The sequence below is a fragment of the Amblyomma maculatum genome, chromosome 7 (genome assembly GCF_055883805.1).
Source record: "Amblyomma maculatum isolate TAMU_Amacu chromosome 7, ASM5588380v1, whole genome shotgun sequence".
Classification (NCBI taxonomy): domain Eukaryota; kingdom Metazoa; phylum Arthropoda; class Arachnida; order Ixodida; family Ixodidae; genus Amblyomma; species Amblyomma maculatum.
This window is the reverse complement of record NC_139350.1, coordinates 24148656-24220744: the sequence shown is the minus strand read 5'-3', so window position 1 is coordinate 24220744 and position 72089 is coordinate 24148656. Positions and strand designations below refer to the sequence as shown.

At 46.0% G+C, this 72089-nt stretch overlaps 1 long non-coding RNA gene across 2 annotated transcripts; it reads right to left on the bottom strand.

The window, feature by feature from the left end:
* Window positions 1-31334: 31334 nt before the first annotated feature.
* LOC146182823 (uncharacterized) lies at window positions 31335-65176 on the bottom strand. Of its 2 annotated transcripts, none has more exons than XR_014708666.1 (5): window positions 64924-65176; window positions 62305-62547; window positions 57244-57366; window positions 53004-53100; window positions 31335-31503 (listed from the first exon to the last, which is right to left on the bottom strand). It is a non-coding gene; the product is annotated as an uncharacterized LOC146182823 (long non-coding RNA). The 2 variants fall into 2 exon arrangements; XR_014708667.1 differs by having other exon boundaries at window positions 57244-57333.
* Between the last annotated feature and the right edge of the window lie 6913 nt (window positions 65177-72089).

Genomic DNA, 72089 nt, shown 5'->3' with positions numbered 1-72089 from the left:
TGTTGGTCGGGTCCTCACTCCGGGACTGCATTGGCTAGAGCCGCTACTCGAGTTCTCTCAACCAAGGAGCTTTGTGCCGCGAAGTCGGAGCCGGACAGGGTCGCCTCCTAATCCGCCCATGTTGAGCTTCTTTTACGGGTTATGACTTGCTTTGCTTGGCAAGCTCATACCATGTGGTATTCCGTCCGCAAAACGCGCATTCGGCTGAAAAAGAATCTGGGCTGATTGCGTGCAGTCTAGCTGGGCTGCTTTAAGACAATATTTGTAAACGCCTGAGGATCTTCTGATTTATCCATCCTTTAGCGGGTCCCCGAAATTTTTGTCTCGTTAAGCCAACGTATTGTAGTATCACGCGGTATGTAGTAAGGGGCTGGAGGTGGTCTTGTGACTGGAGTGAGGAGGTGTCCCGGGAGAGGAATACTCGAGCTGCGGCGTGTGCACGCTCGTTTGCCTCTACCCCTTGGTACCATGTACCCATACTACTGTGTGTTAGGTGTGACGTCTGGGTCAAGAATCTGCATGCCAAGGGAGATACTCTACCTCGCGTATAGTTTCTAGCTGTAGGTAAATCTGTATGTGGATGCGGTGTGTGTTGCGGCTAATGCGATCACTGCCTCCTCCTAAAGTGCAATATCTGAATTTCTAGCCGTCAGCCTCACTGCCGCATGGCCTAGGCGAATGAAGGCTATACGGTTGTGATGCCCTCGCAAGGACCCCCAGCATCCACAAATAAGGCTCCTTTGTGCTTGGGGTATAGTTCTTGTATACACTGTCTTGACTGCATCGTGCCTCGTGTCATGCCTGATGGCACTCGGGTGCATGTTGCGTGTATAGGGCATGGTATAGGATTCGCCCCTCCCTTCATGGGGTACATCCTACCTCTGTTGCATCCTGTTGGGCAGGCTAATTTCGAGCTCTTGAAGTACTTGCCGCCCCGTGGTAGTTCGGTCTTGGCGAGCCAAATGAAGCTGGACAGAGGCTAGTAGAGTTTTGTCAAGAAAACAACCTGACCATAGAGAATACTCATTTTCAACAGCACAAGAGGCGCCTGTACACATGGACTTCACCGGACGGTCTGCACAGGAATCAGATCGATTATATTATTTGCCGGCAGAGATGGAGAAGCGCTATACAAGCAGTAAAAACAAGGCCTGGGGCCGATTGTGGCACCGATCATCAGCTTCTTGTTGCCAAAATTAAGCTTCGATTGAAGAAAACGCAGAAAACTAGAAGGCCTTTCAGGTATGATCTGGATCAAATTCCATTAGAATATGCTGTGGAAGTGAGGAATCGATTTCAAGAATTAGATCTAGAAGACAGAGAGCCCGAAGAGATGTGGACTGATGTTCGTGATATAATACAAGAAGTTGCTACTAAGGTAGTTCCAAAGCAGAAGAAATGCAAGAAAGCAAACTGGTTACCTGAAGAGGCTTTGCAAATAGCTGAGGAAATGAGGATGGCAAAAGTTATGGGGGAAAGAGAAAGATACAAGGTTCTCAATGCGGATTTTCAGAAAATAGCAAGGAGATATAAGAATGCCTTCCTGAACATACAGTGCCAAGCAGTTGAGGACAACAGCCAATTAAGGAACACAAGAGCTCTGGATAAGACAATCAAAGATATCAAAGGAAGCTTCTGTGCTAAGCTGGGCGTGATAAAGGACAAACGAGGCAAGGACCTCACTGAAGCTTCAGAGATAAAGAAGAGGTGGCAGGAATATACAGAACTGTACAAGAAGGAGCCGAATGTGCAAACCCAACATAAGACGGTTGTGATTACTGATCTCGAGCCGGGCATCCTGAAGAGTGAAGTTGAATGGGCCTTAGCCAGCCTTGCTAAGAACAAAGCTAGCGAAATTGATGGCATTCCAGCTCAGTTGCTTCAAAACCTCAACCATGACGCTATTAACATTCTGCAAACATTACGTCAGAAGATTTCGACAACCCTGCAGTGGCCACAGGATTGGAGGAGGTCAGTTTACATCCACATTCCAAAGAAAGGCAATGCCAAAGATTGTTCCAACTACCGCACGATCGCGCTTATTTCGCATGCTAGCAAGGTGATGTTGAAAATCCTCCAAGGTAGGCTGCAGCAGTACGTGGATCGGGGGCTTCCAGACGTGCAAGCTGGGTTTCGCAAGGGCAGATGAAGTAGAGACCAAATTGCCAACCTTCGCTGGATCATGGAAAAAGCAAGAGAGTTCCAGAAACCCATCTACTTCTGCTTATTGATTATGCGAAAGCGTTTGACTGCGTAGATCACAGCAGATTGTGGCAAGCTCTCCAAGAGATGGGAGTTCCAATTCACCTCATCTGTCTCCTCAGGAACCTCTATGAAGGGCAAGAGGCCACAGTCAGAACTCGGCATGGTCTTACTGATTGGTTTCCGATTGAGAAAGAAGTGAGGCAAGGCTGCATACTGTCGCCCTGCCTATTTAACCTATATGCAGAGTGCATCATGAGGAAGGCCGGCCTGGACGAGTCTTCAGCTGGAGTGAAGATTGCTGGAAAACGTATCGACAACCTTAGATATGCGGATGATACCACTTTAATGGCAGAAAGTGAAGTGGAAATCAAGAGACTTCTGATGCGCGTACAAGAAGAGAGTGAAAAGTTTGGGCTTAAACTGAACAATCAAAAGACAAAAGATCATGGCATCTTGCCCTATCAAGTCCTGGAGCATCAATGGACAAGAAGTGGAAGCTGTGACAGATTTTCTCTTCTTGGGCTCCAAGATTACCTCGGAAGGAGACTGCAGCCATGAAAATAGGAGACGCGTGCTTCTGGGAAAGAGAGCAATTGTTAGCCTTGACCGCCTAGTAAAGAACAGAGACATTAGTCTGCCAACCAAAATCCGTATAACTCGTGCTATGGTCTTTCCAGTTATGATGTATGGATGCGAGAGTTGGACTGTGAAAAAGGCTAACCGCCGAAGAATTGACGCGTTTGAATTGTGGTGCTGGCGAAGACTCTTGAGAGTTCCTTGGACTGCCAGAAGATCAAATCAGTCGATATTGTCGACCATAAACCCTGACTGCTCATTGGAGGGTCAAATTCTAAAATTAAAGCTCAGCTACTTCGGTCATCTGATGAGAAGAGAGGAGTCACTGGAGAAAGATTTGATGTTGGGAAACGTTGAGGGTCGCCGGAGAAGGGGTAGGCAGCGAACGCGATGGTTACATGGCATCCTTGAGGAACTGCAGATGAAGTTATGTGGTGTTAAGAAGACAGTGAGAGACCGGAAAGCGTGGCATGACATGGTCCATAGGCTCACGAAGAGTCGGACACGATTGAACGACTGAACTGAACTGTACTGAGCCAAGAAAATTGCTTGGCAGTTGTTAACAGGAAGTTTCTAAGAAAATTTCAGTCTATTATTCACTAGTTTGCATTACTATGTATTTATTAGATTTAGTTCGTGCTTAACACCACTTTGGTACAAGCATTTGGTACCAGAAAAAGCCAGATGCTCGCAGTGGACACGCGTACGATCTGGCGCCATCGCTGATTGGCCGCTGTCTTTCCCGTCCTCGCCATGAGGTGGCGCCCGCTGTCTTGCTGACGTCGTATTCACGACATCTTGAAAGAGAACGGTTCACGAAAGGAACCTCCGCTGGATACGCTGTTTTCACGTTCGAGGGGTTTCATTCGGAGCGCAACGCGCTTTTTGTATGCTGAAAGACTGCACGTTTTCATAAATGCCTATGAATTATCACTTACAATCTAAAAATACATCAGAGTATATACATCAAACACGCTATGCGCACGCGTTTTCTACAAAACATCAAACAATCCTGACGGTATCTCTCAAAGCGCAGTATCTGCCACACTTGCTCTGTGGACACCTAAACCGCGCCGTAAGGTAAGGGAGGAAGGCGGGAGTGAATGTAGAAGGAGAGAAAGGGAGCCGTATTGCAGGCCTACGGTTTAATTTCGACCACCTGGGGATCTTTAACGTGCGCTGACAGCGCACAGCACAAGGACGTCACTTCATTTCGCCTCCATCGAAACGCAGCCGCCGCGGTCGTGTTCGAAGCCGGGAACTCCGGCACAGTAGTCGGGCGTCTTACCACTGCACCACCCCGATGGGGCTGGACACATGAATAATATATTAATAAATGGTCTACAGGAACGGAAAGGCGCTGTACCTATGGCGCACATCCCGAAGCCTCGGGTAGATCTCGTGAAATAATGCATTCCCACTAAAATCAGTGCGTACTTGCTGAAACACAACGCTTTGGGAGTACAGCTGACTCTATCGAAATAAACGTTTCATCAAAGAGACGATTACTTCTTATGTACCATCTGTGTAAGGGGCGTTTTGCGCTATGACATGCAGGCGAAGAACTGTGTTGACTGCTTTCGTGATCAGTTCATTACTTTCCTGTATTAGAATTTAGAGTTTACACGCTCTATTCCCCATCAGGTTTAGCAGGCGGCATTTGTGGGAACCCTGCATGTCGGAGCCGGCATAATGTTGGGCGGTTCTAAACTGTAAAAGCTCACACACAAAACATTTTTCCTAGGCACCGGTCCATCAGCCGCTGTGAGATGAGTAATTCGACACCTACCTGCTGCGCGCCGCTCGAGGTTATGGTATGATTTCGACCACTTAGGAATGTTTAATGTTGTGGTAGGACGACGGCTGTAGTTGCGGCGCGCGTCATACTCTCCCAGTTCTTTTTCCTTCTCTATTTTGTCTGCTGCCCGCACGATTGTTGCCCCACCGGGGTGGTGCAGTGGTAAGACGCCAGACTACTGTGCTGGAGTACCCGGGTTCGAACCCGACCTCGGCGTCTGCGTTTCGCTGGAGGCGGAAGAGGTGTCCTTGTGCTGTGCGATATCAGCGCACGTTAAAGATCCGCAGGAGGTCGAAATTACTTCGTAGACCTCCACTACTGCTCCTTCTCTCTTTCCTCCTTCACTCCCACCTTCCTCCCTTCCCTTACGGCACGGTTGAGGTGTTCACAAAAAACTAGTGAGACAGTTACCGCTCCTTTCTCTTCCTATAAATCAATCAGTTTTAAATCAATCAGGCAGCGGAGGTGGCTCAGCTACAGAGCCAGTAGCAGGCCCATGCATTTTCTTTTTCTTTTTCCCGCAGCCACAACAACAACGATCTAACAAGACGCGAGTCAATTGAATCGCGCAAACTACAACTGGCAGCTTCCCACACCCCCTTTTATACAACAGGATAGAGTTGTCTCTATTGGAGTGTGTACAAGTTCAAGCCATGTGTATGAGAGTTGCCGGAGCTGAGCAGTGTTTGCACATGGGGGCTATTTGAAGCGGAAAGATCCTGTTGTATAAAAGAGGGTGTGGGAAGCTGCCAGTTTGTAGTTTCTGCCATTGAATGGCCTCGCGTCTTGTTAGATTGTTGTTGTTGTTGTGGCTGTAGGAAGAAGGACAAGAAAACAGACGCCTGTCCGTTTCGCCTCCATCGAAACGCAGCCGCCGGCGGTCGCGGTCGAACCCAGGTGCTTCGGAACAGTATAGTCGGGCGTCTTAACCACAACCAGAGCACAGATTGCATCGACGCCATGTGAGACAACAGTTTTTTTCCTTCTTCCATGTTTGCCATGGAGGAAGCGCAGGCAGACAAACACAGGAAGGAACGAAGTGACAGCAGTGACAGAGCAAAGCAACTGAGCGCTACGAACGAAATTGCGATCCACAAGAACGTCGTGGTATCCACCTTGTTTTAACCAGAGTAATGTTTTTCTAATATTTGAGCAATTTGAAGTCCCAAAGATATGTTCTGGATGCATGAAGGAAGTTCTTTCCTTCCTCCATGCTTTGAAGGCTTGGCTAGGCTAGCTAGGCGGCAGCAGCGAAATGCTTCCTGCTTCCTCCATGGCTTCCTGCAACCCATGACGTCTTATCCGGTTTAAGAATTGACGTCACGCCCGGCTATTGCTCTATGAATAGGTGGTTGTTTTTAGTAGCAAAATGGCTGGTCGTCCTTCATGGTGAGAGCCGTGGGTATGGTGCCGTGGGAGTTGTGCTGCCGTGCCAACCGTGCGCTCTTATGTTGTACGGTACGTAACGCGACCGTCAGACTACGTAACGACTCACCGTAGTCGGAAGGCTGCAGGCAGGACCGGAACAGAACCGTGGGTTGTGCTGTTGAATTTAGGGCGACAATCCACGAACTGAATCCGATTGTCACCGAGTTTGCATCTACCGGGATGATGGCAATGATGACCCGCAAGCTGCAGCAAGCCGACGCATGAAAGATCACCTAGCGCTCGCAAGGCGTGAACATGACGAACATTCATTGTCTGAAAAGCACGCCAACGTTTGCTCGGGCGCTGGCTGGGGCGGCTCGGTGGGCACCTGGGATGTGGGTATATGGGTTTGAGGCTGAGGCTTATGTCCGGAAAAAAAGCAAATGCTAAAAATTATTTCACGTCACATTCGTCGAGAGAACCAATGCATTCTCCTTTCCACTTTGGTCCTCGGCGCGTATGCGCAGTTCACGGAGCCGGCTCTCTGCAAGTTCAGGGGCCAGATCCAGCGACGGTTCCGTGCGGGGACTGGTTCTTTTCGCCGCTCCTAATTGGTTGTTGCGTCACGTCCGGCGTGAACCCAAAAACTTCCGGAGGCGGCTCCGCGTTTTTCGGCTACATCACGGGGCGGGGCCACCGCTCCGAAAGGAACAGTTTTTCCGGCTGGCGCAGGAACCGCGACGAGTTGGTCTGCTTCGAGATGGAACCGCTCTGCGCCCGCTGTGGCGGCTCATGGCCGTAGGCGCGCGCCGCGCAGCTGCTTGAGTACAGCCGTGGCATCCTTTTTTCTGTTTTCTTTTTTTTGTGTGTGTGTGTGTATGGGGGGGGGGGGCAGCGCTTTGCGGTTTTAGTAAACTGACGCAGTAACGAAAGAAAAACGAGACGACGTCTTCTACATGTCTCAGGAGGTTTAGCGGCAACATAGGGAACCAAAGCTGGAGTTTGCTCCGCGACGCCAGCGCTCGGTTTCCAGCGGAGCGGAGAGGAACTACAAAATCTACGCGCATTCGCGCCCGCGCTGCGCGCGGCTGTCTGCGGAGTCTGCGCAGCCTGCTCGCTCGGGAGCGCGTGCTACGTTCAGCCGCGCGTGCACGCGGAGCGGGAGAAGGAGAGTGAGGACGAGGGAGGTTGGTGGCGCGTCTTCGCGAGCAAAGCGGGCGCTCTTTGCCAGTGAGATTTCTTAATTTTGCTTTTTTTCTGTGCCCCGGCTGACATAGAGGCTGGCTGGAGGCATGTTTTTTATCGGTGCTTTCGAAAGCAAGAAATTATGATTAATTGATCGCCGGACATTGTTTTCAAAGAGCGCTTGTTGGCAGGCTCAGACATAAAAAAAATGAACGCGAATTCGCTACTTGAAGGCGGGAGGCAAACGACAGGTATCTTGAAGGACTTGAGGCGGCACCTCTTGATGCCTCTATCCATGTTCACAGAATGAAGGGTCCAGCCTTCTGGTTGAGAATAACCGATAGGCCTGTACACAGCGATGAGTGCTCCTTCCTTTCCCTTTGTGACTGGTCACTTGAAAGGGGCCTATTCAGCTCTTTGGGGACGAACGTTTTAGGCAGTGCTGCCGGCGCCGTGGGGCCTGTTTTCGGCGCGTTTAGGATGCGTTCCCTACAAAGGCACAAAGCATGCCGCCTTACCCTTTGGTTCCTGTCGACACCGGCCAGGGGAAGTTCGCTGCTGCGGCGCTGCCGTTCGAAATCAATGACCTATCTACATTTAACGATGAGGGGTTCCTAACGACTTGGGTCATTCCCCAGAAGCCGAGGCATGCGATTGCCTTCTTAATTCCACTGTTACGCTGCGCAATTCCTAGTTCAGTTATCTCCTATAGCTAACGTGCAGTTTTGAGCTCCCGAAGCAGGATCGCGTATGAGGATAGGATGATTGACGTAAAGTGATCGCATTAATGACGAATATCTGTTTCTTGAGGCCGACTCGGTTCCACGATGGCGGCTTCGGCACCGCCAGTTAGAGAAGTACGACACACGAACGGTACGAGATATTCCCCCCCCTCCCCCCCCCCCCCGAAAAAAAAAGAAAGAAAGGCCCACAATCATCCCGTTACCGTTTCCATACAAGCTTCGCGAAAAAAGTGCGCCATCATTTTTTTCATTCTAGTTCTTTTCTTTCTTTCTTCTTCCCCCCTCATTGTTAGAGCGCGACGGTGGCCACAATGCGGTCGGAGGAGGAGAGAAACAACCGAGCGCGCGCGCGCAAACACGTGCTAGAAAGCAGCGCGGAGCAGACGACAACATGCTTTTCTATGCGGCGGCTAGCAGACGACGCGGCCGGGCTGCGCGTAGATTTTGACAAGGTCTCCATGGAGGGCGCTGACGCACAGAGCGGCGCAGCGCCCCCTGGCCCAGGTTTTCTCCCCTATTGGCTAAGCCTGTGTGCCGATCGCGAAGCGAGGTTATGGTGGCTAGAAGGGGGAGGTGGCGCCAGCGCCGGCGTATCCGCCGAGAAAGCGCGATCCTCTGGTTCATGCGCTGCCGCGAAGGCCGCAGTGGCGCTGCGGTCAGCTTGGCGATGCAGTCACGCGATCGCGCGCGTGTGCAGGTTCGCGCGCAGTTTATGGACGGTGCGGCAGCGTTCCCGTTTGTTCGCGGCTGCCAGCGTGATCTCTCGTTTATGGCCAGATGTGTTGCGCTGCTGACATGTTAATGTGAGGGCCTAACTTCGCCGAAGAGATGAACTCCAGCGCAAAAAAAAAAAAAATCACAGTATGTCCCTCCCAAGCAAAATTATCAAATTTTATGTTCTTACCAGGCAGCACTTCTATGTTAAGGCCCAGAACTGTAAGCGCAACGCTAAGCAGGGAAGAATGAAAGTGCTGAAACTTAAGAGGGTGCTCTAGCTGCATATTTATTCAAGGTCGAATGTAATATATATATATATTTTTTTTTTATTTAGCGGGAAGGGATACCTTGCCTCCCCATTTCTTAGTGCCAAGCGATGCATGCAGTGTTGGTAATCAATGTTAATTTTTTTTCTTTTTTATTACACAGAAGCATGTGTAAATGTATCTGTTATTTTGAATTACCCTGAATGTTATTACGTGCAGTACATTGCTATTACTACAATATGCAATAAATTTTTGCTATGCTTTGTTTTGCTTGTTTGGATCCCCAATCACATTTTTTAGGAGTAATGCTGATGCTTCGTATCCTTGAAACTGAAGGAGGTGGAAAACATCGACCAAAGAACAGCCAACCTTTTTTCTTTCATTTATTACGCCTTTTAATTTTCTTCTTACATATTATTTTATGCCCTGGGGCAAACAACGTTGTGGGGAAAAAATGCGACCGCACGGAGCCGAAACATCCTTCCATCCTCATTCTCTTGAAAGAGTGCGTTTTTGGGCGAGTCGGTCAGACATATCTTCAAGGTATACTGCGCGCACACAAAACAAGGAGGAGAAGGTACACAACAAGCGCAACACCTGCGCTTAATGTGTACCTTTCTCGTCCTTGTTTTTTGTGTGCGCAGTATACCATGAAGACTCATTATCTTGGTCTCTTCTACTTTCGACGTGCACTATCTCGATCCGACGGGACTCATTCAAGACCCTCCAATTCCTGGAACTGAAAGGATAGATACGCCCGTATTCTACGCACCAGAAGTATTGGAGTACCAACCGATCGATTTTAATTGTTTTGTTTGTTGGGTTTCATGTGGCAAAATTACTCGGGCTATGAGAGAGACCGTAGTGGAGGACTCCGGAATTTCGACCACCTGGAGTTCTTTAACTTGTAGTAATATCGCACAGCACACGAGCGCCTTGCTTTTCGTCTCCAGAGAAAAGCGGTCGCCGCGGCCGGGATGCGATCCCTCATCCTCGGGCACAACAGTCGAACGCCCTAACCACTGCGCCACCATGGCTTAAAATTGAATTCTGTCAGCTGTAATCAGGTTCGACTAGAGTTTAATGAGCTAAAACCATTACCTGCAACATCACTGAAAGGCCGACGCGTTGCACGCACGGCGGGCATACGTATGTTCAAGTACCGTGGCTGAAGGCGAGCGGCGCGTACCATGCATCGCACTACGGCCAGCAGCGCCACCTACACCCGGCTTGAAATGGAGGAGCGGCTTCCGTCCGCCGTTGGCGTCACCTCCCCCTTCTAGCCACCATAGCGAGGTGGGGACGCAGGGGCGCATGCCGGGCTGCCGTAAGAAGCAAAGGCGCTCTACTCGCTTCGATCGCTACTTTGCGATCGGGAGCTCTCGGTCAACAGCAGTGCAAATATTTGAATCCGGCAGTCGTAGAGAAAAATAATTCGCGTCCGTAAGTGTGCGGGCTGAGTTTTTGCCTCCTCCTACGTCAGCGGAAGGGGGGCAGACGGTGGCTGACTGGATCGAGTATGGTCGGATTCCATATGTCATCGGCTGCGTCCTACATTGACAGCTATTCACGGAAAGTTCACGCATACTCACGATGCTTGAGCGGCCGATAAGGCTACGGACGCTGCACCGCTACATAGGCGCGGACGCGCCGGCGTGGTGCCGGTATCAAGCATCTCGTTCGTACTCGCAATGGCGGCAGCAACTGCTCCGTCATAGAGCTAGCGTCATTCGGACTACATACTACGGGCGTTGTAGACCTCGTTCTTAGGATATTTGCCATTCTGTGCGAAAGACAGAACTTACAAAAACTTCACATCAAGCGAGGAAGCAGACGACGCCGCCGCGTGCGCGACACTATCTAGCGGCGAAAAAGGTACTCATGAGCCAAGAAAATTGCTTGGCAGTTGTTAACAGGAAGTTTCTAAGAATATTTCAGTCTATTATTCACTAGTTTGCATTACTATGTAATTATTAGATTTAGTTCGTGCTTAACACCAATTTGGTACAAGCATTTGGTACCAGAAAAAGCCACATGCTCGCGGTGGACACGCCTACGATCCGGCTATAGTGCTCTAGAAGATTCTAGAGCGCTATTATCTGGCGCCATCGCTGATTGGCCGCTGTCTTTCCCGTACTTGCCATGAGGTGGCGCCCGCTGTCTTGCTGACGTCGTATTGACGCCATCTTTTAAGAGAACGGTTCACGAAAGGAACCTCCGCCGGATACGCTGTTTTCACGTCCGAGTGGTTTCATTCGGAGCGCAACGCGCTTTTTGTACGCTGAAAGACTGCACGTTTTCATACATGCGTATGAATTATCACTTACAATCTAAAAATATATCAGAGTATATAAATCAAACACGCTCTGCGCACGCGTTTTCTACAAAACATCAAACAACCCTGACGGTATCTCTCAAAGCGCAGTATCTGCCACACTTGCTCTGTGGACACCTAAACCGCGCCGTAAGGAAAGGGAGGAAGGTGGGTGTGAATGTAGAAGGAGAGAAAGGGAGCCGTATTGGAGGCCTACGGTTTGATTTCGACCACCTGGGGATCTTTATCGTGCGCTGACAGCGCACAGCACAAGGACGTCACTTCGTTTCGCCTCCATCGAAACGCAGCCGCCGCGGTCGGGTTCGAACCCAGGAACTCCGGCACAGTGGTCGGGCGTCTTACCACTGCACCACCCCGTCTGGGCAGGACACATGAATAATATATTAATAATTGGTCTACAGGAACGGAAAGGCGCGGTACCCTATGGCGCACATCCTGAATCTTCGGTTAAATCTCGTGAAATAGTGCATTCCCACTTATGACAGCGCGTACTTACTGAATCACAACGCTTTGGGAGTACAGTTGACTCTATCGGAATAAACGTTTCATCAAAGGGACAATAGAGGGTTTACAAAAGTACGTCTGGCAACCGTGAGCGGCACGCTGAACCCGCGCTGGCCGCCATATTTTGTTCGCTCCATCCGTTCGCTTCGTGTCCGTCCGTCAGCGCTCGCCGTTCTGTTCGCGCTTTTCACGTTTTAACCTAGTGTGCTGTGCTTGGACCTCTCTTCGGTCCCTGGCGGTTTCTGTTAGCGACACCTAGAAGCGTATTTTGACAGCCGAGACGTGGCGGGGCCCACGAGCCGCGCTGCCGTGCGCAGTTACAAATTGCTCTACCAGTCGTGCATGGGCCCCTCGTCAATCCGCAGCGTCATCCGTATCCAGGTACAGTATCCAGAGTTCTGTAATATGGATTTCTTTTTTGTCTGTGTGCCTTTGCTGTTTACTTAAATGCCTATGAGAGATCATCGCGAGTTTGTTTGCTTGGTTTGCGGAATCATCGTCGCTCATCCCACTGGAAGATACTTGGTTGGTGAAATGAGCGAGGATGCATTTTATTTTATGATAAAAGGATCGCGTAATTTGACGTAAGTTGGACTGGCGCTTAGCACTTTCCTTCCCATGCCGTCGACACAGTAGTTGGCATTAATCTCGGAAATAATCGGGGGTTGCGTAAAAAAAAGTGCCATGGTAATTTGTGCTTCCAGTGATTGAATATTGATTGGTGTGCGATAGGCGATGACGAGTTAAATCTTTGTAATTAATTGATTAATTGATGAAATAAAGAAACGAAAAAAAAAGAAAAAATTGGAAAGTAAGGGTTTAAAGGTAGCAGAATGAAAAACCAGTGCTTGGTGATGCTAAGGAAGAAAATTTAGAATGTGTAATTGATTAATTGAAATAACTGAAGAATGTGTTCAAAAGCCGATTGTTGCTGACGCATGCGTATTGGTGTATAAAAATATAAAACGTCAAATAAAATAAAAATAAAGAAATGATAGAAATATAACATAACATATACATAACATAGAAATGTAACATACATAACATATAACATACTACACTTGTGTGTAGTATGTTACTTTTGATGAATTCATATTTCACTGCACTGTATTATTTTCGGCCCTCCTGCTAGGGCCCAGTTAGGGCCTGCAGTATTTGGTAAATAAAATAAATAAATAAATAAATAAATAAATAAATAAATAAATAAATAAATAAATAAATAAATAAAAGAGCTAAAATATAACACGTGAAGAAATAAAACATCGTGCGTGTGTGTGTATGAGAGAGAGACACTATCGCGTTATACCTTTAACGGCGGAGCTAAGCGACCCCCTAATTTTTCTATAACGATATGATATAACATAAATCTGATTTTATAAACAGAGCCAGTTGCACAAAGCACAAACACTTCGCCGTGATGTGAGTTGACGTTTCAAATTTCTTTTCGTTTCAGCCGAGTTCCTCCTCCTCCGAGTTCCTCGAAGCTTCCAATGTCAGCGCTTTCATATGAGATTACGGCTTCAAATGTTTACTTTCTGACAAAGGGAATAAACAAGAAATCGACGTATTTAAAAATTCTAGTGAATTTCAGGTAGCTGTGAATTAGCGAACCATCGGGTGACTCGAAAAAACACAAAGTGAAGCGCACGCTTCGTTATTTTATCGGCCGCGCTGGCAGGTATGGGCCTAGTGCGCTGGTATGGAGGCGCCACTGCTCCGGAACAAGTAGCGCCACCTCCCGCCGGCGCACCCATATGTGGTATGTCTGCTCGTCGAAGAGAGGCGGCGGAGTAAACGCGAAGTCTACTCTTCTCGGCAGAAACCTTGTGAGAAGAAAACTTTTGTCGGTCATTTCCTGCCTCTTGTCACACGCGTACATAACAGACACATGTACCATGTGTGCGTGTTGAAAAATAAACCAAAAACAAAGCGAAGAAAGCCGCTACCCATTCATGCCGTCTGGGAGACGGCAGCCGGCGCTTTGGGCGCAGCGCATCGTCGGCGCGCGAGCGCTTCTGCTGGCGGCTCTACGGTTGTTTTTTTTTTTTCCTTTGAAGTAGGAATTCGGAACCCGAACAATATGGCACTTTGAAAGTAAAGACATAAATAAAACAAAAACTAAGCCAGTGTGCAATGCGCAGCACTGGCTTTTCCCCTCGGTGGCAGTGTATGTGGAAGCGGCATGCTAGACCCCCCAGAAGCGACAGCCGAGAGCTGGGCTCCGTTGGTCAATAGAAAGGCTCTTAAAAAAAAAAAAAAGAAAAAAAAAAATCAACGGGACGAGCAGGCTGTATATGGAGATGTACCCTAAGGCGTCGGGCCTTGCGTGCACGTGCTTTTTCGGCGCTCGGCAGTTCTACCGTAGTTTTTATTTTCTACTCGATGCGTCGAAATAAGTGGTGACGGTTCAGTGCGCGGAAAAACAGCCATAGCTGAGCAAGCTCCACAGCGCGTGCTGTTCGGGGGATTTTGCGTAATCGGGAATGTTGAGACTTGATTTAAGAATAACTGCTTGGTGCGCGGTCAGAAACTTTACGAAGCCAGCACGTGCGTGGAGTGCGCGGAGAACTTCACAGTGCAGAAGGGCCTTCAGAAAATGCGCTAACGAAATGAAAACCGCCTTCTACGAAGTCAGCTTGGAGGTAAGTTTTATTCGGCCCTTTCGGCGTCTTTTCACCACATATGTAATTCATTTTTTTTTATGTAGTTGTTGGCAAACCCACGCAATATGACGGGTGCCAGTTGCATCGGCAAGGCCGGGTGCCACTGTTAACGATGCGACACATCGCTCTCGTATGATTTCCAAGGAAACCGCAAAAAAAAGAAACAACTTGATTTTCGATTGCCTCTCGACGGTTTTTTTTTTTTGTACCTATTATGACACCCATAAACACAACAGCAGATCGAGCTGTTAGTTTAAAAGGACGTTTTCTCTTTGCGGGGAGCCATGAACGTGTGTGAAGTCAGCAAGCGCGCACTCCTGCAATGTACTTCGCTCTGCATGTCGTGCTTCTACGTCTTTTACGTCAGGCTAGGCTTCCCAAAAGCGAGCACCGAGAACAGCTGGAAACTATCATTAGGAAGTCGTTAGAAAAAAAAAAAAAAAAAAAAAAAGCTCCCGTTGGGCAGGAAGGCTCCGCGCTCTCTACAACACAGGCTGTGTCCGAAGACCTGCCAGCGCTGGTTACAACAACTTTTAGTAGTTGTTACAACTTTTAGAGCTCGAGTTGGGTCCAGAAGTAAAAAAAAAAAAAAAAGACCCGTTTTTTTTTGTGTGTATTTTTCGCGTGTTGCGCGCTCGATACAAAGAAGCGATCGCTCGTGCATGCTTGAAAGAAACCTAGCGTCAAGTACTGTACAAAAAAAAAAAAAAAAAAAAAGTGGCAAATGCGCAGCCGAAACGAAAAGCAATGGGTGCGATATGAGATTCGAAATGACTAAGTAAGTACAGGCCCTTGTTTTAGTCGCTGTTTATTTTTTATTCTTACGGGGAACCAAAAAGAAATCGGAACACAGCGTCGGCGCTACCCCCGGTTGCGGATCCAGACAGCCGCCTTTTACAGCGGCGCCTCCCAGACGGCGCCACATGTTCGGCCAAAGCTGCAGCGCACCAGGCCCATAGAACCTGAGCTGCGCGCTCTGGACGTGGACCGGTCGAAACGGGCTGCACGTGAGCATGTTACCACACACTAGTGGGATGTCATCTTTTTCTGCTTTTCTAGACGCCGCGGGTTTGGCAGCCGCTTGCTTTTGCAGCGTGAAACACGCATCTCGGGTGCACTAGACAACCGTATTGCTCTCTGCACCAAGCACTACCATTTCGTACGACTGTGAAAAGTAGTTTCGGTAATCATGTCCGTGTCTTAAATCCAATACACAATGGTAAATGCAACCTACGTACAAAATGTTTCAAAGAAAATATTGGCACAATAGCGTTCGTTATACAGGCATTGCTCCTTCTCCCGTATCCTCCATCGCAGCATAAGCTTATCCTTCAAGTTCACAAGGCTCCATAGCACGCAAAACAACCTTGCTGTTTTAGGTGATAGCACATTCTGTGAGCTAGCTCCCAGTTAGAGGGACGTGCAGTAATGCTTTACATGATGCAAGTGACCCTTGTAAAGCCGATTAGGACTGCAAACGAACGGTCGCATACACGCGTATACCTTGATTCCGTGCGCGTCTACGACGGTGCGCTGGCTGCAGAAGGGCACGCAACAACATGCTGGCATCATTCCGAATAGGCAACCTGCAATGGAGTTTGCTGAGACATGTGGCGCCACCTGGCGGCCGACGGGAGCTAATACTGAGTCGGCGCAGAAGCTGACGCCGTATATGTTGCGGCCGCAGTGTTCCTTCTGCGTTCGCGTTTTGTTATCCCAGTGAGTGTGATTTACTCATTTAGTGACTTCAGTGGTCTCGTGCGATGCTTCGACTACTACGGATGTGAACAAGAATAAAAATAAGCGCAAGGGCGGCGAGAAAGACTACCACAATCACGAAGGAGACCTAAGCGTACTGCTTGCTGGGAGAATGATGAGAGAAGGAGATATTGGCTGCGAGAGAGTAATGTAACTGAAATTTGTTTTGTTATGGGGCCATTGGCGTACAGACCCCAAGAAGCTAAAATACGACGATTGCCCGTGAGCGGAGGAAACGGTATAAACTTCTGACTCGGGGAGTCGCACGCTGGTTGGGGCACACTACTCAGTACGCGCTGTAAAATTTGGCGTGTACTGGTACATGCTGTGCAAGATCGAGTGGCATACGTCCAGAAAATCAACAAAGCCGTGCAGCCGCAGCATCGTATTCCAGCCGCATTTCAACGGAGGCGAAATAAAAAAAAAAAAAAAAATGTTCGTGGATCTGTGAACCGGATTTCTAATGCGGTGTCTATTCGGAACCACAAAGCCAAAATATCTTCAAAACTTCCAATTACAGATTTCAATAAGCATATTTATCTGTAAATTAGTTCTTAAGGTGCTGAAAAAGTTGAAGTGGCGGAGTGTATAGAGGCCCGTGATACTGGACGCTGAGAATGGAACTTCGTTCTATTGTTCCGCGCCAAATATTTCTTTCACCGACTGCTCAAGCTACTCAAGAGTCTCTTGTCTCAGACGATAGAATATTTCATCATTAGTAACAACAGTAAAAAATTCTAACTCTTAACGACCTCCGTTACGAAAGCTTTGCCGTTGAGTGCCAGCATTTCCCGCCGGCTTTCCCCAAGCTTGAGGTACGGAGATACAAAATGCATGCCAGTTATTGTTGTTGTTAAGGGCTTTATTTTTCCAACGGTGTAGGAGGCCCCCTACTCCCCGCCCCCGGCACGCACAGTTTTCGTTGATGACGCACGCTACAACCGCACAGTGCTTGCAATCGCCACGACATCCGTAGCGGGTACCGCACCATGCCTCCTGTAACTTCCGCAGCACTGTCGAAAGGTGCACCACGAACAAAAGTGTTCGTCATAGTATTAAACTTTAAAGCAAAACCGCGAGGAAATTATTATGCTGCTGTAATCAAACAGCAAGAACAAAAAAAAAAAAGAAGAAACGGCGATCAATCTCTTCTCAGGTTCTCTCTGCACTTTCAATGTTTGGGTATGAGGTGTGAACGCAATAGGTGAATGAAAAGCTACGTTTACAACATTTTTCATTCATTTAATTATTTCTTAATTCATCATCACATATCCGACTAATGCCCTGAGAGAATAAATTTCGTTAAAAAAAATTCCGTCTACTCACGCGACATTCAAAGCTGTGCGCGCGGGTGTTCCGTCGCGAGCGGCGCGCACTTCGCGGTGACGTCGACACCGTTCACGTTTTAAACATGAGCATTCTCGAACAGGCGGTGTCCTTTCGTCAGTATTGGTTTTCGGAAGTAGCTCTCAAGACATTCGATTGCCTTAAAACTGCAGAAAATGAGAGCCGAGATGCTTCTAGCCGTACAACGCGAACGCAACCCGACCGCGCCAGCCTACTCAGATTACTCGGCGCCGCCGTTGGCAGCGCTGAACGCTGCGCTCCACTAGCGCCGCCTGGCCGCTGCAGGTTGCCTTTAGCTCCATTCATTTGACATCACAGCAGTCGCTACTGTGATGTTAAAAAATGAAACAATCGATTGTGAGCACTCCAATGCACCTTTCGGTGCATGCACGGGTTCTACGAAGGCGCACGTTGACAGCGTACTCGATGGGAGGCGCGGGCGGACTGAACAAAACATGGCCGCAGCGCACAGTTTCGGTTTCTTTCACTAGATGGCGCTAACTTTTGTAAAGCCTTGACAGTTGACAGCCGTGTGGTGCGGACGCGTGTTCCATCGCTCCTCCGATTGCACGTGGCTACCGGAAACGGACGGACTGGCGACAGCGGGAGCTTCCGAAGCGTCAAATAGATGAGTTCTTTCTTTTATTACCTTATTTCTTTTTCAGTTAGTTAGGTTAGGTGCAGCCTAAAGAATAGATTTTAGCTCTTGGCCCTAGCGGCCTGGTTTTTTGTGCCGGCAGCTAGGTTTTCTTGGAGTTCATTGTTTAGCTATCTTGTTTAAATAGATATTTTTCTTTCTAGGCTATTGGAATTCGCAGATTTGGTTTTTAACGCGTGTTTGCTAGTCGTTTCTTGTGTCTTCTTTTGGCAATTTGTATATTCTTAGAATTCGTAATAGATAAAGTTCAGTCGATGAGTGCTTAAGATGTGCAATCAAAAGAAGGTAAAGTGTACTAAGTGTGAGGCGCAGGTTAATCTCAAAGAAACGCGTTTTGACTCTGTAGGTGAAGCGGAAGGCAGCGACTTTTTGTGTCGGTGTTGCGTACTGAGTGCGCGTCTAGATAGATTTGATCAAGAAAGGGGCAGTTTAGTGTCTCGTGTGGATGATTTAGAAAAGGAAGTACGTTTGCTAAGGGCGGAAAATCAGAAACTGTTTGGACAGCTTCCTGAAAAAAAAGGGGCCGACTTTATCCTTGGAACCAACGAGGACGAACATTCCAATGCGGGCCACGTGGCTGGGGCCAGCACTGGCATGGAAGGCATAAGCAAAGTAGGTCAGGCTGATCCGAACCGTCAGAGTTATTTAGAAGCAGCTAAGAAGCCGGAAAAAAGGAAGAAGTAAGGAAGAATGAAAATCCCAGAGATAAGGACACAGATAACCGAAAGCAGGAGCCAACAGTTGGGAGAGGGAGAGAGAAGGCCCAGGTGCTTATCGCCGGAGATTTTAACATGAAAAGGTGCAAGCGAGATATCTTGGAACGTGTAAAGTGTGATAAGAGAGTGTTGGTTGGAGCCTTCTAAGGGAGAACAATGAGGGAAGTACTGAAAGAGAGTAAAAATAGGCTGTTGAAGAATTCCGCAGAGCGCAGTATGGTAATAGTAGCCGCGGGCCTAAAGGATGTTCTAAATGGTGACGCTGCAGGAGTGGTGGAAAGTTTAGCTAAGGGAGTTGACGAGATCAGGAAGATAGCACAGCAAACGCAGATAGCTGTATGCACAGTACCATAGGTGCTAGGATTGAACAGAAAGCTGGAAAAGGACGTGATGACAATTAATCAGGACATAAGAAAGTTAAGCCTGGAGAAGCGTTTCGAAGTGGTTGAGGTAAACAGAGAGGTACATAAAGCAGGTTTTGGTAGGGCTTTTCAGCGAGATGACATTAATTTTAACAGAAGGGTGGGAGCAGAGATCGGCTGGTGCCTGGCAGGCAGGGCTGTAGCTTTTTTAGGGGGTCCGCGAGGACTCCGTGCACAGAGGTAGTTAGAAGTGAAGCAGAAGAAAGTGTAATAATGGAGGCTGAGCCCCCCAAAATGGCAAAGAGTAGGTAGAGAAAGAAAAGCACAAAAAATAAATTTAACACTAGGATCAGCTACTTAAACATGCAAGGAGGTAGAAAAAGAGCGAAATGGCTAGAGATAGAACAGCAGTTGAAGGATGACAAAATAGGTGTGTACGCTCTTTTTGCGAGACTCATCTCAGGGATCTAGAAGATCCGCCGTTTATAGAAGGCTACGTCTGGGAAGGGTGCAACAGAACGAGAACGGAAAAAAAGGGTGGAGGGGTAGGTATGTTGATACACCAGGGAACAAACTGGCAAAGAATTAAATCATCTTGTAAAGAACATATCTGGGTTTCAGGAACAATTGCCGGCATAAGGACATGGCTAGGGGTAGTTTATTTAGGAACAGGACATCAATGCAGGCAAGAAAACAAGGATCTTGTTGAATGTCTCAGTAACGATATAAGCCAGTTTGGAAACGGGGCCAATATTATTCTACTGGGGGACATGAACGGCCACATCGGCAATCTGGATGGATACACGGATTGTAACGGGAAGCTAATGCTAGATTTCTGTGAGCGACACGATCTGGTTATAGTAAATAGAGAAACAAAATGTGAAGGCCAAATCACCTGAGAATTCCGCAACAGGCAGACGACCATCGACTATTGTCTAATGTCGCAGGAAATTTATAGCAAGGTCACAAAAATGGAAATAGACGAAGAAGGGGAGTGTAGTCTGGGAAGTGATCATAAACGTATTAGTCTGCAGATGGGGCCCTTGATGAAAAGAGAATTGGAACTTAGACAAAACGTAAACGCAAAATTAAACGACGATCAAATAGCGCAGATAGCAGCAGACATAGAGGAAGCAATAGAGAAAAGCCCCATATGGAAGACTGGGATTATGAACAGGTAGAACTACTCATAAGGAGGAAAATTCAGGAGGTTAAAGTAGCAAACCGCTGGAATGGAAAGAGGAAGCCACGGAGCTGGTGGAATAAGGAAATCAGGGAAGCTATTGAACAACGACGGGCTGCTTCAAGGGAACACAGAGTGTCATAGAAAGCACAGGTATCTCAGGAGAAAATCGACCAAAAATGGGAATCATATCGACAAAAGAAACTTGAGGTGCAGGCCCTCGTCCAAAGTAAAATAAAGCAGTCCACCGATCGCTGGATAGCTGACATACATGATGCCTCTAGAGGCGGAGCAAGAAAATTCTGGGACCATATAAGCTGGCTAGGGAAGACGAATCAAAGAAAGCAGGATCAGATTCAAGATAACGAGGGAAATTGTTTAAAGGGAGACAACGCAGTGAACTACATTACATCAGTTATAGCCGAGTCATTTAAGAGCGACGATAGGGCAATCTCCGCAAATCAGGAAGCAAGACAAAGTAGCAGAATCCAAAGCAGCTTAGAACTGACCAATCTAAACTGGAAAAAGGCAAAAAAATACTCCTAAAAACATCTACAGGAATAGATGGAATTCCGATCAAGCTGATTAATGAACTCGGTCCAAAAAGTAAGGAAACATTGTTAAAAGCTCTGGAAACAGTCATAACGAATAAGCAAATTCCGGACAGCTGGCGGCAGAGTAAAATGAATTTGATTTATAAAGGGAAAGGAGACAGGATGCACACAAAATCCTACAGGCCGATTACCATAACATCTGTTATGTACAGGTTAGCCATGCAGGCGGTGAAATTAAAGGTGCAAGCATGGGTAGAAAGTAACAAGATACTCGGAGAACTTCAGAACGGCTTTAGAAATGGTAGGCGCTTAGATGATAGCCTGTTCGTGCTTACCCAATGCATCGAAATATCTAGAGTGGAAAATAGACCTTTGTATTTGGCCTTTCTGGACATAAACGGGGCGTACGACAACGTAAGCATGTAACTCCTGTGGAACATATTAAAAGAAGGTATCGGTTATGAGATAATAGAGTTCCTACAGGTAATATACCGGGATAACAAAGTAGAAATTACGTGGGAAGGGATAAGAAGTACGGAGGATGTCAAAATATGCAAAGGATTAAGACAAGACTGTCCTCTATCACCGGTGCTGTTCATGCTTTATATGATAAACCTGGAACGGAGGATACAAGACAGTAACCTAGGTTTTAACCTGTCATATAGATTAGGTGGAAAGGCGGTAGAGCAGCGCCTCCCCGGTTTGATGTATGCAGGCGATATTGTGCTGCTAGCTGAGAGTCTGGAAGAATTGCAAACTCTAGTTAAGTATTGCGGAGACGAAGGGGACGCTCTAGGCTTCAGTTTCAGCGCAGTTAAGTCGGGTCTGATGATTTTCAACGGCTCAACTGATCAGGGTCTTAAAATACAAGGCCATGAAATACCTAGAGTAGCTGAATATAAATATCTGGGGGTATGGGTAAACGAAGGATTGGCATACATTGGAAAGCATGGGCAAACACTTAAGGCCAAAGGGCGAAGGAATGCCGGGATAATGAAGCATAAGACATTGTGGGGATACAATAGGTATGAGGTATTGAGGGGTATTTGGAAAGGAATTATGGTGCCCGGACTTACTTTCGGAAATGCGGTTTTGTGCCTAAAATCAGAGGTACAGTCGACATTAGAAACAAATCAGAGATCCGTTGGGCGATTAGCACTAGGTGCCCACGGCAAAACTACAAATGAGGCGGTACAGGGAGATATGGGCTGGGCATCTTTCGAAGTACGGGAAGCTCAGAGTAAAATATTATATGAGGAACGCCTGAGGAAATTGGACAGTAACAGATGGGCAGCTAAAGTATTTAAATACCTATACTTAAAAAGCGTGGACTCACATTGGAGAGAAAGAACTATAGGAAACTAACTAGTAAGTATGCTAGTGACAAGGACGGAGAAATAAAGAGCATTAAGCAACAGGTGAAAAACACAGAAGGTAAAAATTGGATAAATTCGATGGAAAAGAAACAGAGTGTGGAATTATACCGAAAGTGGAAAATGCAGATCAGGAAGGAAGATTTCTTTGATACCTCAAGAGGCAGTGCCCTACTTTTTGAAGCTATGTCAGGGTGCCTTAGAACACTCAGCTACAAAAAGAAATTTAACAATGGAGATGACGCATGTGCTGTATGTGGTAACTCCAGTGAAACAATTGACCATATTATACTCGAATGTAATGGTATCCATCCGGAAGTTGATGCAGGCGCAATCACTGTTCCTGAAGCTCTGGGGTTTAGAGATACCGGTGGCCGGGTGAATAAACCGGCGGTGGAAACTAGCAAAAAACGACTGGAAGATTGGTGGCTTAACAGCAGAGAAGTGACATAATGTTAGTAATGTAGGAACAAAAATTTAATAAACAGAATGATGGTTTAGTTAACCATTCTAAATCAATAATTAAGATATATGGAGAAAAATGAGCATCATAGCTACTGCTAACACCCCGTTTCAAAGGGGATGCTCCTATATTCCATCCATCCATCCATCCATCCATCCTCTATTGCTTCATATGTACAATCTGTGTAAGGCGCGTTTTGCGCAATGACATGCAGGCGAAGAACTGTGTAGACTGCTTTCGTAATTAGTGTTTGGAGGTGGAATTGGGAAGGAGCATTTATAGTAGCGTCTTCGAGCCGCACGAGATATACCAGCGCCAACTTTACTAGAACAAACTCATGGCGAATTCCAATCGCAGAACTGGAGCAGCGCGCACGCTCCATGACAGAACGCCTCAAACCGCCGGAGAGCACGCTCCCAGACTTTGCGTTTCGAATACTCTTGCTCCAGCCGGAGGAAGTAGGTGGCGCTCGCGAGCAAACGGAGACTGAGAAAGTACCCATCATTCCTTGCACTTGCCCGCGCTTTTCGTGCGCTCGCGTCGTCTGCTTTGCAAGCCTGCAGCCTTTCTTCCCTTTGATATGGAGGTTACACCAGCCGTTTACGCAATTATACCCTCCTTGCTCGAAGAGCCGAGCGCGGACACACACGGTAAGACTCCTTCAGCACTTTCTTTAATATGGAAGAAAACTTCGGTTCACATACCGAATGTTTGCAGTCTTCCAGAGCCGAGCTGTAACGTGCGCGGCTTTGAGTTTACACGGACGCTTGATTCTTCGACAGATGAGTCGGAACTGCTGCTCTCCGACTCGCTGTCCTCAAGCAAAGCGAGTGCAAGAGCGCGACGCGAATCACCATCCATGGCGGCGGCAAATACTGATCGTCTGCTATGGAGCGGCGCGTTGCAGAGACCAGAAGGCAATGCGGCGAGCCACCGGAAATGGATGCGCTAGCTAGCGCATGCGCAAGCGTCGCTCGGAAAGTCACGTCACGCAAACTTCCGGTCGGTTCCCCCGATTTCGGCGGAGCAGTTTTGACTGCTCCGCGGAGCGACCCTTGCTCGGCAATTGCTCCCGTTCTGCGTTTGGAAGACGCGATCCGTGTTCCGGATCTGCGTTTGGAAGACAATTGCTCCGAAAGGAGCAGAAAACATTGCTCTCGAAGTGCTCCTGCTCTGCGATTGGAATTCACTATCAGTTTCACAGCTCCCCATAGGGACCGGGCGCCCGTTGTATGGCGCCACCGTCGCCTCGGTGAAACAGCGCCGCCCGCGGCGGAGTGCCGAAACAGCGGAATGGCAAGGCAGCTGAGCAACCCAGTCGTTTCCGTTCTGAGAGGTGTTTTTGAGCCTGTCCCTACCTGTCGTTTTGCGGTGTGGCTTTGAGAGCTTTGAGCTGCTTTGAGTAATCACAAGGAGTATTTTTTTGACGGGGAAATCTTGAAAAAGAAAAGGGTCGTTCTCGGCAGGTCGTGCGTGTTTTTTTTTAAACCGCCCGGCGCATGGTATTTCTGTTATGTACTCGAAAATGCCGCGCGCGTGATTTCACCATGCGCTAGGAACACCTTCGTTAGGCACTTGTTAAGGCGACTTCGAAGACGGGAATTGCGCCTGCACTGCGCGTCTATCTTATATTAGGTCTAGTCGGAATCTGCCTGAAGATCAAATACCGCCGAGCCGTGTAGCCATGTAGTAGTGGTAGTTGTAATAGTCAGCGTTCATGTAAAATGAAAAAGATGCCGCACCTGTCTTTTTTGGTAATAGCTAGGCTCAAACGATTCAGAGCAGAATAATAGCAAATGACATTCCAGTTTCAACCTTGCAACGAGAGCTGTAAAAGGAGAAAAATAGACAAGCAAGACAAAAGTAGGATCCTATTTATGGTTGGAATAGCAAACACACATATACTTCCAGGACTTCCTGCACAATTACGCTACAATAGCTCACTGAACCCGGCCTTGAGACCGTCAAACTTAATCATAATATAAGCCAAATGAGTAATACCACCTCAGCATCATTTTTACATATACGGTAATGCACTTGTTTTGTTGAACACGTCGGACCTGGTACATATAATTGACTTAGAAAATATTATACTATGCATGCCTTTCTCCCGACATGCTGCGGAGGTTATGAAAAGAAAAAAAAAATTCCTGCTAGCGTTCTTTCAGCGCAGGAAGTTCAATGCGATTGACCGCACCTGCCTTGAACATCTGAAGGCAATAGTCCAATATTGTCAAACTGCTAAACACAATCGAAAAAAAAACACACACACAGTGTGATGTGTTGTAAGATAAGCCACCGACAACTAAGAGAGCGTTCCATTGTTAAATGAATCCCTCTGATGGCTCGTTCGCTAAGGTGGTCTACTTTCTCAGCGTACCACGAACTTGCGGGGCCGATACCTACCTGACCTCGATACCTGATGAGTGTGAGGGGACACGACCATGTATGTAGTTTTCTATTTGCACGTAAAGGAATCCGGATAACTGAAAGCCATTCCTTTTACAACTTTGTCGCAGCAGCTTGCCGGACTGCTGCTAAATCTGTTTACATTGGCCATACCTAGAAGCAATTTCTGAGAGAGGTAAAACGGTCTTGCCATACTACGCCACAATCAGGAAATCTCACGTTCACTAAAACGCCGATGAGAAACACATGTATTTAGGCGGGCCAGGAAATGGACACTGCCGAGAAAATACGTAAAGCCGTGTCAGGTGCAACGTGAATGCGAAAAAAAAAACTGCTACACAACCTTCGAAATTAACAAAAAAATGCTACGTTTATGCTCGTTTCCACAAATTAAATTGTATTTTTTTCTTGTTCGAATTTTATATGAAGCCGATAGCAGATTTTGTGACCATGCGGTATTGACTGAGCTGTGAAATGAGTGATTTTATTAGGTGAAATGAACATGCCACAAACAAATGTTAACAAATTCTAAGAGTATCAACGCAGAGCTCTCTGCGCATTTTCATTGGTTGACAAACGAAAAGAGGAAAAATGACAAGATCATGGCAATAGGAATTCTTCATGTCTCCTATCTGCTCTTTCTGTTACGAGAAAAAAGTAAATTATCTTTGGCTATGTCAGCGAAAGTATCCGCACAAACATTGTCTCTGCCCATCACTGAAGATCGTCGTAACGCAGCCCGAGCGACGATGGTGGATCTGCCTTTTCTTTTTCCGTGCTAGGGTTTTCTTGTACACAGGCGGGGAAATGCTAGTTTTGTAACTTACGCTGTTGGGTTACTTGATTTCCAATTGTCAATAAAGTGACTACAGATGGAGTGCGGCTTCGGCTCCGAGACTCTCGTGCCGTCACTCCTGGGGAACAGACGGCACATAGCATCCGGTAGCAAGCGGAATTTTAAAAATTCGGCGCTTTCCATGACCACACAGTAACCACAAATACGTAGATTCGTGCCTTCGCCTTTCAAAGAACCATGCTTAGGTCACCCGCCACTCATGCTTCTGTGGAAACCCGTGGAAATGAATCGACTTAAAAACGTCCGACGAGTTTGCGTAGCTGCCAGTGGAGCCAACAACGCACCACGTTTCGCCAGCCTTGTTCGACCAGACTTCATTTCACTGGACATATTCACACAATTACCTAGCCCAACTTTCTGTTCTCTTGAGGATATATTCAGGCACAACGTCATCTAAACCTTAGGATTTCCAATTTCCACGCAAACCAATGACAAACAGTACCCTCCAATGCCCGGCCGGCGCATTCCGGCGATTGAGCGATGCGCCGAGAGGCGGCGCCACCCGTTCAGCTGTCCGGTCCCTATACCGCCCAGCGAAGGAGTGTCCCAAGTGGAGGTCGCGAGAACTAGCGGCGCTGCAGTCAACTCTTGCCCTTTGCCGAGCGCGTCGTCTGCTTCACGCGGCGCGAAAGCATGAAGCGGCCAGCACACACGTAGCTTTTCCGTGCTGCCGTTGCACTGTACATGTCTACAGTATAATTATAACAACAGTACAACAGCTTTGGCTTGGAAGAAACGCATTACCTTAGAGAACGCGTTTGTGTTATGCGCAATTCATTTGTTAATGCTATGAAACAAGTGTGAGCGCCGTCGGATTGCTCACGAGCACTCTTTCTTGCTTTACTCGCTGGTCTGTGTTTTGTAGTATGTTCTTTCACGACATAGATCCTGTCAAGCAAACAGATTAGCCAACTTTTCAATGCATAGGAGCACTCTTAGCTTAGAAGGTAACACAGTGGCCTTCACATTTTCTACTGCGCTGCGCAGATTGCCTCAATTACACACAGAAATCTGCTAGCCTGGGCAGCCTGTTCGTGCAGTGCATGAAGTCTGGCTACTCGCGTCAAAATATATAGTGAATACAGATTACGCATATATATATATATATATATATATATATATATATATATATATATATATATATATATATATTGTCACATTAGGCGGCGCATACGCATAAGGAAAGAAGAAGAGGACTTTCGTGAGTTTGAGAGAAGACGACGTTCAACAGCGTCGGCTGGTGCCCGCAGAAAACGTCTGTTTGAAAGCCTTGTCTTCCATGTCCGCCCTCTGCTACAAGCTGAACTACCCCGTAACATCTTGGTGGAGGTGCTTGTAAAAGCCATCAGTTTTACCAGCTGGACTTCTGCAGCCAATCGATATCCCCATAGACCCATTTTCTCGAGTGGGTCTGGATCTTCTAGGGCTTTTTCCACTGTCCGCATCGGGGAACAAATGGATTGCGGTGGCCACTGATTACACCACACGCTACGCGGTAACACGAGCAATACCAACCAGTTGTGCAACTGATGTCGCTGCTTTCCTTCTCAACGACGTTATACTCGTCCATGGAGCTCCCCGCCAACTGCTCACTGACCGTGGCTGTTGCTTTCTGGCTCGTATAGTCGACGAGATCCTACGGCTGTGCAACAGTCGTCATTCTTTCACGACTGCCTACCATCCACAGACGAACGGGCTTAATCGGACACTGACTGACATGTTGTCTATGTACGTTTCTGATGACCACCGTGACTGGGACATAACGCTGCCATTTGTGACATTCGCTTACAATTCGTCGCGTCACGACACTACCGGCTACTTCCCCTTCTATCTTCTATGCGGCCGTGAACCTCTGCTTCCTTTTGACAGCCTGCTCCCTTCTGCCACCACTGCCAGCTCATATGCTCATGACGCCATAGCCCAGGCTGATGCTGCCCGCGTTGTTGCTCGCAACCGACTCGCAGCCTCTCAGCACTACCAGAAACGTCGCTATGATTTCTGTCATCGCAACACCGAGTATTCTTGCGGCTCTCTCGTGCTGCTTTGGACCCCAGCTTGCCGCGTTGGCCTCTCGGAAAAACTTTTGCCCCGCTATACAGGACCCTACCGTATTTTATGACAAGTGACTCCAGTGACATACGAAATTGCGCCCTTGCATCCCGCCCGCCATGCCTCTACATCACGCACCGAGACGGTCCATGTTGTACGCCTAAAGCCGTACAACATGGACCCTGGTTTGGACGCTACTACGCACCGGGACGGTGCTTTTCAGCCGGCGGGGTAGTTTCACATTAGGCGGCGCATACGCATAAGGAAAGAAGAAGAGGACACTCGTGAGTTTGAGAGAAGACGACGTTCAACAGCGTCGGCTGGTGCCTGCAGAAAACGTCTGTTTGAAAGCATTGTCTTCAGTGTCCGCCCTCTGCTACAAGCTGAACTACCCCGTAACAATATATTCCTTTGTCGTCTAAAACAACTTCAGGTGTGAAGAGTTATTTTATGAGTTCACTAAAAGAGAAGTCAGTGAGAATGGGCGTGTGCACTGCGACGACTGAACAAGCGCGCGAGTCTATAAGTCTATTCAAAAATCTTATATTGCGAGTAATCATGTCGCGCCCTTGGTTGATTCCCCTCCTCCTTTACACACACACACACGCACAGAGAAAAGAAAAACGACACAATTTTATTGCTTGTAAGGGAAGTTACTTTCATTTCAAACTAGCACAGGACTGCAGTTTTAAAAAACGTACGATATTCAAGGTATATACAGCGCCGGAAAGGGCATTATAAGTGAATTGTTATCAACCTAAGTTATTTATTAGAAAAACAAGAATAAATCAGAAAAAAAGCAATATTGCCAACAACACTAATATTGAATGCTAATGAAATGCAGCCAACAACCAGAACTTGACTTCATCAACATAGACAGACATTGCAAGGTCACACGAATTAAGAGGAAAACATATCTCGTTTGGGAAATATTTGAGTGGGCATGCCTTCTAGCCACCATAGTATCTGAAACACTTGCTCTGTGGACACCTGAGCCGCGCCGTAAGTAAAGGAGGGAAGGTGGGAGTGAAGGTAGGAGAGAAAGGGGAGCGGTATTGGTGGGCTACGGATTAATTTCCACCACCTGGGGATCTTTAACGTGCGCTGACAGCGCAGAGTACAAGGACGCCACTTCGTGTCTCCTCCATCTAAACGCAGCCGCCGCGGTCGGGTTCGAACCCGGGAACTCCGGCACTGTAGTTGGCCGTCTTACCACGGCACCACCCCGGCGGGGCAGGAAACATGAATAATATAATAATAATTGGTCTACAGGAACGGAAAGGCGCTGTACCTATGGCGCACATCCTGAAGCCTCGGGTAAATCTCGTGAAATAGTGCATTCCCACTAAAAAGAGTGCATACTTCCTGAAACACAACGCTTTCGGAGTACAGCTGACTCTGCAGCTGAACCGAGCGCCGCCATCTTGGTCTTGTTTTGTTTGTGAATGCTTGCCCTTTTCCATATTGCCTTCGCCGGCGGCGTCCGCAGCGTAGCAGAAGCGTGGCTCGCTTGTGATTGGGGGCTTCACAGGGATTGTTGAGCTTCCCGCGTCTCGAATTCGGGCTGTGATTGGACAAAGCATGCGCTCCGTGAGAACGCGGGGGATCGAGCGACTGCTATTGGCTGCTGCGCGCGCTGACGCGGTAGCCCCTCCCCGGCGCGTCGTCTGCTCCGGCTTGCTACTGAGCTGGCGTTCTTTGTACACTCGCTGAATCGCTCCATGTTTCACCATTTTGAGATGGCCGTGATCATCGCTCGTTACGAATTCTGGTGGCGTGTTTTGAACGGTTATGTGCACTTTGTGGATTATTGCACGGTCGGCCACGATGCGCGCTAAGAAGTTCAAAACACTGCATACGTCGTCGTTCTGTGAATGCCGTCCGAATCGCGAAGTTAGCGAAAAGCGTTGTCAACGGGCGCAGAGACGCTTCTATTAGTGCTGCTTCTGCTACATCACTACTAGACCGACTGCGCTGCCACTTCCAACTTCGTATCTTTCGCGTCAACGTAAGGAGCCGGCGTTTGAAGCGTGCCTGCTGTACCGACCTTATCAACCTCGGCGATCTCGGCCTCCCGTATCGTGTGCCATCGCAAGCGATAACGCGTCGTCAGCGTCGTCCGCTGTTCGCATGAAAATGCACTTTCCGAGGGAATCGGGGAGGTGGAGGCACAACGTGCTGCAGTGAAAAACAAACTTTAGACTTGAAAATGCTGTTTTAAACTTCAAGGGCCATTTTCTCAGAATGAATTTTTTTCATGGTATGGTTGCTTATTCCCGCAATATTTCTGGAACCGCTAATCGGATTCCCACCTGGTTTTTTTTATTGTGTGCCTGTATAAATTTCCGAGGGCAAGACAAGCTCATTTTTTCAAATTATTGAGTCTGGAATTTATAATAAACAATCAAAATTAGGCTAATGCAAGTCCAATTAGTGGCACTAACTTCAATGCACTGCTAAAAGTTTTCGGCAGGGAAATTGAAAAAAAAGGGCTCTGTCTTGCCCTGTGGTACCTATTCAGGAACCTTCATAATGAATTTCATAGTGCCAACACATTTTGCAAGTTCACCAGGCATGGAACAAGGAACCCATGTGAACCATTCTGATATACTTCTCTAATTTGAGTACCAATGTGAGCAGCTCCATGAAACTTTGCAGTTATTCAAATGGCTGTGCCATGAGTCTACCCTGAAAATTTCATTCAATTATCTCAAGAAACAACAAAGTTGGTATTCAAAGGTAGCCTCCCCCCTTAAGCGTTGCTAGGCAATGCTGGCAGAGCTTGGCGAGGAGGCTGCACAGCTGGCCTTGGCTGCGCCGTCACACGCATGCGCAGAACTAGGCTATGTGAAGCCACGCGAAGCTGCAGTCTGATACGCGTAGACAAGCTTTCGCTTCAAAAGGTACGGCATGCAAAAACCTGTGCGTGGTTACCGACCCGCACACAGCGTGAGGATTGTTCGAGACTCAGGACTCAAAAGATGCAAAACAGCAGTGTGATCTTAGAGGACGAGAGACATTGACATAGGAATGCTACCATGCTACAGTGATACTCTGCATGGTTGCAAGGCTCCTACACCACTCCTCATGTTTGTGTTGCGCATAATACTAATATCCCAGCTTTAGGCCTTATGCAAGGCCTCAATCAGTGTTTGCTGCAGTTGTGACAAAATGTTTTGCAGAAATGATGCCCTCCATGAGATATGCCTCATGTGTAAAGCATGCATGCTTGGAAAAGACACGTGGTCACCTGGATTGGCTTTATTCATGCCATGTCTCAGCATGGCTGACACACTGCGGTCACAAAACATCTGCTTTCGGTCCACCAGGTTGGAGCTTGGATATAGGTTCCCTTGTTCTGCTGCTCTTGACCTGTTGGGTTCGGGCTTGGATACAGGTTTTCACTGTGCGACGTCTGCAAAATGCAAAAAAGCAGGACTATATCCCAGATCCAAAAATTCAGCTCATGTCTTTCCAAACATTTTGGGAAAGGGACAAGTAGGTGCTATACTATTATTTGACAACAATTCAATTCAAAAAGTTTTGATTCTGAACTACAGAAATCTGAGGAACTGACACGAGCATACAGACTGTTCAGCATCAGACCCCCACAAAATTTAATACCTCAGTCGAACAGATATTTCAAGGGCCTTCGAACCATATCGTATCGATCAATCAGATAAATGAAGGGGAAATGAGGGTATTCGTTATAATACATGAAGAAAAGAAGCCAACAGTCGGCGAGGCCAAGGAAAGCACTGGGGATTGTACTTTTTTTTTTTTTTTTTTCAATTTTTGCTTCGGTAATCACACAAATTAGTAATGTAATCTGTTTAGGGGAAAGATAAACACAAAGTAGAAGGAAAAACTATGTGCCGATGGTGGGGACCGAACCCACGACCTTCGAATATCGCGTCCGGTGCTCTTCCAACTGAGCTACATCGACCGCTGTTCCACCTGCTACTTTCTTACGTATTAATGTTGTCTCTATACGAACCTTGAGAGTGTTCACCAGCGCCGCCCTCAACCATAGCGGTGGACGTGGAATGTCCTGTGTTACCGCCAGCGTCACATAGAATGTGATCAAGAGCGAGGGCGAAAGCTGTGCTAGAACCCTCTTATGCTACCTATGGCTTCAAGACTTCCAGAACCGAGACCCCCGTAGGCGACAAGCAGATAAATGAAGGGGAAATGAGGGTACTCATTATAATACATGAAGAAAAGAAGCCAACAGTCGGCGAGGCCAAGGAAAGCACTGGGGATTGTACTTTATGGGTTTGGTCCCCACCATCGTCACATTGTTTTTCCTTCTACTTCGTGTTTATCTTTCCCCTAAACAGATTACATTACTAATTTGTGTAATTACCAAAGTAAAAATTAAAAAAAAAAAAAAGACGAGTACCCTCATCTCCATGTCCACGTCCACCGCTATGGTTGAGGGTGGCGCTGGTGAACACTCTCAAGGTTCGTATGTGGACAACATTAATACCCAAGAAAGTAGCAGGTGGAACAGCGGCCAATGTAGCTCAGTTGGAAGAGCACCGGACGCGATATTCGGAGGTCGTGGGTTTGGTCCCCACCATCGGCACGTTGTTTTTCCTTCTACTTTGCGTTTATCTTTCCCCTAAACAGATTACATTACTAATTTGTGTGATTACCAAAGTAAAAATTAAAAAAAAAACCACATAAAGTACAATCCCCAGTGCTTTCCTTGGCCTCGCCGACTGTTGGCTTCTTTTCTTCACCTATCGATCAATGACATTTGTACACCGCTTCATGAAAAGCTACAATAACTACAAAGTCAAGAGAGCAGTGCAAAACTGGAGATTTAAACGGCCTTCGAGAAGTAGAAGTGTGCACTCTTGGATATGGCTCAGCATACACGGCTAAAGAATAAAACCAAACCTGAAAGATTATGCAATCCTACATATACGATCATATGAAGATGCACCTCGACTCAACCTTCTGCCTCTGCTCCAGAGTGAAGGAAACAGCTGTTCCTCTACTCAAGGCTTGGTTAGAATTCATGACAGCCTCCGAGCGTTCCTTCCAACAAAGTCTTCTTGAGAAATACCATGCGGAAAGAATGCATGGAGACCTTGACTGAAACCTTTACTCCCAGCGATCCTCGAGGCATTTTTTTTTTAGAAATGAAGCTTTACTTTAATCGCTCCTCGAGTGCAGGAGAAAACTCAAGTTTTCTCACGAATTTCAAAGTGGCAATGACACTAATATAGGGCCACTTCGACCTCCACTTGCAAACATGAGGCATTGTAGCGTTCACACGCTGTGCGGACTTCATTCTACTGCATACAAAGCCTTTCATTAAAGCGGATACAATAAGATTCACAGACCCACTCTTTGAAGCATTGGCTCTGTGGGAACCTCAATCTGACTCGAAAATACTGAAACATTGTTTCAAGTACGACCAAGACAAGTCTCCCGAAGTCCATGCATCTAACGATGAGTATGGATAGCTGTTGTCAGGTGCAGCTTTTAATGCTGTAGTTGATCACCACATTATACTGCTGTGGTATAGGCATATTTCAAGTTGTCACCGGATGCCTCAGCAACATTTCAGAGTGTGCCGAGTGCCAAATTGCAGCAAGCATTTGACGGCTAACAGCAAAGAAAGCATGTGCAGGGGTTTCTATGAACCATTGTGAACAGTGGTGCAATTGTAGGGAATGACATATTGTAAATAGGAAGAGGGAGGTACCGGAGGTGCAGTTGTGCCATGGAACACCTGTGCTGCACACATCGATGGCTTGCTGATTGCCTCGGTGCATAATGTCTTTAGACGCACGGTGCTGTGGGGAGGGGGGGTCAATTCTGTCTTCAGAGTGGCTCAGGGATATTCGCAGTCAAGTACATTTACAATTATAGCTCCTAGCTTGCTTGGAAACAAGCGGCATTTGATTCTGGAAAGCCAAATTTCTTGGCTGGGGTGCATGCGCTGCAATATGCTTCTTTGCACCTTACATGTGCTCAACGCTCACCGCCGAGCACTTCGAGTGCAAACACGCAACTAGGTCACTAGATTTCACAGCAATTCTAGCACTTCTCAATGCCTAAATCCTGTTCTACACAAGCTTTATGTCAATGACAGAAAATGTTGCCAGACGTGAATTGTTTTCAGCCATTTTTCACAGCTGCCTTGTTCATGCAGTTTGCAAAACATTTTTGTTCTGTTGTGGCCAAAGAAAGACACAAACGCAGGCAGCCAGGAACGTGAGTTTTATTCACGAATGCCTTTGCTTATATAGCCCTTGTATTGCGCATGCGCCTAAACTGACATCTGATATTGCGCAAAACAAGGGCTATATAGGCCGAGGCGTTGGTGAATAAAACTCACTTCCATTCCCAGCTGCCTGCGTTCGTGTCTTTCATCGGCCACAACAGAGCAGTTTTACTAGGCTGGGACTTTTTTTTTATGCAATAAAGCAACTCAGGCTATGAGTAGTGAAGTGCTCCAGAAACTCCAATCACCTGGGGTTCTTTAATGTGCACTGATGTTGCATAGCAAACGGGTGCCTTACTTTTCGTCGCCATCAAAAAGCGGCTGCCACAACCTATTAGGCTGCGACTCTTGAGGCAGCTTGTTGATGTTGTTCAGAAGGACTTGACATTAGAAAATGACCAGGTTACACGTAGTGGCATGTACTTTCCAGGCCAAATTTTGGCCTTTGTCTTGTCCCTGTAAGCCATGTGTGCTGCCTAGAGTGGAGGGATATTTCTAGAGGATACGAAGTCATAAGAAATGCTGAAAAGCATTCAAGAATCTCAACTGAACCTTGAGTAGAGAAGACTGTTTTCTTCACTTTATAGAGCTGAGGTAGTGTCAAGTCGAGACATGTTTGTGAATTCGACCCCAAGGGCAAAATTTGAATTAAAAACTATTCCACAGGCATAACAGACTCATGCCCTAATGTCAAGTCCTCTGAACGTTCAGAAGCAACCTCAATATTCACAGGCTAACAGAACATGTTTCCCAGGATGCATGAAAAGGCAGCTGTGAAAAACAGCTGAAAACACTTTAATGTCAGGAAATCTCACTGCCGCTGTGATACAGTTCATGTAGAACATGACATATGCATTGAGAAATGTGAAATTTAGTGACCAAATTTGTTTATTAAGGTTTGGTTTGAAGTTGCTGCTACACTTGCTCTTTGACCTTGCAGGGCTCAGGGGCAAGGGAAGAAAACCTGCATGCTGCTTTGCAACGTATGCACCCAAACAAACAAACTGAACTCCCTGATTGGTTTACAAACAAAGCTGGGAGCCACAATGGTCACTGTGCTTGAAAAGCCATGCCTTCTGCCTACCGTGAATGTGTCTCCACAAAACGAGTGAACCAGCCACTTAGACAGCACCGCGAGTCTGAAGACGTCGGTACTACCCTGATATGACAACTAAGCCATTGATGCCTCTAGCACAAATGTTCATTGTTCCAAAGGCTCAACTGCGCTGCTAGTGGGCCCCCAGCTTCCTTTATACGTATGTGCTAAGACCAAAAATGGGAAGACTGCCCAATAGGGGGTGATGAAGAGGCCATGTTTGATGTTTCAATGTCCGAAAGGGGGGGGGGGGGCTGCCACTTTCAGGCAGTGTCCGATGAGTCCTAATCTAAACATCCCGAGCATACACACATGCAGCAGCAAGCGTGCAATACATGTCTAAAGGTGTACGCCGAGATATCTACAGGCCGTCACCGAGTGTTCTCGCTATGTCTCCATAGCTAAAGCAAAACTGATCTGCGTGCCCACCACCACAGTTTTCTCTCAGCCCCATCGGAGTGCTGTAAGTCTTTAATGCAAAACCATTACTAGCCCTTTTACACGTAATGTCGTCTGTGACCGTTGTTGGCTGTGATGGTTCTGAAAGAAGAGCAATCACGCCATTGTTGTGCATAGAGCAGCTTGGTAAGATGAGGCATGCGGCTGAGCTCAATACAGGAGGATCAGATGGCGACATTTGGAAAAACCCTTTAACGTGAAGTGCACCGAGCAGCTGCCCTTAGCTCAGATCGAAAGCGAAGCCAGCAAAGCATCTATATCTACTGTGGCTGCATTAGCTGTGCACCGCTGCCTACAAGAAACGCACTACATCAACTGTGTGTGCGGCCAGCCACACCTACTCTCGCTCAGCTAAAGTCTGCTTTGATTGATTTCCTGCTTAGCCAATGATGCCAATGGTGCTAGTGGGGCCTCTGATGGAGATGCTGGCAATTAAGACGTGGCTGCTGATTCCGCAGTGCCGGTTTTGCAAAAGCCATTCTTTGCAGGCAGAAGCCCCTTATCGGAAAATTTAGGGCAGTGATCGTGCAATCAGAATGTTCGGTCAAAAATCTGGTTTTCTGGAAAATCTAAGGGTTGGAAGGTATGTACGCAACATGCCTTTCCCCACAAGTGTGTCCCTGTCTCTGGAAGTCACCATGCAGAGCAAACTTGCTCTTAGTCCTCAAATGTGTATCATAGCTCTGCATTAAGTAGGTTCTGAAACATTGCTCCCATATAGTGACAATTTGAAATGTGCAGCACCACAGAAGTATGTGATGATCAATTACAGTATTGCAGTTTGTGATAGGCCATGGTTATGCATACTTGGTGTCAAAAGCTGGGATGTCAGGAGGGTAGCCAAAGCTATATCCACGAAACAATATGCCAGAAGTTCTGGGTTGAACAGGGTTGACCTGGGCCGTCACTCAGCCAATGCTTCACAAAACAGATCTGTGCATACTCACTGCATCCACTTTTGTGAAAAGCTGGATAAACTCGCAGAACAAAGCACAAATAGCGAGCAAATGATATAATGTCCCATGTTTACAAGTTGAGTGGCAGTCGATAAGCCCTCAAGGTCACCTAACTGCCAACAAATGAAAAGCAGGCATTGAGGGCTGCATGGAGTTGAAGTTCAAGTGAAAGTATTTTTTGTGAAGTGCCAATTTCCTGTCACGATACTCAATCTCACAGGCTGTACGCTGCCCTGCGAATAGCACAGGAGCCCTAGCCCATTCAGGATCATACAGATTATAATAGGTAATTGTGCTCCTACGTGCCTCTTGCTCCTTGAACTGACCAGGGTGAAAATGGGGGCACAATTATCTACAAAGGCTCTTTGCAAAACTCAAGAGTATTAGCTATCCTGCATAGCGTAATTCCTGTGGGAAAATATTTTTGCAGGTCCTGGGTGCACAGTCACGTCACACATGGATGACGTAGCCTATACGACACATATATGTATCTCCTAGATTTTTTTTAACAGATGCGCACTGCTCAGTCAAGACGAGATGCGCGGGAATGTAGTGAGCACTGATTCTGTGCGTTTGCAATTTTTTGCTTTCGTTCTGTTTCTTTCGATAGTTTAGTGTACAGCTTGTATGGGTATGCAAAGCGACGCGGGGACTCAGGAGTTGAGTCGGCTTTTTCGCATCATGTCACCGGGATGGTGCGTTTGCTCTCCGCAGTGTAATGAATATGTGCAAGAGTACTTGCCGCATGTGGGGCTGCATATATTCAGTACCAGAGCTTGAGTTATTTGCGAACACGCCCATACACATGCAGTTTTGTAGTGGCGCAAAAAATTATTCTGTCAAGACAGAGTATCTTCTGAACGGTGCATAAACATTGATGTTTGGATTAAGGGGGGACACCCCTCTTAAAACTTTTTTCCTTATTTATGGGTGGATCTGATTGAAACTTGCACCATTAATGTACTTTTGCATGCTGATTTCAAATATCTGATTAGTTTTCTTGTAGATCAAATAGCTTTCAAATTATTACCTAATTCATGTTCTTCGTTTGGAGGTGAGTTAAGGGGGGACACGGCTCTTTGGCACCGAAAATCGGCCTGAAAATCGGATTTTCAATTTTTTCATTTTCGTATTCCTCGCACCATTCCGCATCTGCACGCAAATTTTCATCCTTATACCCCGCGTATTTATGAAGTTATAGCGATTAAAAAATGCAGTACCACACCCACTGCCCTTTAAATTGTGGACAAACGACACCCAATTTCGATCGCCCGGCGCATGAGAACTACGCGCTCCACCGCGGCGATTTTGGTCTCGTTCGAAAGTGCGCGCTTTCGGCTTATTTTTTCTTTCGGAAAGCAACCCTGTGCGCTCCGCCTTCTCCATAAAAAACAAACAAAAAGATAGCATGCAGCGCGCGCTACTATTGGCCGGTTAAGGCACGTGATCAAAATGGCGTCGTTTGGTTGGTTCCGGCAAGCTAGCCCTGAAATGCGGACTCCCAGTGACGCCATTTTGTCTTTCTGCCGACCACGCTAGTGCAACGCGAGAGTCATGCCAGGCGCGAAGAAGTACCGCTCTTTGCACAAGTACGGGCGAAAGCAACCAAAGAAATGCGTTAAGAATGCGACTTCGTTGCATACTGTGCAAGAAGCAAGTGCCAGTGCTGCGGGATTGTGTGACGATCACGTTGCGGGCGGCGACGCTTCTCCGATTCCGCTGGACAACGGCGCCGTTCTTCGTGCCGACTGCAGTCGTGTACGTATTGATACCGCGCCTGTCACTAACAGTGACATAACTCAAGTGAGTGCCCGTGAGCAGGCTACGCTTGATAGACTCGTATCGACGCCGGCGACGGCACAAAAGACCGTGCTGTTCGCCGATGCAAGTGGTGCGTCCGCAGAGTCAGATGCAGACGGAACGGCCTCCTATGCGGTAATTGACCTCAGCATTGTGAATATCCTTCTGGATGCCGTGCGGTGCAAAACGTGTCGTGGATGCGTGCGTTTAATTACCAGCGACCGGAGCTATGGCCTCGCCGTAAAACTGATCGTGCTGTGCGACAACTGCGGTGAGATTGCGGCCGAGTGGAACTCGCGGAGGATTGACGGCGAGAAAAGGTGCAATCCTTTTGAGCTGAATATTCTGGCTAGTCGAGCAATGCTGTCGACCGGTAACGGCCAGACAGCAATGAACGATATCTTTTCGGCGATGGGGTTGTCGCGGCGTGGGATGCACAACAAGACGTTTCAACGGCATCTGAAGAACACACTGCAACCCGCTGCTACCCGAGCCGCCACGACCGCTATGGCACAAGCCGCGCAGGCAGTGGCGAAGGTCTACGATGACTTGTGTTTTGGGCATAGGGGGAACATTGCCGTGTGCTACGACGGCACATGGATGACGCGCGGACACTCATCACATATAGGCGTCGGTGCCGTGGTGGAACTCTTCACTGGTTACGTGCTTGATTATGTGGTGTTGTCAAACTTTTGTCTGGGCTGCGAAATTGGTCCTAAGCCAAACACTGACGGCTACGAACTTTGGAAATCACGCCACCAGTGCCAAAAAAACACCAACTCCAAGGCTGGTCAAATGGAGGTAGAGGCTGGCAAAATTCTGTTTGAAAGATCTCTGCAGCGCCACAACATGCGCTACACAACCATGCTATGCGATGGGGACAGTCGCACGTTCAGTGCTCTTAAAGATGCTGCAATCTATGGCTACATTGAAATAGTCAAAGAGGACTGCATAAATCACGTGCACAAGCGTATGGGAGCAGCTATGCGCAACCTCTTGCAGAGACACAAGGGTGCAGGGAAGCAAAGTCTTGGCGGCAGAGGAAGGCTGACAGCTGATCTAGTTGACAAGCTGGCAATATATTATGGCCGAGCGCTTCGATCAAATGTAGGTGATGTGGATGCCATGCAGCGAGCTGTGATGGCGACATATTACCACATCACATCTACTGATGACTGCCCCAAACACAGTTTGTGTCCTACCGGTGATAAGTCATGGTGCCGCCACAACGCTGCAAAGGCAAAAGAGGAGCCTGCACCAAAGCACAATTACAGTCTGCCAAGAGATGTGGCTGATGCTCTTTTGCCTGTTTATAGTCGTTTATCAGAGAAGAGCCTGCTGCAGAGGTGCATTCGGGGGAAGACCCAGAACTCGAACGAAAGCTTCCACTCGGTCATCTGGACCTTGATCCACAAAGAGCGGCACTCATCACTGTTTGCTGTGGAAGCAGCCACAGCAGAAGCTGTGCTGCGCTTCAATGCCGGCTGCAAGCATACAGCAGCAGCAATTCTGCAAGAATGCAGTACAAATGTGACAGCAACTGGGTCCAGGAGAGCTGAAGAAAAGGACTTGCGCCGTAGCGCACGTTCTGCAAAGAAGCGGGCGGCTTCGCTTGGCGTTGCTAAAACAGAAAAAAGAAAACACCGCGACAGCATGCACCCCGACTATGCTCCTGGTGCATTTTAATAGCATGAGGTCTTTGGGGTTGCCCTTCCTGATTAAATGCCGTGAGGCTTGAGTGCTTCCGACAATCCCCCAATTTCGGTAGTGTTGCATTTTTTAAAGATCAATATCTCTGGTCCTGTTCTTGCTATTGCTTTGAAAATTTTTTTTCTAGAAAGGGAATCCTGCGAGTCTCATGAAACCAAGGTAAATGCAGTGACCACAAAAGAAAATTTGCTGAGAAGGTTATGTTGTCTTCGGTACCCAAATGGAATTTTCCTTTCAAACGTTTCCTATTGCGTAACTTTGGCTCAAATTGGCATAGGCCATTAATTTTCGCTTCAGATCACTTTCCACCTGTTTCTGATCTTGTTGACATATCAATCATTGACATAATTTACACCTACATGCTGTGAAGTGTTTTTCCTCGTTTTCTCAAAACTGCAATTTTGAGGGTGCTGCAATTTTGGAGGAGAGATATCTCTTAGTCTATTTGTGCTATAGCTCTCATTCTTGTCTTGTTAGAAACAGAAAACCTTCGACAGTGCCGTAGGACAAAAATATGTACAGTTATTATGCGGCAACATTTACAGAATTAATTATCAATCTTAGGTGCCAACCTGGGCTTTTATTCATAAAAGTTTGACTTATTGTAACTTTGGTTCAAATTCTTCTACCATGTTAATTCATGACTAGCGGCACTCTATGATCCTTCTAGATCACTCTGGCAGGGCTATTCTCATCATGCCATAAAGTGTTTAGTAATTAACTCACCTCCAAACGAAGAACATGAATTAGGTAATATTTTGAAAGCTATTTCATCTACAAGAAAACTAATCAGATATTTGAAATCAGCATGCAAAAGTACATTAATGGTGCAAGTTTCAGTCAGATCCACCCATAAATAAGGAAAAAAGTTTTAAGAGGGGTGTCCCCCCTTAATTACTAAACATTTTATGGCATGATGAGAATAGTCCTGCCAGAGTGATCTAGAAGGATCATAGAGTGATGAATTAACGTGGTAGAAGAATTTGAACCAAAGTTACAATAAGTCAAACTTTTATGACTAAAAGCCCAAGTTGGCACCTAAGATTGATAATTAATTCTGTAAATGTTGCCGCATAATAACTATACATATTTTTGTCCTACGGCACTGTCGAAGGTTTTCTCTTTCTAACAAGACAAGAATGAGAGCTATAGCACAAATAGACTAAGAGATATCTCTCCTCCAAAATTGCAGCACCCTCAAAATTGCAGTTTTGAGAAAACGAAGAAAAACACTTCACAGCATGTAGGTGTAAATTATGTCAATGATTGATATGTCAACAAGATCAGAAACAGGTGGAAAGTGATCTGAAGCGAAAATTAATGGCCTATGCCAATTTGAGCCAAAGTTACGCAATAGGAAACGTTTGAAAGGAAAATTCCATTTGGGTACCGAAGACAACATAACCTTCTCAGCAAATTTTCTTTTGTGGTCACTGCATTTACCTTGGTTTCATGAGACTCTCAGGATTCCCTTTCTAGAAAAAAAAAATTTAAAGCAATAGCAAGAACAGGACCAGAGATATTGATCTTTCAAAAATGCAACACTACCAAAATTGGGGGATTGTCGGAAGCACTCAAGCCTCACGGCATTTAATCAGGAAGGGCAACCCCAAAGACCTCATGCTATTAAAATGCACCAGGAGCATAGTCGGGGTGCATGCTGTCGCGGTGTTTTCTTTTTTCTGTTTTAGCAACGCCAAGCGAAGCCGCCCGCTTCTTTGCAGAACGTGCGCTGCAGAACGTGCGCTACGGTGCAAGTCCTTTTCTTCAGCTCTCCTGGAGCCAGTTGCTGTCACGTTTGTACTGCATTCTTGCAGAATTGCTGCTGCTGTATGCTTGCAGCCGGCATTGAAGCGCAGCACAGCTTCTGCTGTGGCTGCTTCCACAGCAAACAGTGATGAGTGCCGCTCTTTGTGGATCAAGGTCCAGATGACCGAGTGGAAGCTTTCGTTCGAGTTCTGGGTCTTCCCCCGAATGCACCTCTGCAGCAGGCTCTTCTCTGATAAACGACTATAAACAGGCAAAAGAGCATCAGCCACATCTCTTGGCAGACTGTAATTGTGCTTTGGTGCAGGCTCCTCTTTTGCCTTTGCAGCGTTGTGGCGGCACCATGACTTCTCACCGGTAGGACACAAACTGTGCTTGGGGCAGTCATCAGTAGATGTGATGTGGTAATATGTCGCCATCACAGCTCGCTGCATGGCATCCACATCACCTACATTTGATCGAAGCGCTCGGCCATAATATATTGCCAGCTTGTCAACTAGATCAGCTGTCAGCCTTCCTCTGCCGCCAAGACTTTGCTTCCCTGCACCCTTGTGCCTCTGCAAGAGGTTGCGCAAAGCTGCTCCCATACGCTTGTGCACGTGATTTATGCAGTCCTCTTTGACTATTTCAATGTAGCCATAGATTGCAGCATCTTTAAGAGCATTAAATGTGCGACTGTCCCCATCGCATAGCATGGTTGTGTAGCGCATGTTGTGGCGCTGCAGAGATCTTTCAAACAGAATTTTGCCAGCCTCTACCTCCATTTGACCAGCCTTGGAGTTGGTGTTTTTTTGGCACTGGTGGCGTGATTTCCAAAGTGCGTAGCCGTCAGTGTTTGGCTTGGGACCAATTTCGCAGCCCAGACAAAAGTTTGATAACACCACATAATCAAGCACATAACCAGTGAAGAGTTCCACCACGGCACCGACGCCTATATGTGATGAGTGTCCGCGCGTCATCCATGTGCCGTCGTAGCACACGGCAATGTTCCCCCTATGCCCAAAACACAAGTCATCGTAGACCTTCGCCACTGCCTGCGCGGCTTGTGTCATAGCGGTCGTGGCGGCTCGGGTAGCAGCAGGTTGCAGTGTGTTCTTCAGATGCCGTTGAAACGTCTTGTTGTGCATCCCGCGCCGCGACAACCCCATCGCCGAAAAGATATCGTTCATTGCTGTCTGGCCGTTACCGGTCGAAAGCATTGCTCGACTAGCCAGAATATTCAGCTCAAAAGGATTGCACCTTTTCTCGCCGTCAACCCTCCGCGAGTTCCACTCGGCCGCAATCTCACCGCAGTTGTCGCACAGCACGATCAGTTTTACGGCGAGGCCATAGCTCCGGTCACTGGTAACTAAACGTACGCATCCACGACACGTTTTGCACCGCACGGCATCCAGAAGGATATTCACAATGCTGATGTCAATTACCGCATAGGAGGCTGTTCCGTCCGCATCTGACTCTGCGGACGCACCACTTGCATCGGCGAACAGCGCGGTCTTTCGTGCCGTCGCCGGCGTCGATACCAGTCTATCAAGCGTAGCCTGCTCACGGGCACTCACTTGGGTTATGTCACTGTTAGTGACAGGCGCGGTGTCAATTCGTACACGACTGCAGTCGGCACGAAGAACGGCGCCGTTGTCCAGCGGAATCGGAGAAGCGTCGCCGCCCGCAACGTGATCGTCACACAATCCCGCAGCACTGGCACTTGCTTCTTGCACAGTATGCAACGATGTCGCATTCTTAACGCGTTTCTTTGGTTGCTTTCGCCCGAACTTGTGCAAAGAGCGGTACTTCTTCGCGCCTGGCATGACTCTCGCGTTGCACTAGCGTGGTCGGCAGAAAGACAAAATGGCGTCGCTGGGAGTCCGCATTCCAGGGCTAGCTTGCCGGAACCAACCAAACGACGCCATTTTGATCACGTGCCTTAACCGGCCAATAGTAGCGCGCGCTGCATGCTATCTTTTTGTTTGTTTTTCTGGGGGGAAGGCGGAGCGCACAGGGTTGCTTTCCGAAAGAAAAAATAAGCCGAAAGCGCGCGCTTTCGAACGAGACCAAAATCGCCGCGGTGGAGCGCGTAGTTCTCATGCACCGGGCGATCGAAATTGGGTGTCGTTTGTCCACAATTTAAAGGGCAGTGGGTGTGGTACTGCATTTTTTAATCGCTATAACTTCATAAATACGCGGGGTATAAGGATGAAAATTTGCGTGCAGATGCGGAATGGTGCGAGGAATACGAAAATGAAAAAATTGAAAATCCGATTTTCGGGCCGATTTTCGGTGCCAAAGAGCCGTGTCCCCCCTTAAGCCATGAAATAGTATACAAGATGTTTCACATAAGGTTTGGTTTATGGGGTTTAATGCCCCAAAGTGATTCAGGCTTGTATCACATAGCGGGCTTAACTTAAGGTACAAAACCTGCCCCAGTGCACGGGCACAGAAGCAGCCAAATCTTCAGTGCTCCCTCCACTGCCACTCAGGCTATCGCAGCGCACACCTCACTGCTACGGAAAAAAAGGAGCAAGCGTGCATACTGCTCTGTGCTTTGCCAAGGGCAGCTCCAGGCGGTCACTCGTGTGAAACAGCGCCACCTGCACTGGCCAGCCCCCCCCCCCCCCCCCTTTTTTTATCCTCTCCGCACTGCTAAGTAAAAAAAAAAAGGAAGAAGCATACATGCTGCTGTGCGCTTAGCTCGGAGAACAGCTAGACCCCCCTCCCACTACCTCCACTCCCCCTTCCCACCCACCCACAATTTATTGAGCGCCCCGGGCAGCTTGAAGCAGTCACTCGTTTTAAGGCGGGGGTCCCACGGTGGCCATCTTGGAATTCAAATTCTGCCACCAGGCTACGCCACTGATTCAGGACTGAGAAAGTGCCTATCGGCCTTGCCCCCAGTTGGCCGAGGGGCCCAACAATTGCTTTGTAGAGAAGCTTTCTTTTGTTGGAGGGTGGGTTTTCAAAGCCCCATTCTTCTCCCCGCCGTGCGCAGGGGGAAGCGTTCACCTGTTCTTAGCTTGACTACTGCGGATAGCAGGACTGCGGGGTGCTAGCTTGCCTTACCACGGCTGAACTTGAGCGGCGACGCGGACCGCCGCCGCTCGATTCGGCCATGACCGAATGTGCGTAACGTAAATGAAAAGTACCACCTCGTTTTGTTGTTCACTGTTCTGGATAGAGTGGAAGCTTGAGCGAGTTTATGATACATCGTTGATATATGTTCAGGATAGCTCAAGTGTATACCAAAAATGGAAAGGTGCGATATGATGGAAGATATTTATGTGGCCTTTGTATACTATACTTTGACTCACAAGAGATTTGCACTACTGCTAAAGGCAGGGGCTCCCTGGCCTATTCAAATGCGCACTGTAATAGGTAATTGTGCTCCGACACACCCCTCGAATCGACAAGGGCGACAGTGGGAGCACAATTGCCTATTATAGGTGGTGTGGATAGTGGTTATTCAAACAAAAGGAAGGAAAAGAGTGCTGCCGGCCCCTTCAACTGCTATATAAAATCTGAAGCACCCAAGCTGCAGCCGGCGGGAAAGCAAAATGATGGGGAGAGGAAAGCGAGGGGAAGTGCAGAGGGGGAGCTATAACAAGAAATTACAGGGGGAGCTTTGTACATTAGTTACAAAGTACAAAAAAAAAGGGAAACGCGTTTGCCTCGCTCGCGCGCAAGTGTCCAAGTGCTCTTGGTCCATGGCGCCCCGGCCTTTCACAGTACTAAAAACATTTTGTGAGACGAAGTATACATCTTTGGTGGTTTCGTCATGAACTCTGGCTGAAATCGACACCTGTATTGTCTTTCCTTTGATACCCATCTTTTGAGCTGTTATCGCTTTTGAAGTTATGGCATTTATAGTAGGATATTCTTGCGAGCTCTCTGGTGCAGAACTACTTTTATTAAACGTTATTGCACATAATAAAATTGCAATAAAGTCGGTTTCAATCAACAGTAATCATTTTCTTTTTTCTTTTTTAGTTCGGGCTTTTCTAACCATAGAAACTGACGTTGGTAACCTAATGAGCTGAGAAAAGGGCGATGGCCAATTTCATTTTACCTTAGAGAGGAGAGTCGGCATTGCGAAATAGGTGTGAAATACCTACCAAAAGGGTAAGCACCACGCAGCTGCCGCAATGCATTCAGGCTAAATTTTGGGGGAAATGAATTGGAGAGGGGAGGGTAGCAGACAGTTATGAGGCAACGTCGCCAGTAGAAGCGGGTTAGTTTCGCAAGCGCGTTAGACCGCTCCTTCTCGACCCTTCCCCTTTGAATCTCCTCTGTACTCTTCATTGGTTAGATGTACGTCTTTGCTGCATTGCGAATCCAGTGTACTTTCTATATATTTATTTACTTATTTATTTATTCATTACCAGCATCACCTGCTTTCATAACAAGCATAGAACGGCAATCACTCGTCAGCAATCAGAACGGCCGCAATGGTGAAGGGGTTTTTGCACTGCAGAGAAGCTGACTTCTAGGTTTCTTGACTAGCTTCAGTACTTTGAAGGAGTGTAGTCACGCGCGCCTCTCCTGGCAATTGAATGAACTCACACTTTTGCTGCTTTTACCTAGATGGCGCTAGCAGTAAAAAACCTTTAATGACCGAATACAGGTGAAAATACTAATTATCACCATAGTTTGTGCTTCTTATTTTAACTTTATTTTACAGTAATACAATATTAAAAAAAAGCCAACTCAAACAAGGCTCACGTTGTTGAGTATGACGGCCTTCTCGATTGAATGTCGTGTACAAAAATTGATTATATTTGAAGGCTCAGTATAATCGTGCTAATTGTATAAAGCGCAATTTGCGATCATGGTTCACAAATAACGACTATTCTAGTTTCGCCATGCATGATTCCTAGGCTGTAGAATGAGCGGTTTTCCTGGTCAAGCTATGCGATGTGAGGCAGTATTACGGAAATCTTCAAATTGGAAAGGTAATTAAAAACGAACTAGCGAATAAATTTCGATGAAACTTCGTACACTCAACTATTATAATGTGCGCCCGAAGTGGTAAAAATTTTACTGCTGTGCACGTTGATAAAGCGCAGATATTCGTGCCCAAAACAGCCAAACTTTACCATGTTTAAAAGGCTGCCGATCAAATACTGATTAAATTAAAACTAATTACGCTCCACGTTTCATAATATAAGTACCCATTCTATGTGTAGGCTAAAGGAAACTGTTCTAAGTGCAGCAGTTTCTTCAGCAAACTAATCCGAAGTAGGGTATATCAACGACGCTAGCGAATTTGTCATCTGCAAAACCACCTCTCATGCAGTTGATAACGTTGACACACTAAAGCAGCGCACATCATTTGACAGAGAGTATATTAAGCTTTCGAATGATGCCTACATTGTGATGTTCGAAAAAGAACAACGCGCAGAATGCTCACGCAAACATTGCCTAAAATGGCACATTCGCGCTGCCGGAGTGGGACCCCTGCCTTAAAGCACTTTGACAGCCAACCTCCCAGTACCCTTTCGTCCTTCCCGCATAGACGAGAAAGACCTTGCAGCCCGTTTCTCACTCCCTCCCAGTAGAATGAAAAAGGAAAAAAAAACCGCCACGCAGGATATGCAGGAATAATACAGACACGTCACTTTTGTGTCAACAAGGTATGAGTTGCTTTGGCCTGAGCAGAAGATAGGGAGGACTAAAGATTTGACTGCTTCTGTGCACAGTGTGTTAGAGCACAGGGCTCAATCGGCCACATTTGTACCTTAAGTTAAACCCGTTACATGAAACAACTATAGTGCTAAAAAATTGTTTGTTCAATAACTAAGACACATCTTGTATAAATTCACAGCTTAATTTCAAACATCAACATTTATGTGCCCTTAGAAGATGCTCTCAGTCTTGACAGCTATTTCTTTTCGCCACTACAAAACTGCAAGTGTGTGGTGTGCATGTGTGCAAATAACTCATGCACTATAAAATATGTTTGCAGCCCCACATAGGGTCAGTACCCTTGCACATTTTCATTACAATGAGGAAAACAAACGCACGATCCCACTGCGAAGAAGCAGACTCATGACTCAGTTCTTGTGTCGCTCGAATATCAGCAACCCTGCCAAACCACCAGAAGAAAAAGAACGAAAGCTAAGCAAAAATTGCGAACACACAGAATCAGTGCTCACTCCACATTCCCCCGCATCGTGCCTTTTGACTGAGCAGCGCTTTTCTCTCAAGAAAAAAAAGAATACAAACTCCACGAGTAATGTGTAGGTGACATATAGTAGGCTATGTCAATGAAGTATTATGTGATTGTGCACTGAGGACCTGCAAAAATATTCTCCCAATCCCCGTTGCGGCAGAAGTTGGGTGCAATTCTGAATATTTCTGTATTAAGTCTCATGTTATGCACGAATCTTGGGAGGAGCATACCTTCTCTATTGAAAACCAGAAGGGAAGGGAGGGGGGTTATGAATGGTACCTGTAAGGTTAAGGTGCTCTTAAGCGCTTAATCCCTTTAATAGAGAGAGCAAACCAAGGCAGAGTGGAGCAGGTAATGGATGTGGTCATTGTCACAAGAGATGTCTCCAGGCAGCACCCTATTTCTGCCCCCAAAACAAGTTTTGCCGCCACAGTGAAGGGGTTTTCGCTGAGGAGAGAAGCACTGCAGAAGTATTCTGCCAGAACAACCCCATACCGCCATTTACATTTGCTGAAACTTGTGAGTTCTCCCTCCTCACTCACAAATCATGAGGATGTGCTTTGGTCTACTCTCCATGGAAGGGGTATGGTATCGGTTACCTTTAAGCCTCAAAACAATGCTTTTCACAAACACGCACATATTTCAAGGTGGAAGCAAGGCCACCTGTTTCTTGCCACATTTGTTATCATCAGCAGCTCCATTTCAATGAGGACAGAAGCCAGCAACACTTTCCTCAGTAGTTTGTAGTACCTCCGCCGCCAATACAGCTAGCCGAGAAGTAATAACTGCTTGCCATGATTCCACATGCACAAATTACATCAGCTTAACACTTAAAAGTACAGATAACACTGAATTTTTCCATCCAATTAAACGCTCAACCACTTCCTTCTCAGTTGCTGCAGTGCTACTGGCATCCCAGCCATGGCGGTATGGTGAAAATCTGCAACCAGTATGCACTCAAGAACTCTGATCACATGTGGCCGGCCTGCCACTACTCAGAATACTGTCAATCATTTTCAAATGAAAGATGGTAGTACTTATGTGAAAGCAGTGCAATGTCAAGACTACTGAAACCTATATCGACTGCATTGCCACTACTGTACTCTGCTAATTTAACTTGCAGTCAGAGGAATATAACTAGCCCAACAACTGCAGCAACCACAGTGAAGGTGCATGAGCCTTCACTTCAAGGTGTACTATCCTCACATCTTATAAAATCAGCTGGTAATGACATTTGTTTCAAAACTTCTGGCTTTTCCTACCTTAAAAAGAAACTTGCATTTTCTGTAAAATAGCATTTTAGTGAATAGAATGCAGAAATGTATAGCACAAGCCTGCTTCAGCTTGTCCTCAATGTCCTTTTATTACCCTAAAGCTGAACATGAGCTATGAGAGACATCATGAAAGAGGGCTTCTGGGCTAATTTCCAGAGCCCTCCCTCTTCCACAAAAAGTTCTTTAAGGGGGGACACGGGTCTTTGGGACCAAAAAATGACCAAAAAACCGATTTTCTGAAAATGGCATTTTTGGAATCTGTGGCTATTAATCTACAAGTTCACCAATTTTCTTCTTCCAGAAGTCAGTATTTTCAGCATAATAACGAATTGAAATCATCGCGCGGGCTGAATTTGCGCAGCAGCAGACGATAAAACGGCACATTTTTCGTTGCGCGCAACTGCCGTTCCGGCGGACCGATCTCGGCCATGTTAGGCTCATTTGAAAGAGCGCTTTCTGGGTTTCAATTTCCCGCCGCTAGCGCTTGTCTGCCCTCAATGGCTACTGAGAAAAATAACCACAAAGAAAAACGAAAACGCGGCGTCTGATTCGCTGCTGAGCGCACGTGACTGCAACTGAGCCATCCGATTGGCTGATTCTATCGCACGTCGTCTGCATGCGGCGGGCCAGCAGCCGTTGAAAGCGTCCGAGACGCCATTTTGTTCTGAGTCGAGACCGAGGCGAGACGATGCCCCTCAGTAAATTCCGCTCGCGCCACAAATTCGGCAAAAAGAAGAAGAGTGCGCGCGGCGACAACTTTCGGAACCGTCCTGCGGCACCCGAAAACTCCGAGGATGTGCAGGAGCCAGCGGCAAGTCAAGAAGTCCCCGCGGACGAAATAGGCCTAGCGAGCTCGGCGGCGCCTACGCCCAGCGGACGCGTCCGCCACGCCACGACGATGCTGCAGCCTTCGGACTTGATTGAAAAGAAAAGAAAAGCCGAAGGAATGCTGCAGGAGCTGGGTTCAACCGCAGCGACGAAGAGGAAAGCGGATTTCATCGCCACTTCTGACGCCCGTCTTCTTGACGCGGCCGGCGGTTGCCGTGCGGACGATACGACGTTCACTGTTGTGAGTTTGGAGTCGCTGAACGAACTGTTGTCTGCTGTAAGTGCAAAGTGTGTGGCGGGGATGTCCATATTTCAAAAGGAAATCGTGAATATGGTCTAGCCGTTAAACTCTCTCTCGCGTGCGTGATTTGCGGGGACATTTCATCGGCATGGAGTTCGCCGCGCGTGCAAGGCAGCCAGAAGATAAATCCGTTTGCCGTGAATATCCTTGCTGCACGCGCGATGCAAAGTACTGGACATAGGCAAACGGCGCTGAATGATGTGTTTGCGGCGATGAACATATCTCATCGTGGCCTACACACGAAAACGTGGCAGGACTACGTAAAGATTAAGCTGACGCCCGCAGCAACACGCGCAGCCGAAGGAGTGTTGAAAGACAGCGCCCGTTCTGTTCGGCAACTTTATAACGAGTTGAACCTTGACAACCCCGGGAACATTTCTGTCTCTTTCGATGGTTCATGGATGACCCGGGGTCATTCATCCCACATCGGTGTCGGCGCCGTAGTAGAACTTTTTACTGGACTGGTACTCGACTATGTAGTTTTCAGTAACTTTTGTGCTGGGTGTGAGCGTGGGCCTAAAGAAGGTGACCCGTCCTATGAGGCGTGGAAAGAAAGCCACTTGTGCCAAAAGAACACGGACAAAAAGTCCGGTGAAATGGAAGTTCAGGCCGGACTTGTTTTGTTTGAAAGGTCACTGGAGAAACATGGCCTTAGGTACACGACCATGCTCTCAGACGGCGATAGCCGCACATTTCTTGCATTGCAAGAATCAGCTGTGTACGGCTACATCGAAATCAGCAAAGAAGATTGCACAAACCATGTGCAGAAGCGGATGGGAACGGCCCTACGCAATGCAATTGCCAAGCATAAAAGTGATGCAAAAGAGAGCTTGAGTGGCAAAGGAAAGCTGACAGGCGACCTTGTCACCAAGTTGACATCGTATTACAGCTGGGCCCTGAAGTCCCATGCTGGAGATGTTGGGGCAATGCATAAGGCAGTGATGGCTACCTATCATCACGTAACCTCCAATGATACCGTGTCAAATCACACCCTCTGCCCGACAGGCGCAAACTCGTGGTGCTGCCAGAATGCTGCTGCAGCCAAGGGAGAGCCTGCTCCCAAGCACAGATACAGTTTGCCACCACATGTGTGCAAAGCACTTTTGCCTATTTATGAGCGTTTGGCAGACCCAAAGCTGCTGGAGCGGTGCCAGCAGGGAAAAACCCAGAACAGTAATGAAAGCTTGCACTCCCTAATATGGTCACTCGCACCAAAGGAGCGCCATGCGTCACTGTTCTCCGTTCAAGCAGCTGTTGCGGAGGCTGTTGTCCGCTTCAATGCAGGAAACCTACAAGCATGCTCAAAAATACTGAGTGAGCTAAATATGAACCCTGGCGTCCAGAATATCAGGAGGATGGCTGAGAAGGACAGGCGCCGAACAGCCGAATCAGTACGCAAGCGTGCCTCTGCGGAAAACATGCATCGGGCACTGAAAAAGCGGCATTCTAGTCAGCCCAAGCAGTCAGATTACATGCCTGGTGCATATTAGCTGTCTGCAAGTGTAAATATGTATATATCTTTTTGAAATTTTGAATAAATTGTGCCTAGTTTGTTTTTTCCCATTTTCTCAAAACTCAAATTTTGGACACTTGGCTGGTTTAGTTCGTCGATATCTCTGCATCTAGGACAGATAGAGATGTAATTCCTTTTTCTAAATAAAGCTGAAGGTGCAGTGAATGCAATGATCGAAGCAGAATTCTTTATTCAAGCTTCAAAAATTTTTTATTTTGCCAAGTTAATTGAAGCATGATAGGCACGTCTTGAAGGACAACTTTCAAAGTGCAGCAAAATTGCTAATAAGGGTAAAATGGAAAAACTGCTTTGATCATTGCACTCTTTGGTCATTGTACTGTACCGCCATGCATTAAAAATGATGTCTTATAGAGGCATTTTTTTTGCGCGGAAGTACTAATTAAATGGATAATTAATACTATTATCTCGGGAATTAACTGACATAGAGAAAAACAAATTACATTTTTGAAATCAGCATAAAAATTTGAACAAGAGGGTGTGATTTTATCAGGATTGGCTTTAAAATAATGAAAATAGCTCTAAGACCAGTGTCCCCCCTTAAACTGTGCACTGGCACTGCCCAACATGTAGGCAAATTTGCATTTTGCCTGTATCGACAGGCCCCAGGCACCATTCCATTCCATATTTTCAGGCTCAGCAGCCAAATGCCATAGCCAGTAAGCAACGGCAGCAATCAAAGAAAACACTGAAGAAACCTGAACCTCAAAATAAACATAAGGAGCCACACATGCAATAGTAGGTTAGGCAGATAAGAAACTACACATGCTGAAAAATGTCTTCAGCACTTACATCAATGTCCTACTTGCCCATCATAGCACTGTGAGATTCTGGCAAAGGGTATTGTAGAGCTTGAAGAAGCCATTGCTTTGAAGCCACATGGAGCTTGCTGTAAGGTAAAAAGTACCATGAACCAACAAATTAAAGCGTAATATAGTGCAAGACCTACATGCAGAGGCTTTGTGAGCAAGAAATAAAGGCATAGAATAGGAACACCACAATACTTTTTTTTTTTTCTTGAAATGATGCGTGGCATGCTGGTGTAAGTCACTGTATGAATTCGCCTCTGCCTGCTAAGTAATCCTAGATTAATATTTTTTGGATTCAAACTTTCACTTTAGGATTGAATTCGTTGAAGGGCGACTGCCTATAAAGCCAGAGAAGAAACAATGTTGACATCACCCGAGACATACCAACACTGAAATAAATCCTTTCACTCCATCTCGTCGCCAGCCTGGCAAAAGAACAGGTCAGGCATCACAGTGCCCCTAGTTACAAATAAAGCATTTACTTGATTTTAACTGCAAGTACATTTTAACATCAACCTATCCATAATCCACTAATGCCCACTAGGCCCAAGATCAGACAAGCTCTCCCGTTATGCTTTATATCGAGTGAGCCTCTTAATTTGTAGTGCAGGGCCTTAATACATGCCTGTAACTACAATACTACTTTTCTAAGAGATGTGGAACTTCATTAGAATTCATTTTATGACCTAAGTAGCAGAAATTGTATTTTATCTTGAAACAAGCAGCCCGAAAAAACAAGGCTGTGAAAGGAGACAAGACAGGCGCTAACTTGCAACATATAAAGGAGTTAAGCAACAATGCAAAACACTCAATCACTTATAAGCAGAAAGCAAAACATGAGTCACTAAAATTTAAGAGCACTTCCCTAATCTAGATATCCCAACTCACTGCATGTTAACACGATGGACGGCTCACTAGAACATTCATTACCTAGTCGTGAAATGCCTTCAGCTTCAATGATTTTCCAGCTGATTTGAAATGGATGACAGCCAGAATGTGTGCAGCTGAAAGAAACTGAAAGCAACCAGTGCATTCTTTACAATGCACAGCCAAGTTGGTACCTCTACCTATATCTACATAAATGGAACCGTTCGGATATTTTAGTGATTGATGTTTTGCTGTCTGCTTATCAGTGACTGAGCAGTTTGCGGCGTTGCTTGGCTTTATATATTTCATGTTTGCATCAATAAAATTTAGTTGCGAGTTATTGCCTGCTTGCCTCCTTTCACATCCTTGTTTTTTCGTGCTGCAACTTTCAAGATGATGCCTTACCAACCCATGCAAATTGCCATCCTTCTCAAAGTATGTTAGTCAAAGAAATTTACTTCATTTGGTACTGACCAACACACATGACCAGGTTTGATGCAACTTAAAGGCGATCAAACAGAGCATCATCATAAAGCATGAAAGTTGGCTCAGAAATGCACCTCTCCATGCCAGTGTAGCTTGCACAGACATGAATTTCTGTGGTAAACAAAACACTGGGCTGCTGCAAGGGTGGTACAGCAGAAGCAGAGGGTGCTCCGACAGTAAGAGGAAATATGGCATTGAATCTTGCTATACACGGAGACATGTTGTGGGCTATGCAGCCAAGGTACGAAAGGAAAGGAGACAAGTTTTAGTCTCTTTGCCGAGGAGAGTGGTTTGCTCACTATTTGGGCTAGGCATGTGCAGGCTTGAAGTGAAGGGAGAAAGTTGGAGAGTTAATGCAAGGTCACTAGCGCTGAAGTAACCCACTCTACATGGCAAGGGAAGAGAGGTATGTTGCCTTCACTTTCTTGCCTAGCTTCAGCTGCATAGCCAGACATTTAACCCTGAGTATAGTGATGTGCTACCGTGTAGAATTGAACATTGAAAGTAGCACAGGAGTACAGCACCATTATTCTATCCATGATAAACAGGTAATACAGGTAAAGAGCATGCTGCGCTCCAAGGTTGCTGACGGCGTATTTACTTATCTTACATTAAAAAAAAAAAGTTAGTGACCCATAAATATGATACTTCTGCTATTATGAGAACTCCACAGCTATGTAAATTGCATGAAGAAAGTGAACCTATGGATAGCTTGCACTGACGACTCACTAGGCACCCACTGGTGAACCAAAAGTAGAGCAAAAATCTGTCTAATTTGCATTCACCATCTTCATCATGAAGGTATTGCAGACACTAAGCACAGTTCACCATCATAGCACTTATGATATCATCCAAGCCATCTATAAAAGCTACCCAGATTATCCCATGAACATTTCAGTAGAGATATGACTTTCCAAGGGTCATATTATGACACTGACCAAATTCTCATGAAAAAAAAAATTATGACCAAATCAGCACCTTTCTCGGAGTTCAGTGCATGGGCATGAGATATGCTTTTACACTTCTTTTCGTCAACTGCTACTGTTTCAGGAAAAGGGGTCATCAAACTAAGTAACCTGAGTAGAGTTGCAAACAACGAAATTTAGGAGTGTGGTGAGGGGCAGACTTTGTGGCATTGCGAAGGTACTCTACTAATGCTAACAGTAGGCAGCCTTGATTTGATCATGGGGTTCAACATGGCAAAGAAACTTTGACTTCGAGGGTCAGCCATTGTAGATAGCTCTGGATAATTTCGACCATCTACGCTTCTTCAATGTGCACTGACACTATAAAGCACATGGGCACCTAGCATTTTTCCACCATCGAAATGCAACCACCCCAGCTAAGACCGAGCCCGCGTCACCCAGCTCACTAGTCAAATGTCCTAAACGCTGAAGCTGCCACAGTAGGGTGTAAGCAGCCTTGAGGCAGGGTTACATTTGCAGGCATGTTTTGTACAAGTCAAGCTTACATAAGCTAGGTATGGCCAAGCTGTGGCTTATGAGTAGCATGAGGCTCCTTGCAAAGTCCAGGTACAGTTCACGACTGCTTGGCACCTGTCCACCTCTCACCATTCACAGTATTTCTGCATCTACAGCCAGCTTTTTTTTTTTTTTTTTTTAGGAAAAAACAAAACAAAAATACAGCCAGCTTCTCTGTTCTTTCCCCTTTAAGTTCCAAACCACCTTTTGTTTAGTATTCTTTTGAACAATGAAACAATGTGCCACCCTATGGACACATATCTAACAGAGCTGCTCACGACTGTAAACATGCTCATTCGAGAACTTCAATCTGCTTGCTTTACAAATGGGGCAGTAGAGGCATATTAACAGTCGTGGCATGAGTTCTTCACTCTGACCACCTGCTTTGTTAAAAAAAAAAAAAAAAGTCATTATCGTCATTTACTTTGCTCTTTGTAAAATTGTGCCTTTTTAGTCGAGAGTTCTCATTAAAGGTATGGCAGCTGTTGCTGTAGGCCCATAGTTAACGAGCTGTCTGACATATGCCCGCACTGTACTCGCTCATACATGGAGCTGAGCCTTAGCAACCTTCGTGGTGATGCAAAGAGATGTTTGCCCATGCTAACATCTTGGCATTTCCATAATGGCGCAGATCAGTGTCTCCACTCCCACTTGTGCTGTGAGCATTCCTGTCACTAGCACATATTGAAACCAAAAGCGATGGCAGCAGGCAATGTGACATATGCCAGCAGAGAGATGTTCACTTGCTTTTCCTCCACACATAGTGAATTACAATCCCAGAACTTAAGTGGATTGCCCGCTCCACAACAGAGCACCTGCATCCAGAACAGATTGTGTCCCGACTGTGTTTGGAACTCATGCTAGCGCAAGTAGGTAGTGCCCATGGACTGACAGAGGAATTGCCAGTCATTCTGTGCGCTAGCCTGTGCTTCCTGTACACATGCCGTCTGTTTTAAACCTAATAGGTCTGCATTTCTCCTGCTACTTCTTAGAATGGTGTTGACCTCAACAGTTTATGCCATTCTTTCAGATAGTCGAGTGCGGGCAAGCACGGTAAGATTTCTTTAGCACTATTCTCAAATAAAACAAAGGCTCAGATCACTGTTTTCACTGTTTCAGAGTTGAGGAATGGCTTCGAGTTCACAAATAGCACACAAAGATTGTTTCTGCACGTAGTTTTCCAGTCGCACTCTGAGCTGAGGTCTTTAAAAAAGATTATTGCAGAATACTGCTGCTCTCAGACTTGCTGTCCTCAAAAGTGAGCACTAGTTCATGACAGCAATTTGCATTCGTAGCAGCGGCAAGTACCAATAGTCCATTATTGCAGAGGGCACAGCCAGCGCAGCAGAGACAATCTACTGGAAATGGTAGGTGCAGCTGAACACATACTCAAGTAAATTTCCAGCCGGTCCTGTTGATTTCGGCAGAGCAATCCAGACTGCTCCATGGAGCGATCTTGGCTCAGGAATCGCTCCTCATCTGCATTTGGAAGATGAAACCTGCGTTCCGGATCTGCATTTGGAATACAGTTGGTCCAAAATGAGCAGAAAAGAATGTTCTGTAAGTGACCACAGTCTGTTATTGGAATTCACCATTAACAGAGTTTTACTATCTACCACCTCGATCTGCTCATAATTTAAGTAGCATTATAAAAGTCTGTGATCCTGCAGGGACCTCCGATCTCACACAAAGGATTCAGTGACGTAGCAGGCACAACACACATCAAGAGGTGCCAGATAGTGTAACTTGTAAGAAATGTTATGCTAACTCTTCGTTACTTGCTAGCAGAGCAAACAGTATGTCCGTCATCAAACCTTCTTTTAAACCCTACTTCATGGCAATGGAAAAAGGCATTTCGAGTCCACTTGAGGTCTAGCTTAGTACAGTAGCGATGAACAAGCCCCTGAGCCTGCCATGTGCCAAGGCGTAAATGCGCTTCACTGTATTGCACGAGTCAACAACCGGAAGGCTGGAAGCTTGAACAATCTGTTTCCAGAAAATGGTGACGTTGTTTGGGCAGTTAGGTTGGAATAATAAGCAAGCACTCCTTCATCTACTGGATTTCCTCTCAAAGGTATGTATGCCCAGCAAACAATGTCTGCAACTTAATCCAGGAGTAAAATCACAGCATGTTCTGAGGACTTCGATCATAACATTGAGTTTTTGATTTATTTATTTATTGTTTTATTTATTGCACTTTGTAGCAAAAAATACAATTTTTGCCGTGGGACCGAGGCTAAAGGTGACGTACAAGTCACCTGACGGGGCCTTCGGCACCACAATGACATGTGCAACACAACGCAGCAGGCACAGAGCAGCACAAAATAGTAGTCAGTCATATGTGAGAATGTAATACAAACACAAACCAGGGGCAAAATACATAAAATTCAATCTAACATACATCAAGGTAACAGTGTCAACAGTAATTGGTATTACACAACGGAAATAGGAAACAAATAATCACGTATGTTCCAAAAAGTACATCTTAATTTTTTTTTTGAATGTTAACAAGGAGGATGATTCTTCAAGTAGACAAAATATGTCAGGATAGCAGTTCAAGAGGTTAGGGATTTGCCAGTGAATTAACTGCACACCATACCCGGTCCTTATGCGAGGTTTTATAAAGTTCACATTTCTAAGGACGTAATGTGGATCAGTGTTGATAAACATAGTTAAAAACGCATTACTGTCAGTTTTGTATTGTCGGTATATAAATTCGGATAGTCGTTTATAGAGGGCTGTAATACTTAATATATTACTTAGTTTAAAGTATGCAGACGCAGAATCATATCTAGACAGGTTGTGAATAAACCGAAGGCCTTTCTTTTGCAAAATATAAATCTTTTCCATGTTGGTTTTTGTACCCACTCCCCATACCAACAGGCAGTACTGAACACGAGACTGGACAGTGGAAAAATATAGTTGCTTCCTCAAGTGCATTGGCAGAAGCGGGCGAAATTTATTCAGTATACCTATGTATCGGGCTGTTTTGCTGGATACAAAGTCTACATGATAAGACCAGCGGAGGTTTTCGTGAAATAGAACACCTAAATACTTATGCACTAAAACACGTTCTAAGGAGACAGATTGGAACGAAAGTGTGATATTTTTATTTATTGGTTTATTGACAGCGGAAAAAAGTATATATTTTGTTTTATTAACATTTAACATCAGCTGGTTTGCACAAAGCCAACTCGACAGATCTTCAAGCCATTTGTTAGCTGCAGACACTAGGGAGGGTAAGCTTGGCGAGGAAAAAAAGGCGCTCGTGTCATCGGCATAGAGCAAGATATTGGAAGTTCCAGGGATAGCAATTATATCATTTATATATAAAAGAAATAATAGAGGGCCTAGGATGGAACCTTGAGGAACACCGTATTTTATGAATTCAGGATCCGAGGCAAAATCATTTATAACGACAAATTGAGAACGGTTTGACAAGTAGCTTTGGAGCAGTTGAAGTGCGACACCTCTTATTCCGTAGTGTGGCAGTTTTTCAAAAAGTATTTCATGCTTAATTGAGTCGAAAGCTTTGTTGAAATCCAAAAAAATTCCTATAGTACACAACTGCATGTCTATATTATGTGCTATCTTATCTTTAATGAATAATAGAGCAGATTCAGTTGACTTACCTCTCCGGAAACCATACTGGGCTGCAGAGAGCAAGGCATTTTCAGTCAAGTGCTTAGTTAGCCTTAGATTAATTACTTTTTCTACTATCTTGGAAGACAGTGGGAGGACTGATATTGGGCGATAGTTACTGATACAATCGACGGCACCCCCTTTGTGTAGAACTATGACTTTAGCCATTTTCATTTTATCTGGAAATATTCCTGTAGATAACACCTGATTAGTTAAGTGGCATAACACTTCAGATAGAATATCAGAAACCGCTTTGATTGGTGCTGCCATAATACCATCGAAACCACATGAACTGTTATTTTTAAGGTCATTAACTAGGTCGACAATTTCGGTTTCTGTGACTGGATAAAGAAACATGGACTTAGGTTGCACTGAATATACTTATCGAAATCGTAAGAACCAGAAGTAGTAAAAGATCCAAAAGTTAAAAAATGTCTATTGAACACATTACTGAGAGCCACACCACCGTACATTTGGTTATCAATCTTTAATTCAGCAGGTAAAACTGTATGGTGTTTGCCAAGTAAGCTTTTTACAATGCGCCATGTCTTTTGAGGATCATAATAAATGTCAGCAAATTTGTTGGCATAGTAGTGGATACGTGCTTTCTTTATATCGTTACCTAACTTGTTACGGATCTTTTTGTATTCCTGAAATAATAATTTCTCTCTGCATGATAGGAACTTATGGAAGAGAGCATTTCGCGCTTTTATTCTTATCACTAAGTCACGTGTAACCCAAGGTTTCCTAGCCCTTTTGCTCTTTTTTATTGTGACGGTAGGGAATGCAATATTATACAATTCAATTATTTTTTCGAGGAATCGTTCGTATAAGTCATTGGGGTTTAGGATTGATAGAAGTTCGTGCCAATCAACAGCGGCTACAGGAGATCGGAATTGTTCAATGTTGACATTTGTTATCTTTCGTGTAGTGTGTGTTCTGTCTGTGCAACAAGAATCTTTAGACCGCCCTCTTGGTATAAAGCAGAAAAGGGACAAATGATCACTGACGTCGCTAGCAAGGACACCAGACATCGTGTTATCGGGTACGCAGCTTAATAAACAAAGGTCTATTAGGATTCAGTATTATCAGTGACGCGGGTAGGGGTATTGATAACATTGCTGAAGCCATAAGAAGACAAGGTGTCTACGAAAGTGTTAGATACATGGGAGCGTCGAAGCAGATTGATATTAAAATCACCCATAATGATAATAGGAAGTCCTAATACAGAGAGTTTATCTAACATAAATTCAAGAATACGAAAGAACTCTTCGCTAGAGCTTGACGGTGGTCTGTAAATAACGCCATACATGAATGCCCTGGTTTTGACAAAAAGTGATTCAATGTTCTGGTTCAAAACAGTATAGTCAGATACGACTTCATAGGAAAGGCTTTGCTTAATGTATACTGCAACACCACCGCCTATTTTATCTTTTCTGCATAAAGCTTCACATTTATAACCTTCAAAATGTACTATATCATCATAATTCCTGAACCAGGTTTCTGAAAAGCCCAAAACATCAAACTCGTGCTCTAAATAAGACAAAAAACTGCTAACTTCTTCATCTTTGTTACGCAAACTCTGCGCATTCAGGTGATAAAAGGAAAAGTACTTCGCCTGCTTATTGTTTAATAAAGGAATGCTACGAAAAGATTCTATGTTATGATAAACACAACCAGATTCGAGACCTGCCATTCTTGTGAAGAACGGGCAGCAGCAGAAAATGCTTGCCCCTTATCATTACAGTTTTTCCAGATCATGCTCGTCGTAGATCCTAAGAACTTTATCGCCTTCTGCCTTTCGAGCAAAGATGCGTCCGTCGTTCTGCCACACAAAAGCATAGTTAAGTTCGGTTCCTTTCGAGCGGGCTAGCCAGAGTAACCGTTTGTTTTCCGGAGTTAAGTTGTCAAGAAGCTTCACGTCTGAGTCTTTTTCCCTGAGAAGAGTACGGCATTCCATCCATTTCTGCTTTAGGGATACCTGACGAAATCGAGCAATGATGACTGGTTCCTTACCAGACTTTGGTGGCAAGCGATGTAAAGCTTAAAGATCCGAGTCTTTTAGCGATGGGAGTTGTAGCGAAGCCGCTAAGCTATTCATTTGCTCAAGAAGGTTTTCATGCTGTTCTTGAACAACACCATGCACTTCCATGTTCAGTCTGCGGTTGTATTGCTCCAGTTCATTCATCTGAAGCCTTATTTGTCTGGTCACAGGGGATTTTCCAGTTTCAATGTTTTCTACCCTTTTCTTAAGGGCAGTCATGTCATTCTTTTGTTTCTCAAGACTTTCTAGCACAGTGTCATACTGGTCGGAAACGAGTTTAATTGAACTTTCAATACCGTCAACTTTAGCAACGAGTTCACTGAGTGCGTCAACCTTGGCAACGAGGGGAAGAAGCAAAGAAAATTTGTCATTCAGGTCCCTTAGCAGGCGTTCAACATTTGCATTCTCAGCTGTTGAAGGAGTACCCCCACTTTTCTTTATTGCTGACTCACAAGTTGCGCATTTCCAGGTTGACCTAAAAGAGTCACCTTTGTTACGAAAGCTCGACGCAGACACACCGGAACATTTTCCAAGGTGATAAGAATAGTTACAAGCGGAGCATACTAAAATCATTTCATCATCAGTCACATCCTCATGGCAGGACAAACACTGCGACATGTTCGCAAAATGCGGATTCTCTGAAGAAACGGCAGGAGATATAAAAACAATAAAAAATAAAAAAGGACAAAACAACGACAGCAGCAGCGGCAGCAACAGCGGTTACCCAAAAGACGTTTAAAAAAAGATATACTAAAGCCACCAACCTGCAAGAATATTGCGTGGTAGTTAGAGCAGATCACCGGAGCAGGTTACCGCGTGCTGCCTGCCACCGCTGCTGTGTGCAAATGTCAGCGCAGCCGGTGGATCCCGCCTTTTAAGCAACGCCAGGGCACTTCGATGTTCCGGAAGTCAACAGTCGTGTAGCCAAGCAAGTAGTCCTTATCAGGGGAATGATGGGAAATCAAGTTGATCCAGATCGGCGGAGACGAGAGCAAGGTAGGCGTTTTCTGCAAGAATATTGCGTGGTAGTTAGAGCAGATCACCGGAGCAGGTTACCGCGTGCTGCCTGCCACCGCTGCTGTGTGCAATCATTCCAGTCACCTCAACATCAAATCCAAGACATATGTGGCAGCTTATGGAACATTCGCATATACAAAACACACCGAGAAATGCAAGCCAGTCAGTCTAAAGGCAGCCTATCATCCTCATATTGTCCATAGCATTCCTAGTGCCACCAAGTTTGCTTCCCTACTACCCTCTGAACATGCAATGTTCCACCCCAACTCGGGTTACACACAAGCAGTGCACCAAGAAAGGCAAAAGTTCATCCCTAGCTCCCACTACGTCAACTCGGAAGAATGTGCAGAGTCGGACCAGATATATAAATTTTCACAAGAGAATTCAGTCAAGTGCCATCTTTCCATCTTTCAACTTTACTTGCTCTCTAGCAGATCTAGCTGGGATTCATTTTGCACTCAAAGCTCAAGTTATGTTTCAACAACTTCAACATATTTATCAGGACTGCAGTGCAACTGCCTCTATTATCCAACCTTTTTTTTTTTTTTTTTTGCTGAAGTTGACATGGTGAGTGAGCAGTCTAGTTATACAATAATCTTTTCCAGTTTTAACAGCCAATTAAAGAAATAATTTTTGTGAGCTTTCCTTTTTGCAAGCCAGTGAAGAAAATGTGGGATTATAGCTATCTGCACACTTCCATTAAATGATCTCAACACTGACATGATCAAGTGATATCTAGGAAGATATTGGCACCAGCGCAGCAAGCACTCTGCTGCTTGTGCATCATGACGGGCCAATGCTATCGAACTGCCAAACCTTTTATCATGTCAAAACACGCTCACCCGATCAATTATGAATTGTGAAAGGCTACGCACTCAAAAGTGGAAACACATCCATTCAAAAAGTAAAAAGAAGTAAATTGCAGAATGTAACGTGACTGTTCAAACCATGTATGGAAGTGCATGCGGCCACCAAACGATTCATAAATGTGGTAGCCATTCATGAGCTAGATCCAGACACACCACCACTTGTTGTTGCGACTAAAGGAAGAAGATAACGAAAATGCATGGGCCTACTAGTGGCTCTGTAGCTGAGCCACCTCCACTGCCTCGTGCGGACAGAAGAGAAAATAGAGAAGAAAAAAGTGGGAGAGAGAGGCACGTCGCGACAGCCGTCGTCCACCACTGAAACGGTAGTAGGTACAAAGACTGCCTACAACAGATAGAAATCCAGTGGCAGGCTAGCCCCCGCCGCAAGCTGCGGTGACCTACCAATCCCAGCACCGTAGGGCCAGGAGCAGCCACCCCCCGAAACCACTTCCTTATCAACATCTACAGTTGTTTCTACAAAACATGCATAAATTTAAACAAAAACACCACACTGGAATGATACCTTGAGCAAAGGTTTGTTTTGCTTGGAATCCTGCATGCACTCCTCAATTTAAAACCTACATGAATTTCATACACCGAGTACAAAAAAACCTGCACACATTTTGATTCACATTTCATATCAGGGAAGATGTCGATGGGGCATCTCAGCACAATTAGTTCAGATTTTTTTGCTTCATTTGTAGATAAAACACAAGAAAATCAATACTATTGGTACTGTTGAATGCATAATTAACTTTACACCTTACTGCTATTTTTGGACTGAAGGCCTGAGTTTGGTGTCTCATTTATATGCACTTTGTAGTTTTTGTGGATTACTTCAGTCAAAACAAATTATGCAAAAGAAAATGTGAAGCCAATACAGGTGAAAAAATTCAAAATAGCTAAAAAATCTTTTTTTTTTTTTTACCTTCTACTTGCACCCAAGGCTCGACAATGGTGCTTTAAGTACGATTACAGCTGAATCATACTGCCGTCGGGTGTTCGCCGGCTCCTTATCCCATAATCCGCAATATTTATAGAACATTTGAATAATGAGCTAGCCCTGTCGTAACGCAGGTAGGTTTTACCGCTTATTCAGTCCGTGTAAATTCAATGCACAAGCGCCGGAGCTACAACTGCAGCACAACGTAAGGACCGGGTCGAGGCACTTACGAAGTTGCCCATACTAAATTCTTGCCGAAGGCTGAATCGCAGTACGGCACCGGCATCATGCACCCCGCAATAAGCTTACGAATGATGATTTGTACGGCATATTCTACACCAATCGTGCAGCCCATGACACTCTCTTTTCCAAGACACTGCAAACGCATTACACCCCCCCCCCCCCCCCCCCCTTACTTTGTCAAAACCAAACAACCGTTTGTTATGAACGCGTCTTGTTGTTTACGAACTAACAAACTAGCATTGTGTTGGCATGCATGACCAGTTCTGCGCTGTTTTCAGAAGAATGTGCAGGACAGAAGGAAATTTACTTACATCTGAGATGCCAAACGTGTCCCGGGTGGTGACCGCCCTCCAATAGTCCCGCCGTCAGCGTAGTGTTTCCAGTGAAAGCGCACAAAGGAAGACGCACTATCTGTTGGGCACGCCGGCACACCTTTTGCACAGGTTTACACAGAACCTGACGACGCTTCTGCACATCGCACGAGCTATTTTGCTGCGCTCTGTGCCTCGCAAATCTCGAGGGCATGACGCCGCCAGCAGCACAAAAGAAAGCGCGACGCCGCCACCAATGGCTATGACTAGCACTACAGCTTCGGCTGCTTCGGCTGATTTCGACTTGTTTCGGTTTCGGAAGTTGCCGACTTCAACGGCTTTGCTGTTCGCCTAACTAGCAGCGGCAAGCACGATGTCGTCTACGCGCTAACGCTACATGTTTGTCGTGTATGCGCGCCTGTAGTTTGCGCATTCAGAAATGTGGCGGTGCTAGCGAAAGCTAGCGGTGGCGGAAAAGACCACCGTGAGTTTCGCTTCTTTTTTTGCGATGCTGGAAAAACTATGCGTGCTTGTCATGTACGTCGTGTTGACAGATAAGAAATGCGTTGCGGCGGTTCAGCAAATCGGAGCTTTGGCCCAATGCATCGCCAAGTTCCTTGCGAAAATTCCTGATCATAAACAGCGACAGTGGCCGTTGTTTTAGTTGTGCGTTTATATTGGAAGATCAAGTGATTTGTTTGGAAACAGACGCCGAATCCTGCTCGCACACTGTTCCACTGGTCACCCGCGAGCGATACTTTCTTTTGTGATGTGTGCATCACTACTACCAGTGTTTAACTCTTGAATGGTGATGAAATTTTAATGGCTCTAGCTTATAGCAAAAGCAAAAACAGTTGTGTGAAAGCATGGCACCTGCAGTCAGGCAAGATATGCGACATGCAAAAATAGCTTACCGGTCAAGCTTCAAGCGAAGACAGTGTGGGGTGTTTACGTGGGGATCCGGTAAAAACGTCCCCGGAAAAAAAATGTCCCTATTGGCGAAGTAGGAAAAAATGTCCCCGAACGGGGCTGGAGTCTTGCGCTATAGGACGTAGACTACGTTTCTCCGTGGCGAACTGCAATTATGAATGATGCATGTTAACTTTATTACAGCGGTTTCACCTGTCGGCTTGGAATTGACCGCGAACATCGAATTGATGCGGGCATTCATGACAAAAAAAAAAAAAAAAATTATGGCAGCGGTAATACAGTGACATGCTTTAATTTACGCAGTTCTTGTAAACATTTCGGGCCCCCAGAGGACGCAGGTTCCATATGATGATTACATTTAACTTAAAGCCAAGAAAGAATGGCATAAAATTTGCTGGTTTTTTTTCATGTGTGTTCCAGAATAAATCTTTTTTAGGGCCGGTTTTGGCCTTGGGGACGTTTTTTCCTAGTTGCCGCTTCTTCAGGGGACGTTTCTTCCGGAGACGTTTTTTCCGGGGACGTTTTTACCTACACCTGTTTGCGTGCACGTTACTTGAATTAAGCACTAATGAAACTGACCATACAAATATTTCAACTTGTCTCTGTGGCCTACAGCATACATGCAGTAAAGAAGCAAAAGCAGCCAAGCTGCTTGTTCCATGCAGCATAAATAATTATGCACTGTTGTTGGAAACTGCACAGCATATATTGGTGGACGCATTGCACGTGCAGCTTTCTTCAATAGGTTACGCATCTCGCGTGACGCAGTGACACTGAAAAATATGCCATCTAAAAGACATTTCCTTGCAATATTATGCTGCAGCATATATGTGTATAGTATGCATAGCTTCGAGATGCAACACATATACTGTTGGTATCGCCCCTCATAAAGTACTAGGATTTTTGCATCTTTTCATCAGTCTAAGATCACCGATTCAATCGTTTCTTTTTTTTTTTATTTGACAATGAGACGGACAGCATTTGCAAGTGTCATTATGCAGCAGAAAGCTTCAATTCAGAGTAGTTCAGTTCAGCAAGGGTTTTTTATAGTCTCAGGAAACTTAAAAATGGCGTATAGATGTAGATGTGCAAGTCAAAACTCAAAAGGCTGTAGCAACTTTTTTGCTCGGCATATCCTTGTGCTGAAAAAGAGAGTCAGTCCGGTTGTTTATAATCAGCCAAATGAGTGATGTAGAGAAAGAAGCAGAATTGTTGTCATCTTCTCTCCCATCCCATCTGTTAGTGCTGTTCAGTCATTTGAAAGTTGTCTTTCTGTGGTCTTTGCAAGGGATTATGAGTTCGTGAAGTTCAGTACTGGAGTTGGCTTTCACATTTCTGTTATCACACTTACTTTTCCTTCTACAGATGAAACTCCAAGCCAATTCTTCATACAAACTTGTGATGCCTGACGGTGGCAAAGCTGTGCAGTTATAGTGCGTCACCTCCATTCATATGCAAAACACAATATAAGGGTGATTTTGACTGCCAGTTTGACTATCGTATACATGGCAGCGGCAACACATCAACGTTGTGCACACAGCATAGTGGCAGATACAATGAACGAAGGGCAGTGCTAGTCAAGGTGTGCAGCAGGAACATCATTTACTAAACTTTAAGTGAACAGTTCTCATTCGACTGAAAAGATTCTGCACAATAAATACCAAAAAAATCCTGATTAGTCGACATATTGGTCATGACATCACAGTTACACGACCTCGCGTGAAAATTTCAAACATCTCACAGTGAAATAAAGCTAACAAAATAGGGAGGGTGCAAATGAAGCCAATTATCAAGGAAGCTCTTCTAATGAGGACATTTCAGAAAATAGTAGTTTAACAAAATAAATACGTTGATACTAAAGCTCGAACCCATGTGTGCCCTCTGCATGCAATGTCTATAGCCATGTAGGGTCAAAGGTGTGTTAGTGGGGCATTTAGGGAATGCTCTTGCATTGGTAATAATTTTGAAAAGTAGATAACTTTAAACGAGAAAAATTATATAAAAATTTGCGGAATGAAAATGCAGTTCATGTTTAAGATGCTGTCACGTCTATTATTGAGGTAAACTAGCTGAAGCGCCAAAATTATTTTAACTTTGTGTAACTACTTTCTCTTCTTATATTTTGCACTGATCATTATAATTAATCTTTGATCTTCTGCATGTTATGCCACTGATGTGCGTTCAATGAATTAAGTTACAATGCTCAAATCTTGTCTTAGTTTATCTTATTTCTTCCGCATTTCTTTCATGCCATGATATATATATTGCGGATACATTTTTGTTTTGTGATATGTTCGTGCTGAACTCTGTATTTATTAAAGAATATGTATTCTATTGCCTATATTTTACATTCAATGTAAGCAGCACACCCATGTAGATATACGAAAGCATTGAACTTGAAATATATATGGCATATATATCAATGATTATTCAGGAATTAACATGTAAATACAATATGGTTCGCCAACCAGATGAAGGAAATTGGTATCAACTGTCTAACTCGGTGATAAACTGTAAAACTATGACACAAACTTTAATTCTCTTAATGATCTTTTCTATTTAACTGTCAAATATGAGGACATACATGCGGATGATACCACTAAATGGCAGAAAGTGAAGTGGAGCTCAAAAGACTTCTGATGCGCGTACAAGAAGAGAGTGAGAAGTTTGGACTTAAACTGAACATTAAAAAGACAAAGATCATGGCGTCTTGCCCCATCAAGTCCTGGAGCATATAGGGACAAGAAGTGGAAACTGTGACAGATTTTCTCCTCTTGGGCTCCAAGGTAACCCCGGAAGGAGACTGCAGCCATGAAATTAGGAGACGCCTACTTCTGGGAAAGAGAGCCATGGCTAGCCTTGACTGCCTAGTAAAGAGCAGAGACATTAGTCTGCCAACCAAGATCCGTATAACTCGTGCTATGGTCTTTCCAGTTGTGATGTATGGATGCGAGAGTTGGGCTGTGAAGAAGGCTGACCGCCGAAGAATTGACTCGTTTGAATTGTGGTGCTGGCGGAGAATCTTGAGAGTTCCTTGGACGGCCAGAAGATCAAATCAGTCGATATTGTCGACCATAAACCCTGACTGCTCATTGGAGGTTCAAATTCTAAAGTTAAAGCTCAGCTACTTTGGTCATCTGATGAGAAGAGAGGAGTCGCTGGAGAAAGATTTGATGTTGGGAAAGGTTGAGGGTCACCGGAGAAGGGGTAGGCAGCGAACGCGATAATTAGATGGCATCCTCGAGGTGCTGCAGATGAAGTTATGTGATGCTAGGAAGATAGTGAGAGACCGGAAAGCGTGGCGTGCTATGGTTCATAGGGTCACGAAGAGTCGGACATGACTGAACAACTGAACTGAACGAATGAGGACATACGCCTATGAATATCTTCCAAACCAACTAGAACATCCAATTGAGAACTATATATATACCATATGAAGTGCCATCTGAAATCCCGGGGACCAATTCAAATTTTCAAAACCACTTTGAATATCCAATAGGATAGGACATGTATGAATTGTAATCCTGTATAATATGGAAAATCCAGTTGGGATTCTAAATGATCATTATGAACGTGGGAACAATTGGGAGTGCCCATTGTTTGCAAAACCATTTGGGTAATTTTGTTAGCTGCCAAATTGGTCGTAATTTTGTGCCCATTTGAGCTCATATATGGCTGTATCTAATTGGGTCAGTGTGGGGCCGAATGGAACCATGTTATAACTGGTTTAATTTTTTACGGGGAGGCTTAGTGAGCCAACTGAACTCGCATGGACCCTGAATGAGCACTGCGAAATCGAGTGCTGGTGCTGTACGAGCATCGTGATTTTAAGCGAGCGTTACGATGTCTCCTACAACTGAGCGTTCGAGCTCTACGAGACCGCGTACGGCGTCTGCGGGGGTTTTACGTGAACTGTACGAGATCTTCTACAAGCTGCTTGAGCCCTCGTACATCTGTACGAGCCATCCTACAATCCTCGTACAACCCTACGAGACATCGTACACGCTCTAGGAGACACCGTAGACGCCCTACGATACATCGTACAATCCTCGTACAGCTCTACGAGACAACGTAGACGCTCTAAGAGACCTCATAGAATTCTTGTACAAATCGCATAGCTCTTAGAAATCTCCCACATTTCTCGTACACATCGTAGCAATCTCGTACATTTCGCATACACTGCCTGACACGTGATGACGTCCCGTATGTCTGGTCTTCCGAGCAGCAAGAGGCATTCACCGAGCGGCGCCAACGGCTGCACAACCCTCCCGTTCTTGCACACTTCGATGAGGACGCTGCCACCGAAATTCACACCGACGCCAGCAATGTCGGTCTGGGTACTGTTCTGGTCCAGCACCAGCAAGGCAGGGAAAAAGTGATCGCTTATGCCAGCCGCACCCTTTCTCGGGCAGAATCAAACTATTCAACTTCTGAAAAGGAGTGTCTCGTCGTCGTTTGGGCCACAATGAAATTCCGACCTTACCTCTACGGCTGTGAATTTAAAGTTGTGACAGACCATCATGCTTTGTGTTGGCTAGCTAGTCTTCGAGATCCATCAGGACGTCTTGCACGGTGGAGCCTTCGTAAGCAGGAGTTTGATTACTCTATCGTTTATAAATCCGGACGTAAACATGAAGATGCTGACACACTGTCTCGATCACCCGTGGAGTTGGCCCATGACAGTACGGATGAAGACGCCCATTTTCTTGGCATTATCAGTTCCTCTGATTTAAAGGCCCGGCAACGGGCTGATCCAGACCTCAAAACTGTTCGATTCTACAGTATCTCGACTGTTTGCTAAGAACTTGTCATACTTCTGTACGCGCGACGGAATCCTCTACAAGAAAAGCGCCGGCAACAGTGACCGAGCCTATCTTCTAGTCATCCCTGCAGATCTCCGCGATGAAATCCTTCATGCTTGCCATGATGAACCCACCATGATGAACCATGCTTGCCATGATGAACCCATGATGAACCCACTTGGGCTTTGCACGCACTCTTACCAGAGTGCGCCAGGCCTACTACTGGCCCAAACTTACCGCCACCGTTCATCGATATGTTAGAGGCTGCCGCGAGTGCCAGCGACGCAAGACACCGCCATTGAAGCCAGCGGGTTTCCTGCAGCCTATTCCCCCACCGCTAGTACCATTCGACCAAATTGGTATGGACTTTCTTGGCCCTTTTCCTCTATCGTCAGCTGGCAATAAGTTGATTATCGCGGCTACAGATTATCTGACACGTTACGCGGAAACTATGGCGGTGCCACGTGCAACATCCTCCGAAGTGGCACAATTTTTCATGACGCGATTGTCCTCCGCCATGGCGCCCCTTCATACGTCATCACTGATCGTGGCAAGACATTTACAGCGCGTCTTGAAGTTTTCCAACTAAGCCAGACACATCACCGAAAGACTACTGCTTACCATCCTCAGTCTAATGGCCTTACTGAGCGACTAAACAAAACAATAGCGGACATGCTCGCCATGTATGTCGATGTCCGGCATAAAACATGGGACGAGATATTGCCTTATGTCACATTTGCATATAACACGGCCGTCCAAGAAACAACTCGATTCACTCCGTTTCGCCTAGTATACGGAAGCGATGTACAGACCATGCTCGACGCTATGCTGCCATGTGCGGCTGACGACCAGCTGCTTACCGCTGACGCAGAAGAATTCACCAACTACGCTGAGGAAGCTCGCCAACTCGCCCGTAATCACATTACAAAACAGCAAGCAACAGATGCACGCGCCGATATAACGACCGCCATCGCTATGTCGTGTTCCAGCCTGGTGACAAAGTCTGGGTGTGGACACCTGTCCGGCGCCCAGGCCTGTCAGAAAAACTTCTCAATCGTTACTTCGGACCCTACAGAGTGCTGCGTCGCCTCTCAGAAGTTACGTACGAGGTTATTCCAGACGGAACTGTACCGAGTTCTAGTCGTCAGTGCTCGTCTGACCTGGTGCATGTGCTTCGCATGAAGCCGTATTTTACCCGTTGAAAGTCGTATTTGCCATCCGGAGCAGCTTTTTTTCTGTGAGCTTGCATTTTTTTCGAGGGGGGGGGGGGGATAATGCCACCTGACGGTTCGAGGTAGCGCCTGAACGACGAAGAAGTTGGAGACTCACGCGCGCATAGGCTAGCTAGGACTGTGGACTCTTGAGCTTGTGTCTTCGTGTTACCATTTCCCGGGAACCACTGTCTTGACTGTGTGTATCTGCCCCTGTTGCCGA